Here is a 62254-nt window from a genome sequence, read left to right on the forward strand (position 1 = left end):
ATAATTTTCTCTTAATTCTACTTTATTTTCCTCATAACTTTTAATTAACTTACATATATTTCATCAGTAAGCTAGACATAAAAGTAATTAAGATGTACTTATCATAGACTATAAATGAAAAAAGATAAAATAAAATAAAATTATAAATGTTATATTAAACGATAAATTATTAATTTATTAACTCATTTAAAGATAGTTTCTATTTTTCGTAATGACATTTTATTAAGGTTTAGTTACTTTTTTTTGTTTATATTATTTATTAGTTTACTCAATTCGGTCTCATTATTAGTATAATTAATCAATTATTTTTTTAAATACTAATAATTTAATGTGATTTATAATCATTATATTATGATAAATATAAAATTTATTATATTAATTTTAACTTATAACCTTCAAAAATTATATTTATAAACTAAGGAAAAATGGAGAAATGGAAATGGAGAAAGGTAGTGAGTAAATCTTGCATAAAGTATCATCTACAACCAATCACAATCTATCACATTTAATGTATACATATTTTTGAATTTTTTTTATTTAACTGAAAACTTAATTCAAAATAAAAATTCATTTTTTCTTCATCAAGTTTACAGAACATGTTTATCACTGTTTTCTCATTACCTCTCAACCATTCTTTTATTAAATGGAAGTTTCAATCTTAAATAATTTATTTAAAATTTATAACTAAAAATAGTTATATAAAAGTTCCAGTTATAAATAATTATTATTTAAAAACTATTTTTTATGTTTATTAAAAGTTTCAGTTTTTTCAACATAAATTATTATTTTTATTACAAATTTCAGTTTTTTCAAGATATTTACTTAGCATGAAATAAAATGTCTTTTGAATTCTTAAATTAGGTGAATTTTTTTTTATAAAGATTGGTACACTCTCCTAAATGTCTTATTTTATTTTAATTTTTTTTTCTTAATGAGTTTTAAAAAAATACATAAATATTTTTTTTTTCAATTATTTTTTTACGAAAAATACGTCTATAATTAGAAATTTTTTCTGTTTTATTATTAAAAAATAATAATAAAATAATTTCAAAATATAACTATAAATGGTTTAGATGCTTTGAAGAAATAACGAAAACATACAGTAAAAAAAAACTATTAAATAGAAACAAATTTAAAAAAAATAATTAGTTGTTATATTGATTAAATTAGATATTATTTTAGAGATTTAAAAAATTAGTGGTTTTTAAATTAGTTTCTATTTATACACTTTGGAATTTGAAAATTAATATTTTTTATGAAATATTTCTATTTTATTATTACGAAGATAATGTCATTATATTCTATTTACCTTTTCTAGTTTTTATGACAAAAATAATCTTATCGCTTTCTCTTTTCAATGATAATACTTTAATAGCACTGATGTTTTTAATAATATGTTTTGATCATTTGCAATTTAGGAACTATATAATATTATTTTTGCAATACTTTCCTTTTTGTATAAAAGGAATAATGGTTTAAAGTTTGACACAGTATTATCTTTCAGTGTTTATGTGCTCAGGGTATGGATTTTAACACAACACTGTATAAAATTAAAAATAAATAAATACAAGGCGCCATCGTATATTTATCAATATGTGATTTTAGTACGTGATTCTTATCAACTTTAAAACTTATTATTTTCAATGGTTTTTAGTATTATCATATAGTAAACAACATATTCTATTACGTTTTAGATAATGTTTAGAACATAACTAATATGATATTTTTTAAATATTTAGAATTAATTTATGTATAAGTTTCTATAAGTAATAAAAAAATAGAGAAATTGAATTAATATGTTATCTATGAGGTTCGGACACGTCTCTTAAACGGTGTGTACGTGTCAGACACACGTATCAGCATCGAAATGACACGTATTGGTGAAGTGTCAAATTCAAAAATTATTTGTTGGATTTCTGACAATTATAGGACGGTTTTAACATAATTTTAAAAAATGAAAAATACATTAATTGTATAAAATTTTATTATAATTATAAAAATAAGAAACAAAATCATTTTGAACTAGTCATGAGAAACATCTTTCTCCTAAAAAAAAAAAACTGAAACATGCTTGTGCACATAAATCTTTATTGTTAATTTATATAATTCATAATTATATAATATATAGATCCGTATTTCCATATCCTACCTTTTAGAAATTATACATATATCTCAGTATTGATGCAAAGATTATACATATATCTCAGTATCGATGTCTGTGTTGTATTAGTATATGTGTCCGTGTTGTATTAGTATCTGTCTTGTAGTATATATGTTACATAGTATATAGTATAGTAATATAATGTCATTGTATTAAAGAAGTAATGTGATTTTCTTAATGTAGAAATGTTGTAAAAGTAAGGATGTTAATCCAGTCACATTGCAAAGTGTCTGAATTTGATTGGTAGGGATGAAACATGAAATGAATGAAGGTTGAGAAGAAGGACATGAACAAGATAAGTTATCGTGGGTAGGAGTGTTGGGTCTTGGGTTCATAACCGATAAAAGTTGAGAAACAATGTGTTGTTTCTGTGTCCTTTTCCCCCACTAGAGAGTTGAGAGTCACAAATCACACACAGTGCCCCCAGAAAACGAAAATCCAAAACCATACTCTCCCTCCACACCCTCTCATACCAATTTTCCACTCAACCTTCCAAAAATGTATCTTTCCCAAATCTCCTTAACCATTGCCTATCTCAGCAAGTCACTAATTATGTGTCCCCGTCCAGCATTTTATAAGCCACCACCCTCAACTCAGTTTCACTCACTCACTCTCTTCAAACCACACCACTCTTTCCTCCTTTTCAGGTCTTCATTCTCTCCATATGCTTACCCTCTTTTTCCTTTCTCTCTTCTCATCATTACTTTTTGTGGGGTTGGAAGAAGGTTCAGTTTTTTTTTTATTTTTGGGCTGGGGAATGCATAAAGTTATTGAATTTAGCTCTATAGTAGTTGTTAATATAGGTAGTGTTGGAATGGGACCAGTGTTTTGTTTCTGGGCTATAATGCATGCAGGTTGATGCTTGGTTTTGTGATGTTATGATCACATATTCATAACTAGTTGCATGCGGTTTCTGGGTCATTGGAGTTATTTAACTTGCATCAACATTTTCAGGCACCAAGAGTTCTAATAATTCTATTTTTATGGAATGGACTTGAAATATTCATCTATCTTTTCCAACAAGAAAACAAGCCCTTTATCTGAAATGCTTTACCTTTTTTGACCACAATTTTCATTCCATGATCTCTGTTTCCTTCCTCCTTTTTGTGTAAGTATATTTTGTCTTTCTTTTGTGTCTGCATAACTGTCAATAAAAGTTTTGAAATGGAAATTCGTTAACCTCTCTTAAAGGTTCTCCACAGTAGTTAATGAAATATATATTTGGTCACTATCTTCTGCCAGGATATATATTTTTTTGGCTTTATGTGAATTACTTATATACCGTGTTGACTCCTTTACGTAAGGCATCTCTGTGATCCTTGTTTTCTATGCACAGGTTTACCGTTTTCTTTTGGTTGGATTTTGCTGAATGGAGAGTGTAAGAATCATCCAATGGTTAAATCTTGTAGCCTGTGTACTGCTATTGCTTAAGGCAGAAGGGTCTTTGGTTCCATTGACTTTGGTCGAGAATGCACTGTCGAAAGGAGCTGGTGAGGAATTTTAGTTGTAACATAATACTCCAGTATTACTACTTTTAGCAATATTTATATTGGATTTGGAGTCATACATGTAAGATTATTTGTACAGGTGGAGTATTAAATTATTCTGAGATATTTTCTCTGGCTTAATTGAAGTTGATTTTAGATCATTTCTAAATTCTCCTCTGTTTGTTTTTTTTATTCGGATTGATGTCTTAATCCTCTCATCTGTATTTTTTCGCTTTAACTTGTTTGTGGTTGTAGTTTTTGGCAAGATTCGTTTTGAGTAGTTGTCCGAAAGGTGTTGTGTTGTTTGGTTGTCTTAGTTTCTTTTGTCTATGAGTTGAATCATCCCTGAAATGGTTCATATGTATATATTGTTTATTGTTGATAAAAAAATAATACTCCAGTGTTATTACTTTTAGCAATATTTATATAATAGTTGAGAATTGAAGATTAACATGTGGTGCAGTTTGTTTGGATGGAAGTCCCCCAGCTTACCACTTTGATAAGGGAGATGGAGAAGGGATTAACAACTGGATTGTTCACATGGAGGTATGTCCCTTTCATTGCAAAAATTCCTTAGTTCTTTCTTATATTTCTTGTGTAAATCTTAAATGCCATATTTTGTCAATTGTTTTTTCTTTGTTTTGGACAAACCATGGAAATTTTCTTTTCATGATAATGATGTTCATCACCACAAATTCTTCAGGGAGGAGGATGGTGCAAAGATGCCGACGATTGCCTTGGGCGTAAGGACACTCGTTTAGGCTCATCCAAGCAAATGGTTGAGGATCTTTACTTTTCTGGAATTCTAAGCAACGAGCGAGAGTATAATCCAGGTATTCTCCACTAGTTTCTGTATTTTGCTTCTTCATAATACTTATCAACTAATTATTTTGCTCAGCTTTCTCACAAATGTTACAAATTTCAGATTTCTACAATTGGGATAGAGTGAAGATTAGGTACTGTGATGGGTCATCGTTTACTGGTGATGTGGAAGAAGTTGATCCAGTAAGTTTTGTAGAGTTCAAAGGAATTTGGAGTTAAATTCTGAGTAAGTTTTATTTTTTTTCTAATTTTCGTTCTGATAAGATTTGTATAATTTGATCTACATATCAGACAAACAATTTGTACTTTAGAGGAGCAAGGATTTTTTCAGCTGTAATGGAAGATTTATTAGCAAAAGGCATGGAGAAGGCTGAAAATGTATGAGACCTTGATGATTTGGCACTTTTTTTCTTCCTTCTGAATGGTTTTTTCTTTCACTAACTGAAACTTGAACCTGCAGGCTATTCTCTCGGGCTGTTCAGCTGGAGGATTGACTACTATATTACACTGTGACAATTTTAAAGCTCTGTTGCCTTCTAAAGCTACTGTAAAATGTGTTCCAGATGCTGGTTATTTTATCAATGTGTATGATCCTCTAATTGGCTTTCACTTGCTTTTTCCTTACTTTTTATAGTTCTTTAGATCATTCAATGATTTGATGCATTGTTGTACAACAGAGAGGATATCTCAGGAGCACGTTTCATTGAAGATTATTACAGTAAAGTTGTGTCAACACATGTACATGTCTTTTCTCTTTTGAGATTATATTCCCCTTAGGAAACAACTTACTTACATATGCAATGTTTAACACCAATACTGCCTCTAAAGTTTAACCATTTTTCATTTGAAAGTTACTTTCTAATGGCTAAAGTTTTCTCAAGCAGAGACTGATTGGTTTTTATGTATTATTTCAGGGCTCAGCAAAGAATTTGCCCACATCTTGCACTTCCAAACTCAGCTCAGGACTGGTAAGTTTGTCGCATGTAATTTTTCCTTTTAGGTTGTCAACTTCTTTGGTGTCACTAATGCTTCTGAATGTCATGTAGTGCTTTTTCCCACAATATGTGGCATCACATATCAGTACCCCAATCTTCATAGTAAATTCAGCCTATGACTCATGGCAGGTTAGATTTTCCAGTTTGTTTTCAGAGTGGAGAGATCCTTCTGGTCTTTTTTTCTGATCCTCAAGATATTGCTTTGTCTCAGATTCGGAACATCTTGGCACCTGGTGCTGCTGATCCCAGTGACAATTGGCATAGCTGCAAGCTTGATTTAGCCAAATGCTCACCTGATCAACTGAGTATAGTGCAAGGTGAACAATTTGCGTGTCTTAATAACTTGTGTATAATAAAAAATGTGACACATAAAAGAATTTCACTGTGCTCTAATCAATCCTTGAAAGCAGTCTAAAATTTGTCAAGCCTCTGTCACCACTTCATGTATGTACTTTGTTCACAACCCCCAAAAGTGAAAAACATTGACATGAAAAAAACCAAAAATATGTGAAACTTTACATTTTTAAGAATTTTAAGAAGTAGACTTTAAGTTTAACTCAACCTCAAACTTATAAAGTGAGGTTTGCACCTACTTATGTATGACTATATATTATGATGGTCTGATAACAACTCGATAGCGGGTGACCTGATAAAGTCAACAAACAATCACTAGGATAGACTCAAAATGACTATGATACTATATTAAGAAGTGAACTTTAAGCCTAACTCTACCTTATAAAATCGGTCTATAAGGTGAGGTTTACACTCACTTATACACTATAAAAGGTCTTAATCTTTAGTTGATGTGGAATTTCCAACATAAATTTTTTTGCCATTTGAGGAAAAGTAGAGTTTTGTGATTTTCAGGGTTCAAGAAGGAATTCGAGAAGGCGGTGAGTGTGGTTGGAGACTCTTCATCCAACGGAATGTTCATAAACTCTTGCTATGACCACTGCCAAACAGAATCACAGGAGACATGGTCTAAAAGTGACTCACCTCATCTTGCCAATACAGTAAGATGCTGCATTATTTTCTCCCATTTCTAGAATATAAGCATTTTGAAAAGCTAACTTGTATGCATGAAATTCTGCAGACAATTTCCAAGGCAGTAGGGAACTGGTTTTATGATCGAAGTCCTTTCCATCATGTAGATTGCAACTATCCTTGCAACCCCACTTGCCAGAACACTGTTTCTGATCTAAAAGATCACCCTGGAATCTAGATTTGTTTCATCAAGCATAGGACCATTCCTAAACCACACAACACAATTATTACTTAAATGGTTATTGTACGAGAATATAATGTTTCCAACTTCCAAAGCCACCAAAATAAGAACCCTGAGGTTCTGCACTCAATCATTAATGTTGTAATTCCTGTAATCTTAGTAAAATGCTACATTCTGTGCTTTCACTAATCCATGTGGCTGTCTACTTTACTGGTGTTAAAGCAACTCAAGACAAAATTATTAAGTGAATAAACACTTAATGAGAAAATTTTAGCATAATTGAATTTAACATCTTTATTATACGCTTTCACATACTAAATCTAAGATAATAAATTTTCAAGCATACAAGATAAAAGGTGTTTTGACTTAATTATCAAAATATTGTGAAAATCCTCAATTAAAAAGTGCAGACATATATGTGTTTAACGAGATTGGAAATTGAGTTTTCATTATCACTACTAAAAATTATTAAATAGAAACTAATTTTAGAGACTAAAAATAATTAGTTACTATATTGACTAAATTAGATAGTATTCTAGAGACTAAAAAAATTATTAAGTTTCTATTATTAATAAATAGTTTCTAAATTGGTATCTAATTAGGTACAAAGATTGATATCTAATTAGCTACAAAGATTGATATCTAATTAACTATAAGATTTTAACTACCAATTATTTAGATTCTAAATTTGGTAGCAAAAATTTTGTTATTTTATTATATATCAATTTAAAAACTATTTATCAATAATAAAAATTAATTTAGAAAACAATAAATTTTTTTAATCTTTAAAATAGTATTTAATTTAGTCAATATAGTAACAAATTATTTTTTTAATCTAAAATTGATTTTTATTTAATATTTTCTTGTAGTTTATGAATGAAGTTTTATATTAATTTTTTATTAGTTGTGGATATATACATGTAACATTTAAGAGATCTTATTTATTGTTTATTTAGAATATTATAGAGAAAATGGAGTTGTATTGTTTAAACTGATTAAAAACTTTAAATAATTTATTTAATTAGTGACATAAGTTTTAATTAATTTCCGTATTAATTTTTTTAACTCATTTTATATTATTTTTAAAAAATTAAATAAGCTATCAATATATTTACATATATTTACCAAAATTTAGTATCTTTATAAATTTTTCATATATTATGCTGGGACGTATACTGGAATAATAATCTTTAAAAAATGATGAAATGATGGTACTATTTATCAAAACGAAAGTGCAGTTATAAGCCTATAAATATATTTAATTCCAATTTATGTAAAAAGTAACCTAAATATATCCTTTGATTCTTTCTCATGGAAAACTCTTTTTCTTAATATTCTTATAGTAATGGTAATTAAACATGATTTTGATTTTTATAATAATAATTATTTAAAGAAATATGAAACTTTTAGTTAATTAAAAATATATAACTTTTTTTACTTTAACAGTGAATTTTTATTCAAATCTAAAAACTTTTCCCTTCACTTTTAGTCTATATAGAAGTAAAATAACTTTTGCCACAATTTATATATCTATTATTGATTATTATTATTTTCACACCAACCTTCCAATATAAAATCATCATTCATAAAGACACTTGACTATGATTTTGTAACCCATACATGAGGAACTGTTTGGACCTTGACTTAAGAGGAAACCTTGTTGGGAATTCTAGTTTTATGCAATTACCACCAAACAATGGCCTACGTACAAAATTAATTTGAATCAGAAAATAGTTGCAGAGAAAAACTCTGTCCTCTCACCACGGTTTAATAAACAAAACAGATACTTTCTTAGAAAAAAAGCTTCATCCTCTCTCCGCAACAACAAGTGAGTTGCTTTGTCTCATTCACCCAGCGACTCCCATCACCACCTAAAAATGTAGCCTCTACCCTCTTTCATTTTATCTGTACCAATTTTTTCTTCAATCCTACACAGTCTCAGATACCAATGCAACTTTAGTTTTACCTCTGTGTAGATCTGACCCACGTTGGAATCTAAAAAAGAAGGCATTTTGAGTTCTGGGTTTTGGTTTTTGGTGTATTGGGTCACTGGAAAAGTGGAGACGTTGCTGTTGGTGTCATGGGTTCCAATGGTAGCAAAGCCACTTCTTCTTCTTCGTCGGGGAGTTTAAGGAAGGGTCGATCTAAGGGCATTAGAGTTTTTCAATCTTATTGTCTTGGAACTACTTCTGGTTCTCACGACAGAGATAGTGAAGACCAGGTAACTCACTATTGTCTTTGCTCTTTTCTTACTTTCTACCTGTTAGAGCAAACACACAAAAGATGGAACTCACAGTGAGAAATATGAGAAGAGAGTCTGTTCTGTTATTGATTTCTTCTTATTTAAACAATACAAAGAATTGTCTATTTATAGGCACTATTAATTTGGATTATTTCTAACACCCCACCATAATCCAAAATACAACTGTTCATGACAGAAAAAATAAAACTACTGATCACGATAGAAAACTGCCTTCATATCTGTTTAAAAATTTCAAACTACAAGCTCACAACTCCAATCAGCTTTCTTAGTTCTTTAAACCTCTCACCCTTCAGTGCTTTAGTCATTATATCAGCTAACTGCAACTCAGTTTTGCAATATGTGAGCTTGATTCTTCCCTTGGACACTTGATCTCGAAGGAAGTGAAACTTGGTTTCAATATGCTTGCTACGGCCATGTGAAACTGGGTTTTTTGCAAGATCGATTGCTGATTTATTGTCCACAAATAGTTCAACAACACTTCCAGTTTCAAACTTCAATTCTTGAATCAGTGATGATAGCCACAATGCTTGGCAGGCAGCAGAACAGGCGGCTATATATTCTGCTTCGCATGTGGAAAGAGCTACCACAGTTTGTTTTTTTGAACACCAAGATATAGGTGCCCCAGCAATTGTGAAAACATATCCCATAGTACTCCTTCTATCCAATAAATCTCCACACCAATCTGAGTCTGAATAGGCTACAAGGTGTAGTTCAACCTTTTCTTCTTGTTGTGGAAAAATGATGCCAAAAGTCAGTGTTCCTTGCAAGTATCTCAAGATTCTTTTTGCTGCCACTAGATGTGAGTGCCTTGGATCACTCATAAACCTGCTAACCACACCAACACTAAAGGAAATTTCAGGCCTAGTATGACAAATAAACCTCAAACTCCCCACCATTTGTCTATACATAGTAGCATCAACAGCAGGTTCATTTTTGCAGTTGTCCAATTTGGTATTTGCCTCTGCTGGAGTTTCTGAAGCATTGCAGTTTAACATGTGGAATTTCTTCAAAATCTCAAGAATGTACTTCTTCTGGTGCATGAATAGGCCTTGATCAGTTTGCACAAACTATAGTCCAAGGAAATAGGACAATGTTCCCATATCTGACATCTCAAACTCACCTTTTAAATCTTGCTTCAGCTTATCAATTCCTGCTGTGGTACTACCCGTGATTAAGAGATCATCTACATAAAGGCAAAGAAACAGGATATCACTATGATTTAGTGATTTAACATAGACACCATGCTCAACTAAACATTTCTGAAAACCACAGCCTGATAAGAAGGAGTCTATCCTCTTGTTCCAAGCTCTTGGAGCTTGTTTTAACCCATAAAGTGCTTTCTTCAACCTCAGCACCTTGTCCTCATGCCCTTTATTGATAAAGCCAGGAGGTTGAACAACAAAAACTTCTTCTTCAAGTGGTCCATTTAGAAAGGCTGACTTGACATCTAAATGCCACAATTTCCAGTTTTTCCATGTTGCTAAGGCTACTAGCATTCTCACAGTTTCCAGTCTAGCAACTGGTGCAAATACCTCTGAATAGTCAATCCCCTCCTTTTGCATAAAACCCTTTGCAACTAGCCTAGCTTTATGCTTGGCCACTGTACCATCAGACTTCAACTTAGTCTTGAACACCCATTTAACAGAAATTGGAGTCTTCTTTGCAGGTAAAGATACCAATTCCCAAGTGTCATTCTTCTCTATGGACTTGATTTCTTCAATCATTGCTGCTCTCCAAATATCACTGCGAATGGCTTCCTCAAAATGAACTGGTTCAGAATCAGCTAGCAAAGCCATGTGTTGCACAAGATCACCTTCTGCAGAGATAGCATTAGCAGAGAACAGTTGATAATCTGTGAGATGTGGAGGTAAATTTCTGACCCTTGATGGCCTAATGTTCACGGATGGTGGTGATCTCACCACATTCTCTTGAGTCTCTTGAGAAACCGTGTTGCTGTCATCCAAGTCAAGTATCCATTTGCTCATTAATGGTGTTGATTCTTTGAAATCCTTCCATGAATTTGACTCATCAAAATACACATCCCTACTGAAAATCACTTGCCTTGTGACAAGGTTATAGAGTTTGGAGGAGCCAGTTGAGTTGTAGCCAACAAGAATCATAGGCTCACTTTTGTCATCAAGTTTCTTCCTCCTTTGATCAGGGATGTGCCTATAACAAAGTGAGCCAAAAATCCTGAGATGCTTCACTGAAGGTTTCAGACCAGACCAGACTTCTTCAGGAACTTGAGAATGTAAACTCTTTGTAGGACATCTGTTGAGGATATAGACAGCAGTGGTTGCTGCCTCTCCCCAAAAATTATGTGGAAGAGTTTTACCTTTTAACATGCTTCTCACCATATTTAGAATGGTTCTGTTTCTTCTCTCTGCTATCCCATTATGTTGAGGTGTGTAAGGTGCAGTCACCTCATGCAGTATACCTTGTTCTATGCAGAAAGTTTCAAGTTCCCCAGAAGTAAATTCTCCTCCACCATCTGTCCTGAGTACCTTAATGCATTTCCCTGACTGCTTTTCAACTAGGCTCTTGAAGTTTTGAAAAATTTGGAACACCTCACTCTTTAATTTCAGCAAATATATCCAGATTTTTCTGCTCAGTTCATCAACAAAAGTCACAAAAAATTTGTTTTCTCCCAATGATGGGACATCAAAGGGTCCACAAACATCAGAGTAGATCACTTGCAGAAGCTCTTTAGCTCTAGAGGGAGTATATGAACTGAATGCAGTTCTGGGTTGTTTGCTCACTTGGCAGCTGTCACAGACTTTGCTTGGAATCTGAATTGAAGGCAAGCCATGAACTAGTTCTTTAGATCTAAGCAAACTCAAGTCTCTAAAATTTAGATGTCCTAACCGCATATGCCATAGCCAGGAATCATTAGCAAGCATTGAAACAGAGAAACATTGTGATTCAACAGTTTTTAGATTCACTTGAAAGGTTCTGTTCTGTGCCATAGGAGCCTTTAAAACCATCTTATTTGCAGCATCAAAAATTTCCAGAAATCCTTGATTCATATTCATTGAAAACCCTTTTTCCAACAATTGTCCAAGGCTAATCAAATTGCTATTCATGGTAGGAACATAGAGTACATCAGAAAGTATGGCTTTCTTGCCATTTCTGCCACTGATTAAAACATCACCAGTCCCTTCTGCATGTATGACTCTATCATTTGCAAATCTAATATTGCTTTTTCTGGTTTCATCAAAGTTCACTAACCAATTTCGATTTCCAGTCATATGATTGGAACTACCAGAATCTATATACCACTTATCATCACAGCTGGAATCATGGTTTGTTATCATCATGAGAAGAAAAGGTTTTTCCTCAGAAATTACCTCACTGTCTTCTTTAGCTATGTGTGCTTCATCATAATGGTTGCCTCTATGTTCATTCTGATCTGGAGGTGCTTGACACTCATTGGAAAAGTGACCAACTTTCCCACAATTAAAGCACTTAATACGTTTTCTGTCAACCTTCTTCTTGCCACCACGTCAGTAATTGTTCCCCCCTTTTCTTGAGGAACTTTCAGCATGATCAATCTTCTCACGTTCTTGATATTGGATATTTTTTGGATTCCCTCCTCTGCAGTCCTTTCCCTTACCACGACCTTTGTATCCACCTCTACCATTATAGCCCCCTTTCTTTGAAATCTGGGCCACCAATGCCTGATCAACAGGCTTCTCTGTGGATCTTTCCATGAGCCTCTGCTCATGCGCTTCGAGGGAACCTTGAAGGTCCTCCACTTTCAGGTCTTCAATCTTTTTCGATTCCTCAATCGCCACAACGATATGATCGAAATTGGGGTTTAGGGTTCTAAGAATTTTTTCCACCATTGACTGATCAGAGATCTTTTCACCGCAAGCCTTCATCGCGTTCGTGTGGCTTATTATTCGATTGAAGAATTGAGCGATTCTTTCATGTGACTCCATTTGCATCAATTCATATTGACGCCTCAATGTCTGCAATCGAACTTTCTTCAACTGTTCAGCCCCTTTATTACATTTCTCAAGAATCTGCCATGCCTCATGGGAGGATTTTGCTGCTGCAATCTTCTCAAAATGCGCATCATCAACACATTGATGAAGAAGGACCATGGCTTTGCAATCTTTCTTCTTATTTTCCTTGTGTGTGGCTCTCTGTGCTTCTGTTGCTCTTTCAACCAGATCTGTGTAGCCATTCTCCACAATTTCGCTGATTTCTTGATACCCCATAATTGCTTTCATTTGGATACTCCATCTATCCCAATTCTTTCCATCAAGAATAGGAAAATTAGCAATGAAGTTTGCACCAGTTTGCCCCATTGACAATCAAACAGAAAGCACCTTTGGATCGAAGAAGAAAACCTAGCTCTGGATACCAGATGTTAGAGCAAACACACAAAAGATGGAACTCACAGTGAGAAATATGAGAAGAGAGTCTGTTCTGTTATTGATTTCTTCTTATTTAAACAATACAAAGAATTGTCTATTTATAGGCACTATTAATTTGGATTATTTCTAACACTACCGACTTTAAGCTCCTGATCGATATGCTTTGAGGCTTTTTGGATTGTGAAATGGAGGTTTTTTTACTAGCCAAGGATTCAGAAGCTACTTACTTTCCCGTTCTGTTTAATGCTACATGAATTGGATTTAGAATAACCGTCGGTTCGAAACTTTCATGCGTTTTATCTGCTTGTTTTTCTTTAATTAAGTATGCAAAAATAATTTTTTATGCATGGGGTGGTGGTGTACTATTCTTGTTCTTACGTTGTTAAATTATCAGTGTTAATGTTGTTGATGCTATTTGACGTAAGACACTTTTCCTATGCATGGAGTGGTGGTGTACTGGTGTTTATTATTCAATGTTAAAGTACTAGTTGTGTTAATGTTGTTGTTATTTGATTTAAAACACGACCTTCAATTTCACCGTTTTTAATATAAAGTAGTTGGTAACTAGTTTTTTCTGAGGTTATGGTATTGCTGCTGTGTCTATACCTTAGTGATTAAATCTATTCTTGGAGAACCTTACGTCCTTTTTATCCATTAATAGAAAAGATAGAGGAACTTGTTTCTGTGGAGCATAGCATCTGGTCTGCAATTAATTTGCAAGAGTTATCTTGATTTTTAAGAAGAGTCAAGACATGTCTTCTTAAAGCTTTGAACCTGTCTTGGAAGTAATACTTGGAATGGTTCAATGTTTTCTATTCAAAAACTGATTTTCAGAATAATCATCTTGTTTTGAATGTTGATAGCAGTTTTGGTTGATTTAGACATAGTTTTATGGTGCTCATTAACTGCCTAACCAGAATTTGTAATTCTTGCTGTAGGTTTGTGATCAGAATAAAGTGAATGGCAGTGATGTTTCATATGCTAATGGCAATGTAACAAATTCATATGAGGTGAAGACAGAGTCATTTAGAAAGGTTAAAGCTAGGGAAATGACTTGTATGCCTTCTAACATTGACCTTCATGAATGGGGAGAAACAAGCATCCCTAACACTTCATCAAGAACTGCTAGCAGCACTATTCATAATTCTTCAACTCATTCCTTAAACCCTACAAGTCATTTCCTTTCTCAGCTTAGCCTCATTCCTGGTAGTGTAAGCTTCAGACTTAGCAGAACAACCAGTTTAGGGTCACCAAGGCCTTATCCTGTTTCTTCTGCAAGTCTCTCAATATTTGACAACGAAGATGAGTGTAATCTCCATCCTAGATCTCCTGTAAATTCGATTGACAGAAGAGAAACACAACAATGCAATAACCTGCTTCAGGCATCTTTTTTCAATCAAATACACGCACAATCTCATGAAGATGCTTCTAATAATTTAAGGTCAAATGTCCCAACATCAGGTACACTAGCAAACTTGCAGAGAAATCCTACAGATAGAGTTCCCACAAGAGAAGGGCTGGATGTGAACTTATTTTCTCCAAGAATTCAAACTGAGACAGAAATTGTTGACACTAGACGTATTGATAGACGAAATGGCACTCGAGAATCTGTCGAACAGAATGTTCCTTTTACCGGAACTTTAAGTGTTGGAAGGCTTCATGATAGAGTTCTTGGTGGATCAACATTTCCTGACCTCACCTTTTGCCCTCTGCAACATGAAAGAGAGCTGAGAAATGGTAGCCTCCATAGCCAGGATATTGAGAGGCAATCGGTGGAGGGAGATTCAAGAGTGTTACCATCTGATCATACTACTATTAATTCTTCTACTTCTACCATGTCTAACTCCATGCTTGGTATCCAAGACAATGAGGTTGAGACTTCACGATTGAGAGAAGGTAGGTATCAGGATCTACTGGAGCATAGGTCCAATTTCCTTGAACGGAGAAGAAGAATGCGGTCCCAGGTTTGTGGATTTTGAACTTTGAGTAACTACTAGTGATTTGATGATATAGAAACATGCTAACAAGCAAAATTCAAAGTCTTTTTGTTTAAAGAAAAGAAGAAAAGCCACAATCCAAATTCGACAAAGTAATGAGATTGATCATTTATGTTGTCATAGTTAATCATAAATCTTTAAGCAAGGAACAAGAAAACTAAGACTTAAGGCTACTTATTTAAAAGTATCCATACATACCTGACATATTTCCTTTACTTATTTACATGTAATATTATGTAGGTTCGTGCTCTTCAGCGGTTGGGTAGCCGGTTTGAAAATATTTCTGGACATGATAGATCATGTATCTTGTCTGGTCAACATAGAGATGGTCATTGTACATGCCGAATCAACAATCCTAACACTAATTCAAATGACGACACCGGTGCTAGAGCTAGCATATCAAGAATTGTTATGCTTGCTGAAGCCTTATTTGAGGTAATTTTAATGTGCTGTTTAATTACTTTGATTTGTGATGATCACTGATAATATATTTATACAATTTGAATCTTTTGTATATGTTTGAATTAGGTTCTGGATGAAATTCACCAGCAATCTGTTGTTTTATCTTCCCGCCCATCTGTATCTTCTACTGGATCTGTTCCTGCACCTAATGATGTTGTTGATTCCTTGCCTGTCAAGTTATATCAGAAGTTGCACAAGCATCAAGAGGATGGTGCTCAGTAAGTCTTTGAGTTTATCCAATGCCTTTTAGGATTCTCCATTTCTGCTTTTATTCCCTTTTGTATGTGTAATTTTGGTTTTGGTATTTATAGATCCTATTTAGTATTTACAAAATCACGTAACAGAACACAAAAACAATAATTTGCATAATAATTAGTACGCTTAATTAATTATAATTTTTGTTCCTTTATAGTAGTCAATGTGTGATATTATCCCCTAGTCAATGCAAATAGAATTGACTATATAATCTAACATGAATGACAATATTCCAATGCAACTGTTAATTTTATGAACTTTCCCGATACAAAAAAGAAGGAAAAGCAGACTCGTGTCTTAAGAAGGCCACTGCTTTTGGTCACAGTATAGATTTTTGCTTGTTAGAAGTTTTGCATGACAGGAAGAAAATACTACTTGGAACAATGATATTGTACCTGGCATTTTTTATGCCTAGTTTGTGCAACTTGTTATCACTTTTGCAGTGTCTGCAAGTATTACATAGTACAGAAGTATTTTACATTTTCAACTCTGATAATCCTTTTGTTTTTTCGCAGATGCTATATATGCCTTGTGGAGTATGAGGACGGAGACAACATGCGAGTACTGCCGTGCCATCACGAATTTCATAGAACATGTATAGACAAGTGGCTGAAGGAGATTCACAGGTGTGAGAAATTTTGAATCTGAGTTTTCTTGATCACTATATTGGTAAATTAAAGCTTCAAATTTATCCAAACTACTTCTGTGTTCGTGTCCGTGTCATATCAATGTCCGTGTTAATTTCTGTGCTATAACATAACTAAGGGTACAGGTGGATAAATTTGTTCATAGAAACTTGTAAGAGAAGGGAAACAAGAAAAAAAAAAGATTTTTGTAGTTATGAAGAATATATCCAAACAAAGAGACTTGGAATGTTTCTAACATTTATATTATTATGCACAGGGTATGTCCACTTTGTAGAGGGGACATATGCATATCTGATTCAACACCAACAGAGAACTAGAGTGGGTAGTTGTTGATGAATATCAGTTTTGGAGCATCCACTGCTACTGGCCTTTTCTGCTGGCTGCCATTGTCACTGTTTTCAATCATTAGTTACTCCTAAAGCTCAATGGACACCAAATTAATGGTAGAGATAGAATGAAATGACATGCTTGAGGGTGAAGGAAAAGGTTAAATTGAAGGGTGTAAAAAAATGGACATAAAGAAAAGGCTCAATCCTCAAATATATATACTTATAAGAGAAGGGGATAAATTTTCCAAAACCATGATTATTAGAATCTATTCACATATATTTTAATTCTCATTTATATAAATCTAAATCAATATAATATATATAGGTTTTAAAGTATACAAGAATGTAAACCATTTGATAATTTTTTTTATTCTTGTTCAATTTTATATAGATCAGAATTGATATAATTATACTCTTCAAACTATATTAAAATATATAAGTCATTTGATATTTTTTTTACTGGTCAATTTTAATAAATTTTGAGATAAATAAATATGATATATGAAATTATAATATAACGATTAGACTAATATAATTATCTCTTATATAAAACTATTAAAGATGTAATATTTGATAAAAGTTATACTGTATTACTTGATGAAAGTTATATTATTTAATATCTTTTAATGCATTCATATTTTTTAGAATTAATAGTTAGATTAAAAGTTATATTCACATAGATATTATATATAAACTTTCCTACTGATATAAATTTATTTAACGTGTCATATAAATAAAAATTAATATATTACATACCTTTTGAAATATACTAAACTAGTTCGTAAATACTTTTATTTTTATTTCAGAAATAAGAAATCTTTTTTTTTTAATTAATGCATTGAAAAACACAATTTTGTAACAAAAATGAATAGATAATTTATTAACTTTAAACCAAACATACACCAAGTCATTATTAACTCAACTCCAACTCACATACAAGGCAACAAAGTGGGTCAAAAAGGTAAATATTTGGATTCTTTAAACATGTTATGAAAGATTTGAATTATTATTCTCTTCCATACTCTATAAGTAATACATTCTCAATTACAGTTCTTAATAACAAATTTAATACAATTCTTAACTTATATAAGACAACAACAGAAATTTAATAATACACAATTAGGCAAAGTTTATCTATCAAATATCAAATAAAAGGAAACAATCATAATCATAATAGTGGATCTCTAACCAGATCCAAGCAACAACTGATACATGCATGTGATTATGAAATATTTAAGCTCGAATTACGTAAAATCTAAATGATCTCTGAAACTTGGAAATGATTTAAAAGAAATGATCTCTCAATCACACACCCAAAATTCATTAGAATTATCAACATCATGCATGAAGTTCAAAACATAGATTTGATCTGTCAAATCCAATAAATTTGATCAACAAGTGTTTTGAAACATCATCCCTCATCCTTTAAATATTCAGTTGCTAGCCTAGCCATGAAGAAACTCAGATATACAATCACAATCTACAACTATAATTGTTGTGCACAAGATATAAAATTCCTAGGCAACAAAAGCACCAAAAATTTGTAAGGCAAACTGTCTGTTTACCACTTATATGGTAATAAGAATCATTTACAAAAGCCACTTTGAGGAATTTTGAGGAGACATTTTTACAAGTTTCTACCAATGCACCACAATCTACCACGGCTTGGAGTGGCTGTTATAATGTTGGCAGTGGCCTCAGTAGATGGGAGTTCTACATCAGAAGTACTGCCACAACTGGAACCACAATGTTCTCCATCTGTCTCATTCATCTTGTCTATTAAAGAGTGTCTGATACGTGAACCAACCACCCAAGCTTCAGAGAGATTTGTCCCAGGAGAGTGAGTTATTGAGATGGGTGAATTGGGATTGCTTAAAGCATCCTCCTGCAATATATCTCCTATTCTACACAGTATGCTAAAGGCTAAACTTCCAAGAACTCTAGAGTATGCTTCCAATATGGAATGCCCAATATCCTACAAAAGTTGTTTCAAAGAAATTAATACTACTACACTAAATTACACACAAGTTAATTTCACATGGAGTTTCTATTTTGTGGGGGGAAGAAGAAAATATGAACAGCATTAAGGGGATAAAACAAACACATGAACCTAAGTAGGAAAGTTTTCCCCATCAGAATGACTATGAAATGAAACATATAAATTACTATGAAACTTACCTTGCCATATTGAACTTTTGCAGCATCCAGAAATGTTTGAGGAAGGTTTGGATGTCTGGTTTTAAGCAGATTTAGAAGGGTTTCTGCACGTTCCAACAACAGTTCCATCTTATCTATACCTGACACAGGGTCCTTCAGGAAGGACCATGGGGTTCGAATAGGGGATTTGCCACTATTTTCTTGTATGATTCTTTCTTTCCATGAAAATGTAGCAGCTTCCAATTTATTAATGGTCTCTAGGATAGCATGATCAGATTTCAAATTTAGAGCTTTAAGCATTTCTTCTCCAGAACTCGATTCAGCCATCAAAACCTTGTGCAGTTCATCTCCCAGGCTTGCCTTTCCACTCTAAAACATAGAAACATTTAGAATCGAGGCAATGAAGATTACAATTGAAAAGAACAAAAGTTCGCTATTCATTATGAATGCTATATTTCTTTATAAAAAAGAAAAATGAAAAACCCTTATCTCAAGACACATTTTTCTTGGGCATGTTATAAGCAAATAATATTCCTTAAACTAGAACATAATTTCTTTTCATTCAAGATCATAAAATTCCTTATCTGCTACATTTACACATCTACTTCCAACCCATATTACCCCATTTTTTTGTTATCTTGTTGCTTCCAACCATCTTTAATGGAGAGCAGTTTGGTTGAGGGTAGAAGCATAAAAATTCAAACATTTAAAGCTGATTACCTTCAGAAGTGCATCCTTAATCACTGTTGGCACGGGTATCTCAAGCAACATATTATCATTGATTGATTTGGCAGCCTTGAATATTTGATGCACTATTCTTCCTTGATGAAGTAGCCTCTTTCTTTCAACTTCAGAAAGTCCAGTTCTTGGCACTCGGGGTGATGGAAGCCACCATCTTTTGCTTTGTCTTCCAGTTGTGTTCCTCCCTTCTGATCGGCTTCCTTCCTCTGCATACCAAAACTCGGTATTCACCATCGACTCTAGCGTCTCCTGCAACCAGAACACAACAGAATGTTACAGGCTAATAACGTTTCATGGTCTTAAATGAGAATGAAGAGATACGACCTACCATAAGCATTGAGTCCAGCTTCTGAAGTGCTGGAAGATTCATTTTGATGTCAGAACGGGCTTTTGGAGTCATTACCTGTTCAAAGATATAATTGCTACCTTATTTTTCTGTAATGTGATATCTAAGAAATTTCACCCTTTTCAATTCAGTTTAAGTGAAAGATACCTCAAAGATTCCACCATTGGCACCGTTTTGCTTAGCAGGAACTAACTCAACCATATAGTTAGTTGGAAACAACAACCATCCCATTTCTCTTTGCCATTTGCTCTTCCTTTCTTCAGACAGTGGTTCCAATTTCCACAACTCACCAAAAACCGTCACTGCATATTTTCATCTTACTTTTAGATTTTCTTAAAAAAGTAACCAGAGGAAAATTAGCAAGGTCACATGTTTTCTAGGAAGTGGAATTCTGGGGTTGATTTAAAGATTGATATTTATCATTTTTAACATAAAAGCTATGCTAACAGAGTCCACTTTTTCTCCAGGATAAATTTTATAAACAACATGTACTTTTTATCTATGAAACCAAAAGATAGTGTAAAAAAAGTGCACATAAAACCAACCTGCAAGGCTTGTGATAGCAGTAGACAGTGCTAAAGCTGTATTGAGGCCCTTTGATCCTCCTGTAACATCACCACCTAGCAACAGCTTTGCAAACTTCTCCTTCATGGCTTCTACATCTGAACTTTGGACGTCAAAAGCAGACTTGTCTTTAAGATAAAAATTTGGAGGACTTTCTGAGAGTTCCCACTCTTCCAATCCATGTTCATCTCTTTTCATTGTCAAACATTTTGAAGAGAATGATCCAAAAGCATCTTTACTGGATGAACAACAACTGGAGTCATCATCATTGAATGAATCAGTTATACATCCATCTCCTCTACTCGTTCTGCTTTCATCTCCATAAGAACAATTATCCGAAGGGCAACTCTCAAGGCCATTATATGTCACAATACCTGAAACATTATAGATTCCTATTATTTCCAGCACTTGCTATGCTATTGTTGAATAGCAGTATAAACAACATCCAAATCCTCAACAACAAAATGAGAATCTAGTAGGAAATAATGTTAAAAAGGAAAGAATACGTCAATGAAGTAATGTAAAACTGGAAATATGTCAATACCATGTTTACAGAAAAGCACTTCTAGCATAAAAATGACTTTTTTTTCTAAATATCACAGTTGGTTGATACTACTTAAGTGAAAACTTGTACATTTTCTCTACGTATTCAAACAAACACAAACTACATCAGAAACATAACTGAACTTACTGGCAACATTTTACAAGTTGTTTGCATGCATATTTAACACAAAAAAGTGACCCAAATACTTAGGATCTTTAGAAGGGTAGAGTTCTTGCACCATTCTCCTTCAGCATAAATAATTATGAATTGAGATTCCCCCATTACTTGTTCACAAATATTCTGATGAATTTGATGACTTTTTCCCACTAAAAGGTCAAACATCTCTTTTCTGGTCATCTCAACAAACTAATGGATCTATTGCAACATTGACTATAAAAGTCATCCTCACAAGTATTAAAGAAAGAGGTTTTATTTTTCATGACATTTTAAGGTAAACTATCTGTTTGTCTGACGAAAGTGGTGAAATGCTTAACAAAAGAATCTACTGCAACGGCATTGTTGTCCTAGATGTGCCAGATAAGGCACTGATTGCACTCTCAGTTTCAGACCAGAGAGAAGGGTATAACCATCGGTCAAATTTGTCCACATTATAGATGTAGCACATGTACCCACATGCAAGACTCATCATTTACGGTGTTTTCCATATTTCATTTTCAGTTAATATTCTATTCTTTAAAAAATAAGTTTCAATTATAGTGATTACTTTGTTTGGAATACTCAAAAAGTATTTTTTCTTTTCAAATTGGATACCTAATAAATTAAACATTTTTGCTTAAAACTAGATTTTATAATTTATTAACTATCATCAAGGACAAGAATTTAAGTCATTTATGTTCTGGGATTTTTATTGGGTAACCAAATTTCCAGGCTTTGTGAAAAAGGAAAATTATTTAGAAAATTGAGTATGATGGATGACCTAAATTGATGATGAATAGCATACTGTGAGACAAAAAACTTCAAATGGAAAACAGAAGCTCTCGGTGATATGACAGAATGGTACACAAAAACTTCTTCCAACTCAAATGGGAACAAAATAAAGATAAGAAGAAGAAGGAGAAGAGATAAGTGAAACCAAAAGATGAGAAAGATAATCCCCACAAATGGGTCCCATAAACATAAACGTACAAATACAAATACAAAGAAAACAGTTCAAAGTTATGTTTTTTATTTTCATGTTCTTTTCTGCTAAACTAAACACTGGATCAGGAAAAACTATGTTTGTTCATTATTTTTGGATGGTTCATATAATATTAGTTTTATGTTTAGAATGAAATAGTATTTAAAATATCAGTTTTTAGAGTTTTATGTTTTCATTAAAATTTAATTCTTAAAAAATTCCTAAAATTTTATTCTTTAAAAAACTTTTAAATAAATCAGGAGCAGAAAGTGTAAATAAATAGTTGAAAAGTAAACTTTATAAACTACTACCGTTTGGATACGATGACACTGACACGAACACTTTCCTTTTTATTTATTTATTTATTTTTGCTTTAACAAAAAGTAAAAAGAGCTTGTTTTATTTATGAAGCATGTAACAAGTATTATTTTGTGTGATTGAAGCATGAAATAAGTCAGTTACTAATGAAGAAGAACATAATTTTTTTTAAGATTATTAAGTCTGCTTAGTAATAATTAGTTATGGCTTAAAGAAAGAGGTGGCGAACCTTGGTAAAAATATGGTATGTTTTAACTATATTTAATTACAGTAATATAGTCTTTCAGTTTGTAAAAAAAACATGTTTTATATTTATAGTTAAAGTAATTTTTTAAAAATCAAATCCAGATTAGGATAAAAATGTAATTAAGTCTTTTAATTATTAATTTCTGAAAAGATTTAAATGCATCTATTGTTTTCAAAATTTAAAATGATACTAACTACTTTATTTTTCTATACATCCTTACTTTCAGTTTAAATTCATGTACATTTATTGTTATAAAAAAATCATAAATGTTTTATTAAGATAAACAAAATTACATTTATTGATTTCTACGTTATGATCATCATCTTAAATGAAGAAAAAACGTCCTTTTCAAATTCAAATCTCTCTGGTTTTTTTGTTTGTTTGACTAAAAAGCATAAACAAATGAGTCCCTCAGTGGAAACAATTTGGTCAATGGAAACACTTCACATATTTATTCTGTCAAAGAAAAACATGTTCTTCCTTGTACTGAAAGTAAAAATTACTAACAGAGACCCCAAATTCATATTCAAAACACCATCAAACCTCACACTTGATTTGATTACGCAGTTGAAAGTATGATCAATGATGATATAACTATTCAACTGAGTTTGAAGCTAAATAATGAAGCCTTTCAAAAAAAAAATGAACTGAGAAGCAAAGTTTCTGAGAGTGAAAAGAAACAGAAGAATAGAGATAGAAGAGTGTATAAGAAAAGCACTTACTCTCTGGCACATCAAAATCAATGCTGATTTTGGTTTCCTTAGTGCAGCAACCTAGTCTTTTTCTCAGAACCACCGACATCCTTTTCTCTCTGTGCTCTCCAAGGTTGTTTCAGAAACTATCAGTGTCCACCATCACCAACATCTCAAAAAAATTATTTTTCTTGCACACAAAATAAAATAAACTAAAGGGTACACAAGCTACTACACCCACTATATATATCAGTAGAATACGTTACAAAAAAGCAATTTTTTTGAAAAAAAGTACACTGTTTGATAAAAAGTCAGAGTCATTGAAAAATGGTCAAAAAGTGTGAGAAAGCAAAGTAAGGGTCTGATGCAACATGTGCAAGGCAGATTCGACCTTTTCAGTATCAGATATGATTGCTTTTTGAGTAAACTGTTTTTTTTTGTGTGTGTTTGTTTTTCCTACTATGTTAAAAAACAACATGGTTTTCTAAGCTTAAAAAAGTTGCAGAATGAAAGTGAAGAGTGAAGGGTAAAGCAGAGAAAGTAGAAGAGAAAAACCTGAAGTAGTTGAAATGGAGGATCTTGGAAATGGTGGTTGAAGCTTGGGTGGCAGAATTTAAAGAAGTTAAGGTTTGTGAGCAGAAAAAAAGATGATTGAAAGAAGAATGAGAAATGGGCATTTAATAAGAGAAGAGAAGAATTACTAAGCATCAAAGTTGGAACAGAAGAGAATGAAGTAGCAATAGAGAACAAGAGAAATAGTGTGCATAGGGTAACGTAGAGAAGAGCGTCTTCGATGAATCTGGACCGTCCGATCTACGGGTTATATGGCTGATGACGCTCTGATTTGCACGAACGGTCATGATAATGGGGTGCAGGATTTTATGGTGGGGTCCATGATAACAGGTTTGTGTGGAATTCAAAATGGAAGGAGGTAAGTGTGTGCCACGTGGACTTAACTCATTTAATTCATATTACTTCAATCTGCTTTTCTCAATTTGAATTTTAAAATTACCAAAATAAATGCTTTTTATCTGTCTCTACAGATCATTAATTGAATTTTCTAGTGCCAATTTAAGATTTATACTAATGCTTCTTTATTTTAATTTTTTTTAAAAGTTAACGTCCATTATTTGACTCTGTTTGTTAAGTGCTGGGATAAAAGTAATGTATTTAAAATACGTTGGTATTAATGATTTTTAGAAGTATTAATGAATTTTAGAAGTATTAATAACGTGTTTTTGAAGTGGTGGTTATTATTATTATTAAATTAATTAAGCTAAGTTTTTCAAAAATTTGAATTTTTTTGATTGATTTTTTTAAAAAAATAATTCAAAATTATATATTTTTTAATTTAATTCTTTTTATTTTATTGTATATTGTTCCTCCACACTTAAGAATTATAGAGATTTTATGATTAATATAACATAATAAATAATTTTTAATGTTTTCATTGTTGTGATATGCATAAATTGTGGTGACAAGAATCCTTGCTCATTACAAGTAATGACATTATCGAAAAATATAACAATTTTATTATCCAACATATTTTTAATAAAAATAATACAAGTCATTTTATACTATAATATTATTTTATATTAATCACAAATTTACATTTTTAACAAATAAAAATAAGTAAAATAACGTGATAAAATGATGACTGAAATAATACTTATAATAGATAAAAGTTCAATTAAATACATCCATTTTATAAAAAAAAACTTAAAACTTAATTAAATTTTATTATTAGGGATAATTTTTTTTTTATTATTATAACATTAATTTGATTTTTTTCTTTCACTCAAACTTTAGACCATCCAAGTGTTTGCAATTTGAAAATGATTTGAATGATATAGCTTAAATTGATTTAACTTCACTTCACCAACTCATTGGAACATACGTTTCAAATCAAAATAATAACAAATTTTGAAAAAAAAAATATCACTTTAAATAAAACTAACAATCATTTTTCATACAAAATAACTCATTCAATCATTTTTATACTACAAATATCGGAATGATGTAAAATTTGGAAAATAAAAAAAAAGTTGGATTAAAAAAAACAATTTTATATTATAATACAAAGAGAAAAAAAAAATATTTAAAACAGTATTTTGATAACTACGTAAAACACTATTATATAAGAGTGTCTTGAGTGGAGTGACTCCAATAAGAAACTACCAAACGGTGGTCGACAAAAAAAATTAAAAGTGTTTTAGAATGATGGTGATGAGAAAGAAATAAATGACCCTTCTAAGAAAAATCTTGTTCTTTTTTTAAAAAAGAACAGCCAACAATTTAACTCTTAGCACGATCAAGGGCAGTTAAGTTTGGTGACAAATGTGGCACAACTCAACTTTGACAAAAATTAATACATCAACGATGATAATTTATGATGTTGGAGAAGGGAGAAAAACCTATGTCGTTTGTTTTTAATGTTTAAAATGTTATTTTCTTCATGTCATGAAGTTGATCATGGGAATAATACAGAGGTTGCCCATAGATATTTACACCAACTTCCAACATTTTTTAAAGGACTTTTTAAGTATAACTATAAAAAAATGGTTCATATCACAAGACTAATTCTTGCCAGGCCCAATACCAGAATTTTGTTATTCCCATACAACCTTCTACATATATATAGAATTAGGATGTTTTATGGTGTTGTCTGTAATCTCCCATTACGTAATTATGGTGTTGTTTAGTTATTGTAAAGTTCAAACTTAAATTTCATTACCATAACATACTATTAGAATAATTTATAATATAATACTAAAATTATTAAAAATTTAAGATTAATTGATTTTATCGTTTGTACTCGTTAGGCCGAGTGATCGAGAGGTCATCGACATGATATAAAAGTTAAAATAAAATAAATAATAGAATAGGCAAACACTCGGTCAAAGATCAATAAATAGATTCAAAACACTTAAAATATATTTAATAATTACAAGGTGCGAAAAGTAAAAGTCCAAACAAGTCAAAGTCCAACAATAAACATTATAAATAGTGATATGTCCTGGTAAGTGGAGTGATTTTTATTATCAGAGTCACTTGTAGGTACACTCACCCACCCAAAAACATATAATGTAATCTCAAGAACCATCCCAAGCTTAATCCAATAGACTTTGTAGCCGAAAGCTCAAGATAACGGTAAAAGCTAAAAATATCAAGAAGAGAAGAAGAAGTTGATTGTTTCATAGGTCTGGTAAATAATTTTTTTATTGATTCCTTATAAGAGAAGATCATATATTACTAAGATATAATAAAATTATAATATTAGAATACCATTTTTCTAATTTATTAGATTTTTTTAACAATCTTGTCTTTCTCATGTCTAGAATTATCCATTACCCCTTTTTAAAATTGAATTTATCATTAATTTTATAACTCAGTTAAATGAACTCATCTCCTTAATCAACTGCTTAGAAGAAGAAAAATCACCTTTGTATTCATATAAAGGAGTCAAAGGACATTAAACTAACATAAGAAAACTATATAAAATTCCTAAAGAGGACACATTATTTTATTCATAAAGGCTTATGAAGCTCTACTAAACGGATTTATTACTCTTCTTAAAACTTTTTTGGTGATTATGCACTAGTAATTGGACATGTGGTAGCTTTAAACTAGTATTTGAGTAAAGTTTTGTTGGAGAGTGTGTTACACACAAATTGTAGCATTATATGAAAACTAGAAAGGTGTTATGATAGGAGCAATACATAGAAACTTAACAACTAAGAGTGCTAAATGCGTAGAACATACAAGGCTCGAGGGAAAGGCAAAAGGGACCAAAACAAAAGCAAAGGCTTAAAATATTCAACAACTTTTTATGTTGGAGGAATGTTGCTCTTTTTTCTAGTTTCTTCCATTCTTTTTGTTGCCCATAATTTCAATTTTCGTGCATAATATTTTCCCATTTATTGGTTAGTGGACAAAAAGAGTACTTCTAAACCTAAACAAAGGGTAGAATTAACTCCAAAATCTGTCCATTCTGCAAATGATCTCTACTTTCCCATTCTGTCAGGGATGAACCAATACAGAAAAACAATAAACAATGCAGCATATTAGAAATTTTACACAATATATAAGGTATATAGATATAAGTAGGTGAAAAACCTGCAAAACATGCATATAGTAAATTTGATAACACATGTTCTATATCTATCTATGCACAGATTAATAATTCTATCAACTAAGTTTCCTAAACAGTATCAATATAGATGCATGCTGAGTTATGAAGAACGATTTGAACTTCTGCAGAAACAAAGACTAAAAATATTCAGAATTTCATCACCTGAAAATCTACATTTATTAGTAATAAGAAAGTGAAACAAATAAGAAAAAGTGCTAAACATGAACTACACAAAGGGTAGTAGTATAGAGGGGGTGAAAATATGTGCAAGACAGGCCAAAATGGAAGAACAATTAACTAAGAATCAATGTGATTTGGAGGTGCAGCGGGAGGGTATGTAAGTCCCATTCAAGGGTCGGAACTTGAGGTCACAATCAAGATGGCACAAGAACTTAAGAGACCCTAAAGGACCTACCCTCCACTGGGTCCTTGCAGCCCCTTTGAAATCAAACTCAATCTCATTCTTTTTCCACGAATCACCCACTTGCTCCATTTGATCAGGACTCAAGGGTATGGATGATGACTGAACAACATAGCTGAGGTCCTTTGAGCTGTTCTTTGGCACCTCAAAAGGGTCTGCAACAAGCACAGCTATGTCCTGCCCTTGGTAGCTGATGTTGAAGGTGATGTCAGAGAAGGTTGCATGAGCCTTGGCATTCCCATTCTTTGCAGTCACAACAATGGTGAGTTGGGTTTGGAGCAAACCAGCATAGTCATTTCTAAGAAGGTCAAGGTGAGCATTGGTGACACTGATCACAGGCACTCTAGGGTGGATCGCCATGTACCCAATGAACACTACAATGCCTACAACCACCACAGCCACAGCTATGACAGTGCAGATAATAGCCACAAGCCACACCAAAGGGTTGGTGCGCCCATTTGCACCCATCACAAGTTTCCCTTTGAATTTGGGCATGGTTTTGTCCATGGAGAAACAGCATGAACAAACAAACAAACAAACAAAGGACTAAAAATGGTTCTTGCTTCACTTGCTAAATTTATGAAGGTGGAAAGAGTTATAGAGAAGCTTCTGCAGTGAGTGAGTGAAGTAGATTTGAGTTGTTTTTAGGTCTGTTTGGATTGAAGGTTGGTATCTTCCTTCCCTCCCTTGAAAGCATAAGATCTGGTGCATCTATGTTTTCTTATATGGCATAAGCTTCTCCACAACTATCAATCATACCCGCTATTTTGTTTTCAAAAAGGAAAAAATACCAAACTTGTAGTGCTAAATCCTACCCAATTATTCTTTTCTATCATTCTGAACAGAGCAAATTCTGTCCTTTGTTTCTGCAGCTCCCAACATGCATCAGTTTCACACAAAACAAGTGTGAATCTCAATAACTTCTATAACCATTTTAACAACTTCTTTTCATTAAAATAAAATATTTTGTCGACCTTAAATATATTTAGGGTTTAAGATTAAGATAAAAAAAATAATTTATCAAAATTATATATGTTTTGAGGGTTTAGAGTTGAGACAATAATTAGTATTTTGAAGACTAATATATATATTAATTCAACATATCTTTTAATAATAATGTTAATAGTGGTATGTGTTTAATAATTATAAAATACATTTTCAACAAAATATAGTCAAGTGTCGGAAAAATTTAGAAAAAGAACGAAAGGGGGCAAAATGTAGAAAGTTTTGTAATGAAATCTGATAAAAATAAAAAATAAGTATTAAATATCGTTAAGAAATTACAATTTAAGAAGTTATAGTTAATTATTTAGGGTTAAAGTAGTAGTTAGCATTTCGAAGACACTGCTGTAATTGCAAAAATTTATTTTCTACATTTTTGTATATCATTTCTTGAAATTTATAACTATTTGCTCTTTTAACTCTATCCTTATATAGTTTGATAAATATATGATATAACAAGTTTTTGAGATTTTATTTAGTCTAAATACTTTCACAAATAGAGTCACACGCTTTAAGAAATATTGGATGAATTTTTAAAATTTATTATAACATAAAGCAATGTTTATGAGTTGTTTATTTTTATTTTTACTAACATGATTATTAGTTATCCATTTATTTAAAATAAACATATATATAAAAACATTATAGAGTGAGAAATCAGTTGCAAATATTATTTTTTTAATGTTTTCTATACAAGTTTAGGATTCATTTGTGTCTATAAATAAAATTTGTGATTTTTTGGCATATACAATGGAATTATAAAATATTGTATACTTATCAATGTCTTCCGAGAATTAAATTATTTTATTATTTATTTTTTAATCTTATTATTATTATTATTATCATTGCTAATTTTATTATTAATATTTTTAATATTATCCTTCACCACATTAATATTGTTATTATTATTATTAATATTATTGTTAATATTATTAATAATATTAATTATTATTAATATTATTAATAATATTATTAATATGAATATTAATGTTATTATTATTTTTAATATTATTAAAAGTGTCATTAATATTATTATTAAAAATATTGTTATTTTTATTGTTGTGTATTATTGATAGTATTATTAATACTATTAATAATATTATTATTAATACTATTAATAATATTATTATTAATACTAATATTATTGATAATGTTATTAATATTATTAATTATTATTAACATTATTAATATTTTTAGTAATATTATTAAAATTACTATTAACAATACTAATATTATTAACATTATTAATATCATTATAATATCATTATTCTTTATTAATAATAATAGTAATAATCATAATAATAATTATAGAAGTAAAAATAATATTAATATGATCAAAATGTTTTTTTTTTTTTTAGTGATTAAAGGTTAGGTGTACTTATGGAACTTGTGTAGGATTCCTTTTGCAAAATAATAATAAGAAGAAGAATAAAAATAATAATAATAATAATAATAATATACAAGATTAATAATAAAAATAGAAATAATGATAATTTTAATATCCTATCATATTTCTACTATAACTAATTTCAAAAAATTTTGAAGTGGAAAGTGGATCTATTTGCATGACTTTAATAAAATATGAGATTAAAAAATTCATTAGTCACTTCATATTATGGTGGTGAAAGATTTGTGCTCTTCTAGTTCAATAAGACCTTCTCGAAGCACGGCATGATCCATCAATGGTTGAGTAGGACAAGAAAAAATTGTCAGAGAAAGCTCTTAATACAATTGTTCTATGCTTTGGTGATAAGGTGTCATGAATTAAACAAGTTGATCCTTGATCTGGAGAGCATTTGATAGTGACCTTATACCACATAGGCCCATTAGAAAGATATCCAAACCCACATGGCTAAAAGATTTCATCTAGGGTTATTTATGTTTTGTCTGATTGTGAGGATTTGAAAAGATCTTGTTGTTTTTAAATTATGTTAGCTTAGGCCAGTTGTCTACCAATGAGAAATGGTCTTTATAAAACCATTGTTAAAAAAAAAAAGAGGAAAAGTTTGTTTCAAATTTTAATAGTTTTTCCAGGGAGTTTTCATCTTTGTCCATAGGCCTGGTGTTCGTTTTCTTTTTTGCTGTTTTTTTTAAGCAACCGCGTATCAGTTGGTGCTTTCATTGAGAGTGCACCATGCCTCCTAAACCAAACAAAGACCTAGATGAAACTCTCTAGTCCATTCTAGACAAATTAGCTAACCTCCAAACCCAACTCCATAACACCCATGAACATCATGAAAATCAATATAGTAGCCTTCACCAATCCTTACAAAATTGCCAAATAGATTTGGAAACAAAACATGAAACTCTCACCCAAACCATCAACACTCTCTTAATTGCCATCCCTACACCTCTTTTTCAACACAACGACCTGGCCCCAAACCCTTCTATACCTTTTTCTATAGAGACAACATCACTTATCCCACCCTCAGGCTCTAACACTACCACCTCTACCACTCCAACCATCTTTCCCGCACAACATTCTTCTCCCAACCATGCCTAGACCACCCAAAATACAACTCTCATTTTTTTTATGGCTTGGATCCCTTAGATTGGCTCTTTCAAGTTGATTAGGGCTAACAAAACAAGGCAGGTTGCGCGGGCCGGCCCACAGCCCGCATAGAAAAACGCAGGGCAGGTTCCCTTATTTGACCTGTGAACCCACTTAAGCCTGCCCTGCATAACCTGCAGCCCGTGCGGGCTTACAACTGGGTGGGGCGGGCTGGTCCATCAGCCCGTAAGCAAAAATCCTCATCTTGTTGTTGTGTTGTGCTCCCCTTCACCTTTCTCTTCTCATCAAGAATTTTCAACATTTCAATCCTTAAACACAAAAAGCTCTCTTTGTGCTGCTATTCCTCTACCGCGAACCACCACTACGATTCATCCACCATCGCGACGCGAACACCACCATCTCTGTGACTGCAACCATCCTCCACCGCGATTCCTCCACCATCGCGGTTTCTCTTTCGTTTTCTCAGCCTAAGGTATCCTTTTTTTTTCATTCTCGTTGTGGAAGGTTCCACCAAGTGGGTGTTTTCGAACCATTCTCTTTGAGTGTGTGTGTGGTGGTCTTTTTCTTGACATTGATGGGTTGTTGATGTCACTGGCCATTGTGAAAGACATGGGTTTAGATGACAAAGTGAAAAACAATGAGGATGCAGGGGATGATGATGCCTCTCGGGTGGACCCAGGAAAAATCGGTGTTGATCATAAAGAAAGTGCGGATGAAGGAGGAGGGACCCTCAACAGATACAGGAGTGAGAATTCCATTGTTGCTATCGAGGATGAGAAGGAGGATGAGGAGAGGAAGATTGAATTGGATCCTATGTAATGCGGGCCAACCTGCATGAGGAACGGACCATGAAAACCAGCCCGCATTTTTTATGCGGGACAGGCCAACCCGACTCGTATTTTGCGGGCCTATGTGGGGCGGGTCAGGCCGCTTTGTCACTCCTAAAGCTGATCAGTTTTTTCAATTTTATAACATAGCTTGGGAGTCTCGCCTACACATGGCGGCTTTTTATATGCGTGGTTATGCTCTAAGTTGGTTCAAGTGGATGTATCAAAATCACCAACTCAGTGATTGGATTTCCTTCAATTGTGCTCTAGAACTACATTTTGGGCCCTCCACTTATGTTAATCCTCAAGCGGAACTGTTCAAATTACGTCAAAATAACACTATTACCGAATACCAGAGAACATTTGAAAAGCTATGCAATCGGTTTTAGGGCTCACTCCATAAATGATCCTAAACTATTTCATCGCGGGCCTTATTCTGGAAATCAGAGTTAGGGGTGCTCCAACCTACTTCCACCACCCAAGCCATGGGTCTTGCCAAACTCTTAAAATCCAAGAATAATGGCGCCAAGCGTTTTATACGTTCCTCAGCAATTATGCCTCAGCTATCCCAACACTTGCTACCCCCACTTCACCTCCCTTTTCTTCAACCAGCTACACCATCCACATCCTCACCTCTACCTATAAAAACTTACTTCAGCCCAACTTCAAGAGAGAAGAGCGGTGGGCATGTGTTACAATTGCGATGAGAAATTTTTTCCTAGTAACAAATGTGCAACCAAATGTTTTTTGTTGTTGCTGGGAGATGAAGGCCCCTAAGATACATAACCAGATACCCTTTCCACCTTAGACAATGACCAAGAAACCGTGAAATCCTTTCACATCCACCTATCTATTCAAGCATTAATCGACACACCTTCAACCCACACATTTAAGTTCCAAGACTACATTGTCAGTCTTCCAGTCACTATTTTAATCGACATTGGCAGCTTTCATAATATCCTTCAACCTCGCCTTGCCTTGTTTCTTAACTTTTGTACTCTCCCAATCACACCCTTCTCCATAATGGTTGCCAATGGTGACAAAATACATTGCACATCTATATGCCCCAACCTCACCATTTCCATTCAACAACATTGTTTCTCCATGCCCTTCTACTTAATCTCTATTCAAGGTGTTGATGTAGTCCTTGGCATGGACTGGTTACGTTCTCTTGGACCTCTACAAGCAAATTTCTCTACACCTCAACTCTCTTTCAACCAGTGGCCTTCCCATCACTCTGCAAGGTACCACTAAGCTTTAGAATAACCATGTTTCGACCACCAACATTTGTCACCTTTTACACACCAAGTCTGTAACATCTTTTCATCTCTTAGTCTTCTAACCAGACCCCCCTTCTCATTCTCCACCTCCATCTAATATTCACCATCTCGTTACCAACATCTTTCATGCTTACCAATCAGTTTTTTCCATTCCTCACGGCCTACCCCCCACCGCCCACACAACCACCAAATACCCTTACTACCAAATTATCCACAGTAAATATCAAGCCCTACCGTTACCCACATGCCCACAAACATACCATGACTTCACCCATTCAAGAAATGTTAGAGGAAGGTATTATTCGCCCAAGCAATAACCTTTTTCTCTTCACTGGCTATCCTTATTAAAGAAAAAGGATGGGTCGTGGCCTTTTTATGTTGATTATAGGGCTTTGAATGCTATTATAGTGAAAAATAGATTTCCAATTCCAACTATTGATGAATTACTGGATGAGCTAACAAAAGCTATGGTGTTTACTAAGTTGGATTTAAGGTCTAGATATCACCAGATCAGAGTACAATCCACTTAATGCCATAAAATAGTTTTTCGAACCTTTGATGGTCATTATGAGTTTCTAGTTATGTCGTTTGAGCTTTATAATGCCCCTTCTACCGTTTGTGCAAGTTTTCTTTAATGACATTCTTATCTACAGTAAATCCATGTCCGAGCATATCCAACACCTCACCATTACTCTCCAATTACTTCAAGACATCCAAGAATCCAAGTGCATGTTTGCAACACCTAGGGTTTCCTATGTCGGCCATATCATTGAAGCAGGGATTGTTGCCTTTGACCCAGACAAGATCCAAGCCATCCTGCTTTGGCCCAAACCCACCTCATTCACCACTCTCCGCGTCTTTTTAGGAATTACCGGGTTTTATCGCAAATTTATACGCGGTTATGTCACTCTTGCCACTCCACTCACGGATTTACTAAAATTCAAAGTTTTTACATGGAATAAAGAGGCAGAAAAATCCTTTTTACAATTTAAGAAATTCCTAACTATATCCCTTGTACTGTATCTTTCAGATTTCTCTCTTTTGTTTGTGGTTGAAACAGATGCCTCCAATTCTGCCACAGGTGCGGAACTTTTCCAAGCTGGACATCCCATTGCTTTCTTCAGCAAGAAGCTCAGTCCCAATATGCAGAATAGTTCAGCTTATATTAATGCAATGCTTGCAATCACTGAAGCAGTGAAAAAATGGAGACACTACCTAATTGGCACTCATTTTCAAATTATCACAGATCAACAAAGTCTTAAGGGGTTACTTACCAAGGCATGTTCTACACCAGAGCAACAAAAATGGGCCATCAAACTCATTGGTTACAGTTTTGAGATACTGTACCTCTCAGGCCTCCACAATCAAGCAGCTAATTTCCTCTTTCGGCCACCCACTTCTTTTTTTTGGCCATGTCTTCCCTAATCCTAGAAATCCTCATGCAATTAAAAACATATTACCTGTCAGAAAGTCACAGCTACTCAAAACAAAGACTATACCTTTCAAAAACGACCTTTTGTATCACGACCGAAGACTTTATATGTCAGCCTTAAGATCTCTGCGCACCACCGTGCTTCACGAGTTCCATGCCATACCTTATGCTGGACACTCAGCCTTAAAGCCACCATGGCTCGCTTAGTCACGTCCTTCTATTGGACGGGAATGTATAGAGATGTTAAATCATTCATCAAACAATGCCTCCCTTGCCAACAAAATAAACCAATCAACACCAAACCCTTGGGTCTTTTACAACCCATTCCCCCACCCACCCAAATTTGGGATAAGCTCACCACAGATTTTATAACACACTTATCCTCGTCATTTGGCCACAGTCATATGGGTTGTATGTGACTGTTTATCCAAATCTGCCCACTTCATAGCACTACCCACCTCCTTCACCGCAACCCAATTGGCTAACTGTTTTTCTGTTCAGATTTGCAGGTTGCACGACATTCCCAAATCCATCATCTCCGATAAAGACCCACTCTTCCTTGGCAATTTTTGGAAGCAACTTTTTCACCTACAAGGCACCAAACTAAAATTTAGCATCGCCTATCATCCCCAAATAGATAGGGAAATGGAAGTCATAAATAGATTATAAATTTATCTTCGTTGTTTCGCAAGTGACCATCCGAGGACATGGTACAAGTACTTACACCTTGCTGAGTTTTGGTATAACTTGTCCTACCACACCGCCATCAATACACCTTTCCAAGCGTTGTGTGGGCGACCTCCACCTTCCAAAACAGATTACATTCTTGGCACAACAGAACCAGCTCTCACTGCTACCTTACAAGAGCGCACACAGATAATGCATCGGTTGAAGACCACCATCGCTCTCACTCAACGTCGCATAGCCCAAATCACAAACAAATCACGACGTCATCACGTCTTCAACGTTAATGATTGGGTGCTACTGCGACACCAAGCATACTGAAAATGGTCCCTCTCTTCCGAGCCTCACCACAAACTCACTAGAAAATACTACGGTCCATACCACATCACCAGACGTATAGGAGAAGTGGCTTACGAACTCGACTTCCATCCCTCGTCTAAAATCCACCCGATCTTCCATATTGTATTACTTAAACCTTACCACGGCAACAAAAACACCACCACTCACCACCCCGGTGACAACCCTCCCATTTTTTCCCCACCTTCCAACACTCTCTACGATTCAGAACTCAACTCTGAACACTCAAAAAACAATTTAACCCCTTCTAACACTTTACTCCCTCCTCACACGGATTCTTCACCTAATAACGAGATTTCCTCTACCAGCAACACGTGTCCACCATTAATGGCCACCGTTGCACGACCTTTCACCTCTCACGTACTCCTCTACCAGCAACACGTGTCCACCATCAATGGCCACCGTTGCACGACCTTTCACCTCTCACGTAACCCACCCACGTGCCTCTGACATCATAAATACAGCTTACAACAACATTAAAACCCACCCACACTCCATTAAAACTATAAGCCCATCAGCCAACTACCCCATTAATACTCACACACGTCATTAATGCTACAACTGTTTCACATTTACCCTTCCCAACCCTCCAAATCCATCCTAATGCATCCCTAACCCACTCAAACAAACCAGCCCAACCCACACCAAAAACAGCCCCAACCTCACCAACTACATAGTCCCCTCCACTAATACACCTTACTCGGCCAAACAACATTCAGTCCCAACATCTACAACATTCAGTCCCAACATCTACTCCACATTCCTCACTCACAGCCCAACCAAATTCACCACCCAACCAAAGCTTCTTATCCAATCATAGCCCTTTGATAACAACACCTCCCCACTCTACACTCAAGGAACCCTTCACATACCCACAACCTCTTTCAAATGCCCTTCCCAAACCCACGTCCAACAACCTTGAGGACAAGGTTGATCTGCAGGTTACAACAATTGATAGTGGCCTTATACCACATAGGCCCATTAGAAAGATATCCAAGCCCACATGGCTAAAAGATTTTATCTAGGGTGATTTATGTTTTGTCTGGTTGTGAGGATCTGAAAAGATCTTGCTATTTTTAAATCCTGTTAGTTTAGGTCAGCTGTCTACCAATGAGAAATGGTCTATATAAGAGCATTGTTAAAAGAAAAAAAGGAGGAAAAGTTTGTTTTAAATTTTAATAGTTTTTCCATGGAGTCTTCATCCCTGTATGTAGGCCTAGTGTTCATTTCCTTTTTTGTTGTTTTTTTTAAGCAACCGCATATCAGCATTGATGTGCAAATTGATGGTTAGACGCTATTGTTTTTGTGTTCATTGTCCAAGACACATGATCACTTCAAGAAAATCTTACTATATGGAAGGGAGGCTTACTCACTTATGGAGGTTCATGTTGCTTTGAGCTTTAAGGAGTTAAATAAGAAGTTTGAAGTTAATACGTCTAGCGCTGAAGATGACCTTGTAGCAAAGGGTAGATCATCTACCAATGATAACAAATGAGGTAAAATGAAGTCAAAGTCAAGGTCAAAGAATGGTGGAAATACAGCTCCTATAATGTTTTCATTGCAAAAAGGAAAAACACACCATAAGACTTTGCTAGAGAGACAAAAGAATAAGGCTACCAACCTTGACAGACTTCTGAACGATTATGAATAATCAATGATCCTTATGGTGTCAAGGAGTGATGATGATTGCAAGTGAATAATGGACTTTAGATGTTTATTCCTAATGACACCTAATCATGTGTCCTAAGAGTTTACAAAATTTGAAAAAGGTTTAGTTCTCCTTGGTGACAACAAGTCTTTCCATGTGTATTCAAATATGTGAAAATGATAAACAATGTTACTTTCACTATTAATAGTCCAATGCACCCGCACATATATCTTTTCCTGTAACAGAGGAAGTATGTTTACTTATTAATGATAGAAAGAGGTACATAACATGCAAACATTCACATTAACATGTCGTAAAGCCACAGCAATCCAACTCATTGTTCCCGTATGTTACCCAGTCGTAAAAAGTACGAGGTCTTTTGAATGCTACAAGTTTCTTAAATATTTAGAGGAAAAACTAAACAATTATTCAAACACAACAAGCGGTCCTTAAAGTAGAGATTATGCATCAAAACAACGACAATCAAATGCAATAATCTTTTTTTATGGTATACTGTTAGCCGAGCAACCAATAATCCTCATTTATTAAATCCTCTTCCTATAGTTGGTAACAATCGTAGATATACAATTATTTACACAATTCTCTGCATTAATAAAGAAATACTTTAGGAAGTTAAATAGACCGTTAGGTATAACGGATAAATTATCAGTTTAAGCTGTGTTCATTTTGCTAATAACTGATATCACTAGTAATGAAAAAGCAATCTACCAGAATAACAATTGATTTAAGTTTGAGTTATGCTTCAACCATTTGAAGTAATTTCAAAGCATATATATAATATTAATACAAAGTTGCATGTCAACATGTGACAAGGAACATCTATAACTACAACTGAAAGTAATAAATAGAAGTATTCACACCAGGTGTTGGTAAGGATCGAGGGACACTTTGCTGAACAGCTTAGGTTTGATAACCATCCATCTTGGTATGCTATTTAGAAGTAGGCACCAGAAACCCATGCTAAAGCTCTTCCCTTTCACTAATCTTTTCCCAACCAAAAAACAACAAAGACTAATAACATATTTCCTCTTTTGTGCATACAGTGTAAATGAGCTAGATGTGGGGAAAAGACAAACCATAGATTGCAGACAATAATCATAAAAAATGTTTATCAACGCAAGATACACTCAATTTGTAGCAGGTTACTACCACGCGTTACATGAGATGAGTCAAGAGTGTCTATTATTCTGATTAACCATGAGAACCTTCTTTAAATAAAGGAGTAAATCTCAACCAGATTAAATTCTAAAATATCACCCTCACCTTTGCCAAATCTATGGACAATTTGCATCAAACATATCAGCATTTTTTAAGCATTACGGCATATTTGAGAGATGAATGCACCAAGCAAAGTAAAGATACGTGGGAAATGGGTGAAAAAGTGGAGATAGGAGGTTAGCACTCAGCAGTATGCGCAATATCCCTCTGAAGATCCAAAATTTTGTCACCTTATTAGCATATAATAAAATCTCTTTCCTCAAAACCTAGTATAATGAACATTTTAATGAAAAGGAAGAAACAGAGCTTTCCTGGGGTTCTTTGTTGTTCAAGCCATGGCTAGAGCAAGAACAAGAAATAGCAAAAGGACTACAGTGGGAGAATAATCCATGAATTTTGATTCAGAAGTAGCTAGGTTCTGTAAATGAGAGCCGAGGAGAGAGGGTAGGGGGGAAGAGTGTGATCCAAATAAACATACCCACAATTTAACTGTCATATGACTACAGAAAATCCTTCAATGATGCACATACTGCAAAAAGAATAGTTGAGCAAGGTGTGTACCTCTTTGGAATTGTCAAACAACCGGCCTCAAAAGTAGAAAACCCATGACCCACTAAAAATATTCAGAGAATTCTTTAAAAAAATCAGAGTATTTGAAACATTTAAGTGCATGAAACAGCCAAAAATAATAAAAAATAAAACCCCTCCTAATGGCACGTATACCACCCCTAAGAAAACTCTCCACCACTTTCGGTCTTTATGGTCCGAGTGTTTTAAATTACCGTTGTGGACAGACTTGCAGAGACTGCAAAAACTTTGATATTTTGCGATCACAACTCTAGTACCATGACTCCCCCTTACACCAATAAGGCAACGATATCAGTAACAGATGCACAAAATATTATAGAGTATAAGCATGAAGCACTTGCATTAAAGCACTGATAATAAATGTCCACCTATGAGCCCGGAACAAGGAAACTCAATCTGCAGCTTTGCTCTAAGCAAGCATGCGCAACTTTCATGAAAAGCCCACAAAAACTGCCATCCTACAAAAATATGAAAAACAAATTGAAGAGAAAATGCTGGGACTGGGTTGACAATTATAAACCGATAGTCAAATGTAAATAATTACATGAAAGGCATACTAATATTTTTTATAATGATTATGATTATTCTATCATGACTTCTTAATTAGAAAAAACAGCACCAAATTCCATATAATTCACGAACCGCTTAGTTCATCTCAGGTAGCCGAGTGTGATCAGCCTAATATTAACATAAACATTTTAATATGAGGAGAATAAAAGAAATTGTACAGAAAGACAAAATGGACAAGAAATTATCCAAAAGGAAAGGCTACCATGTGAAAACAATGAAACTCAGAACACTGCTTGAAAGAGAGGCAAAGCTAACCGAGACAGTCAAGAACAAGCAAAAAAATCCGTTTCCAAGACCAACAATTGAGTGTTAAAAGCATACGCAAGCAAATATCTAACAGATTAAAGAAGGAACTGAAAAAATCTATCAGCAAAACCATCTAAAACGATTTAAATTTCGAAATGAATAGTTTTTCTATAGATTAATGTTCTTGACTCATGTAGCCAATCACGCCCTGTAGAAAGAAGCTTTATAGTTGTTGTATTCACATAAAATGCAATTCCATTCCACAAACACTAGTATAAAAAGGAAGAACTTTTTAATGAAAAGGAAACAACAGTTGTTTGCAGGGTTGTTTATTGATAAAAGCCATGCCTAGAGAACGGAATGAGTGCCATAGTTCTATAGCAAAGGAAGGGGGTATTGGGCAGGATAGGAGCAGCTTGTTTTGCAAATGAACATACCCACAGTTCGACTTCCATACAAACCTTTGAAAGAACTGGATCAGAAATAACAAGAAAATGGTAAAATTATTCGAATAAATCCCCATTTTGTTGCTCACTAGAGATGAATTTGTAGGCCAGAATGGATAAGACATTATTGAAATATAACCCAGGTATTTGTTAGACCTGGACTCTCCCACTGAAATTCTGATAAAAATCTTCCATACCCACCAATGTATGTCATTAGATAACCATTATGTCATAATGCTGCAACATGGCATTTTGGAACCCTCCACCATTCGCCATTATTCACCATACCACACATGTGGCATCTATGATGAAATTCCTCCTCTTTTTTTTTCGCTTTTAAAAAGACCCAGTTAAGGGTTTCTTTATACTTGAAATATATCAATCCATTATAAAAAGTACTGTCTACTAGACAGTTAAAAACTGTCTCCATCTATTCCCACTCTCTTTCTTACAATTAGTAGCCCACAAAACATTTGCTGCTATTAATATAGTCCCACTCTTCCTCTTCCTTTCCTTTATAATGAGTAACTCTTTTTTTTGTAACAACGTTACGGATTAACCATCATAAGCAGGGACTGGCACACAAGGTGTAGTCCCACTCTTCCTCTTCCTTTCCTTTATAATGAGTAACTCTTTTTTTTGTAACAACGTTACGGATTAACCATCATAAGCAGGGACTGGCACACAAGGTGGGTATTTCCCTCCAAACATAATTTATTCCATACTCAAAGTGGTAACACTAGGACTTGAACCCTGAATCACTTGGTTAAAGGACATAAGTCACTACCACTTGTGCCAACCAATGTTGGTTTCTAACAACCTACAAAGAATGTTAACGGGATACCAAGAGAAAAATATAGGGTAGCAGCAATATAAATTTTACTATAAATGAGAGTGGTCACACAAGAAAGGACAAAATACAAAATGATTAATTAATACAAGGATTCATTGGTGTGGTACCAATTGAGAAAAGGATGATAAAAAATCAATCAAGGTAGATTGGATATGGGAAAAAAGTCATTAGCAGCACCACTGAACCAGTAAGGAATAGTTGCATGGTTTTTGGTCATGAAGAGAGAGAGAGGAAGAGCGGAAAAAAAAAAAAAAACATTGATAAAATTGTTTAAGAGCAGCCTCATCATGACTAACATTCCTGAGAATTTGGCCTTTAACCAAGCCCAATGACAATATGTGAAATCCATACAACCGACTTCATTTGGTGGGATAAGGAATGCCCATCTAAGTGTGTCAATCTCCAACATTAGAAAAGAAATTATAATCATAAATTATCAAAAAACACATTTATATACTCAATATCAAGAGAAAAGATAACTTGTCAATTATACATGGATATAAATATAAAAAAGAGTTAAGGATGATCTTGTTTTTAAAATATTTGGAGACTTGTTAGGTGAGGTGTATGATCCATGTTCTCATATCTCTATACTTTGGAGGATTTTTGCTCCGGATCCCCATCTCCACAGGGTAACAATTCATAAACTTAAGGCCTCTAATGCGATAACAGAAAATTGACTTGCAAATACATAGATAGTAAAATAACCATGTAGAAACATGAAACAAGGAAACTCAATGTGCAACTCTGTCAAAAGATGCATGATTTTTATGAAATGGCCAACAAGAACTGTCTGCACCACAAATGTGAACCAAAACATGGAGAGGCAAGCCAAATGAAAATATTTACAGAAAGCATTCACGTTCATAACAAATATTTTATATTATGAACATCCAGTCATGAAAACTAACTCTAAAAATTTGCACGCAAACCGCCTATGATTCATGATTATTTATTATTATTAATAAGTTGATCCTAAATTGCAGTATGACTAGCCTAAAAACAGATATTTAAAATAAGTGGAAGAAAAGGAATCAAACAAGAAATATAACTACTAAGACAAAAAGACTATCACAGGGAAAGGCAATCATGGAGTGAATATGATGAAACTTGCAGAACACCATTTTAGCCATCAAAGACAGTCAAGAACAAGTATAACCTGCCCGTCTTTGGCAACAAAGGTGGAAAAGCAAATTCTTAGATTACAACTGGACATGAGCTTTCCACTTCCTATAAATACTATCATATCTGTCTCTTGCACTTCTACCTTCTTTATAGAAGGCATCCTTCAATAATGTCATTGTAGATTCATACACCTTGATCCTTCTATAAAGCACATCCTCGGCCAGCCTCTTCACCTCCGCGAATCTACTCAAGTTACAAAGTCCAATTAGCATGGCATTCGCACTCTCATCAAGCGGCTTGACATGATTCTCATCAACATAACTCCAAATTTCATGTGCTGCTTCAGGGTCATCACAATCAAACAACATTTCAATGGCGGCAGCGCAGTTAGGGCCGGTGGGCGGCCATTCATTCTTGATCATCTCGAAGAAGAAGCTCTCCGTCTCACGCACCTTCTTGTTCTTGACCAAGCACTCAAAGATCATGTTGTACGTGAGGGAGTCCGGAAAAGCGCCATGGAAAGCCATCTCATCGAGCAGGCGAATCGCGTGATCAATAGCCACATTGTTGCAGAGCAACCCAATCATGGCATTGTACATTATCAAATTAGGCACTAACTCGCCACTGACCATCACATCCCACATAGGGACAGCGTGATGGGCGTCGTTTCGCTTGACAAGAGCGTCAAGCGCGTTGGTAAAGAATTTCAAACCTGGGAAGCAATCATGGTCCTTCATAACCTGAAGGAACCTGACAACATCATCCATGAGGTCAGCGCGAAAGAGGGTCATAAAAAACGCGTCGTAGGCAGCAACATTGCCCTTGTTCCACCCAACTTGAGCCACCATATCACCAAACGTGATCTTAGCTTTAGCAGCATTGCCTTCTTTCTGCCACCCTTCCAGAAGAATGGCAAAGGTGTCGCCGTCAGGCGACACCTTCGCCTTGATCCCCTCAAGAAACTCGACGCCCACGGAGGTTTGGTTGTCCTCGCTGCAAATGGCGCTGAGGAGCGAGTTAACGGCGATCACGTCCTGTTTGACGCCGTACCTGTCCATGACGTCGAAGCTCATGACGGCCTCGTTAAATCTACCGGCAGTGGAGTAGCTCTGGAAGACGGAAGCGAAGGTGGAGAGAGAAAGCTTCTCTTCCTGTTTCATGGACCTGACGGCGTCCCACATGGGCTCGAAAAGCTGGTTTTTTCCCAGCAGGTCGACCATCAAGTTCCAGGTATGGGCCGGGTGCTTTTTGCCGCGCCCGGCCCACCGGAAGAACTTGACGGCGGAGGAAGGGTAATTGTAGGAGAGTTTCAGGACCTCTTCGATGAGGTCATCCTCGGGGACGATTCCCGAGGAGGAGAGGGCGGTTTCGATGTCGTGAGGGGAGGCGCGTGTGAGGATGTCGCAGATGGCACGCGCGGTGGAGGAGACGTTGGGCGCGTCGAGGTGGGAGGGGAATTGGTTGGGTTTGGGAATCGGGGGTGGTTGAGGTTTGTTAGGGTTTATGGATGCGTACTTTAACCCCCTTGACCTAGCGGGGTTTTCCAGCACTGCCTCCATGTTACGATTCATGGATGAAAGGGTCTGGTGCGGGGCATCGAAAGGCCTTCTTCAAGATTTGCGTTGAATCAGTGGAAGCAGTGAATTGGGTTGGCGACGAAACTCGAAGGAGGGGAAAGAAAAATGGGAATTGGAGATTGCTTGTGAAGAAGGGAATGGTGTGGGGTTCCGTTTTGAGAGTGTTTTGGAATAGTCGAGTGCAGAGTGCAGTGTGCAGTGAGTTACAGAGATGAGTTTGCGTTGTGTAACAGTAACAGAGATGAAGAAGACTGTGAGAAGATCCAAGAGAGATGTGAAACTGAGATACATGCGTGTGCATAGAAATGGGCCTCTGTCAGGAGATGGCCCAAATTGGTTGGAATATATCACCATAACAGATTTTTTGCTGCAAAAAATAAAAATATTTATAATATTCATATTTTTAAAACAAATTTTTGGTATTGAGATGAAGATTAGGTTTAAGTCTATGGATCATAAATAATAAGGAAAACAATTTTTGAACCAATTTGGAAATTAATCTTTTTATAAAATTTCTAATTTAAAAAAATCCAGTTTCTTTTAGCAGTATTAAATTAAGCTAAACGTTATATTTTGTTAGTTTTATTTTTACTTTTATAAAACTTTAAATATGAATTCATAATTTTTGGATTTTAAAAGTGTAATTTGATATGCTATTTAAATTTCTAAAATTTCAATTTTAATTTTTTTTATGTAAGATCAATTTACGTTAATTTCATTTAATATCAACTTATTTTGATTTTGCATCATAACAATCTATTGTCGTAAAAGCATATATAAAAGTTAATTTTCCCAAGAGTTTAAAGTGAAAAATTTAAAATACTTAGGATAATTACTGCAAAATATGTGTATTTTATTTGTAACACGTTTTAAGAAAATACATTGCATTTATAATTAGCCAGGTGAAGAAGATGTTAGCCAAAATGAGAGATGAGTTCCATTTGTGTATAGTATTCATTTGATTGGTGTAGATACTAACACCATTATGTATTTTATTTTCATCATGCTTCATATACCCATTGCTTACTTTCCATACTCATACCTTCTCTTTCTCATTTCACTTTTCATCTCCTCTATTTTCTAATTCCACCTCAATCTATCAACATATGAATTCAAGCATTTTATGGATTTTTTAAAATTCACTATAAATTCAATTCACATTCATTAAAATAGATTATCATATCCATTTTAACTATATCAAATTTATTTGAATTTTTCAAATTCATTTAAAATAGATTAAATTTAGAATAAATTTACTTTTTCAATTATATTAAATCTCGTGTGTGATCAACCTAACGTGAGAGCAATTCAACTTAATCTTGGTCGACTTGACTCGACCTCGTTTAGGTCGACTCCACTAGACCTGAATCTAATCCAAATTCAATTAAATAGATTTGACTTAAAATCCAAAAATATAGATTTGGATTTGAGATAAATCCATTAAAGTGAACGTAATATAAATTTGGATGATTATGAATTAGATTTAACAATTTGAATTTTTTCCCACCCTTAATTGACGTTATGGTGGATCATACCTGAGTCTATGGTTGTTGCCTTTGTACATTATTCTTTCCATTTAGTATCTCATCACTACAAGAAAATAATTATATAAAAACTAATTTTAAAGATAAAAAATAATTAATCATTATATTATCTTATCACTATAAGAAAATAGTTAAATAAAAATTAATTTTAAAGATAAAAATAATTAATTACTATATTAACTAGATTATATGTTATTTTAAAAATTAAATAAATTATTAATATATAAAATAATTTTTATTTTTAATAATAGTTTTTAAATTAATTTCTATATTTAGTTGTCAAAATTTTAGTTATGTAAGTTATCTAAGTTAATTATAAATATTTGAATGTAACGCACACTATAAAATATTAAATGTATATTATTTATATATTCTATATACACATTATAAGTAATTTTTTATTATAAATAGTTAATTGAATTTAAATAAATAGTCACAAAATATAATGAGAAAAATATAAATATAAATTATATTAATAAAGGTATAATTGGTAACGAAATATATATACTAAAAACAGTTACATAGTACGTAATTATAAAAAAAAAATCTTTATTAATAGTAAAAGAGTAATGAAACGAGTATGAATGTAAATTGATGGATGCCTATTACAAAATAGAATAAAGATGAAAATTTAAAAATGAACTTTTTTTTAAAAATAAAGAAAAGGATATTCAAACTCGTGTCAAGCTCATCCTAGTTACGTCACATCAATGTCATTCTATCTCTCTCATTTATTCAAATTACTTCTTTTATTTTTATTCAAAGTAAACATTCTTTAATAATAAATTAGTAAGATTACACATGCATATGTGTACTTTACATCACTTAAAATTTATTCAGTTACATCTCCAATCAATTTTTATACAATGCAAATTTTAACCCTTCTAAATGTTTCTTATAATATATTTATGATTATGTCTATTAAATTTCACATAATTTATTTTTTAAAGATATATTATCTAATAATAAATATTTACGTATTTGCAAATATCATATTATCTATTAAACTCACGTGATAAACTTTTAAATAATTTTAAAATTGTATAAAATTTTATATACATTATTTAACTAATAAGAATATGGTATTCAATGACTGAATTAAATAACCTAATATATATATATAAAGGTCTATTCAATTTACTTCTTTTATTTTTACTCAAATTAAACACAATTTAGAAATTAAATAGGCAGCTAATTAATATATATTCTACCAACTTTTAACTGTTGTGCTTAAGGGATAAGTTTATATTGGTTGCACTCTAAGAAAATGATAAAATAGAAACCAATTTTAAATATTAAATTAGAGACTTTAGAGACAAAAAAAAGTTGGTTTCTAAATTAATTTTTATTATTATTAAATAGTTTCTAATTTGGTATCTAATTAGTTACCAAATTTTTAACTACTAATTATTTATATTATAAATTTGGAAGTAAAAACTTTGGTAGCTAATTAGATATCCTATTTTTTTTAATTTCTAAAATGATCTCTGATTTAGTCAATATAATAATTAGTTATTTTTTGTCTCTAAAATTAATTTTTATTTAATGATTTATTGTAGTTTGAAACAAAATTCATCTTTTATTGAGCAAAATCAATCATTATTTATAAGAAATTAAATATTTAAACAATGAAAAAATATTTCAAGTTTCGTTAGATAGATTTTTGGCTTTCTAAAAAAATCATTAAATAAAAATTAATTTTAGAAATCAAAATAATTAGTTACTATTTAATTAAATTAGAGAGTATTTTATAAATTAAAAAAATTATTGATATCTAAAGTAGTTTTTATTATTAATAAAAATTATAAAATAATTTTTAAATTAATATTTAATTATTAATTATCAAGATTTTAGTTACTTACTATTTTATATTCTAAATTAATTTTTATTAGTCTTTTATAAACTAATTTAGAATCTAAAATATTAATCTCTAACTTTATCTAACTAATTTAGATATAAATTTATAAATAAATTTATAATTTTTTATTAATAATAAAAACTATTTTGAATATAAATATTTTTTAAAATTTTAAATTAATATATAATTTAATTAACATAATAATTAATTATTTTTTATCTCTAAATTTAATTGTTATTTAATATTTTTTTTATTTGTAAATAATTCCCATACTTCTCATCAATTAAGTTTTTGAAACTTATGAAAATGCAGGGACAGCAGAAATTGTAAAATCCAATAAAAGATGCCTTGTGGGATTTTACTTCGATCCAATAAAAGTTCGACAGCATTAGGAGCACAAAAGGTGAGTTAAAGCATATTGGAGGGTTCCTAGATAAGCCTTCAGGTAGTGGTAGTGGGTGAAGACCCTCTGCATCTGACATATGCAGATGATGGACAAAAGCAAAATCTTTCTGCCATTTCCATAATTTATTTGTACCTTCAAACAAAATATAATGAATCCCAACAATAATACAAACTTCCCTCAGTAGCATGCCAAAGAAAAAGGTTGGTGAAAGATGAATGAATGACGGTATTGTGAATTAAGAAACCTCAAGTTGCAACTTAATGATCTTATTCCCACAACTTTTGATGAAGTTAAAGGAGCATTACTTGAGAGCATTGTGCATATGGCATGTCACATATTTTAATTAACAAGGAATCTCTCGTGTTGGAGTGTTTCTTTACCACCAGATTTTGGATAGTAGATACAAGTTAATGCACTTAGGGTGGTCGAATTATCTCTTTGTAGTGGAGCTAAGTTGACTCCATATACAAAACGAAAAAGAGAACCAACATTGTCTATAGTTATTGTCGACAATCTATGTATGATTAGATATGATGCCAACAATAAGGTACTTGATGTTCGTACGTTTAAGTTGTTGGGTTTTTCGAAAAAGATATTCTAGGAAGATTTATCATTATTAGTCAAGAAGAATTTCAATACAAAGATCACTTAAATTTATTGGAGTTAGACATTAAATCAAAGTATTAACTTTGATAATAGGGTTGAATTATTTCATATATGTATATACGTGAAAAGATGGAGAATACTTTGTGTAGTTCTGAGAGTTGAAAAATATTTGGTGGAAGGATCTTAAGCGGGTTGTTTGAGAGGATTGGATGTAGTCTTTGTTGATTTGATGAATCAATATAAATTTGTCTCTACTTCTTTTTCTCTACTTTTGTTTAGAAGTTGATTTTTATTTTTTATACTCCGCGAATTGAGTGTATGATCGATTCAACCCCTTCTAGAGTCAATTGAACCTTTTGAAACAATTCATTGTACTAATTGTGTTGAAACTCTTCAACAAAATGGCATTATAGAACAAAAATGCAACACATTATGAACATTGATCATGCTCTGGTTTTCAATCAAATTCGCCTACAACTCTTCAGTCATTTGTTGTCACACATGTTGTGTTTATGGATATTAATTGATAAAATAACCATAATATAATCCATAATTTATGAATTCAAACTTTTTTACATATTTGGTAATTATAATTTGAATAAGAATGATTTATTTACAAATTTGTGTTAATTTCAGGATTTTATGTAAGAATGAAAGTAAAAGGGCAAAAGGAGAATAAACAAATATATAAAGGGAAAGTTGGAACGCTTCAACACTCACCCAAGCTCGTTCAAGCCAGAAGCTCCAAAAGAATTTGGCCCAAGTGAGCCCAGGCGAGATCACTCCAGTGATGTTGGGCTTGTTTTCGTCCAACTCATCTAGGCGAGAAATCATTTAGCCCAAACCCAACTAGTTAAATATGAGACTTGAGACATAATCATAGACATTCAAGAGGGAGAATAGGAGGTGATAGAAAACCCTAAAGGAGACAATTGTCAAGTAGAAACATCTTGAATCTTATTTTCTTGCTCTTCATGCTTGTAATAGCCAACATGAGTGGTTAATTCTACCATTTAGGATTGAGAGTAATCTGTTCAAACTCTTATGTATTAAGGTGATATAACTATAATATTTTGTTCTTGATTGATGATTAGTATTTTTATTTTATTTGTAATGTTTGTTTCTATGATCACTACAAAAAAACGTTCTATAAGATGGCAGTGATTTTCGTATAAACTTCTCCATAATCATCACTTGGACACTTTTATCACGATTTCTATGGAGAAAGAAACAACTCTAGCTTAAGGAGATTAGAATAACGCACTATAACGAAAAGAACTTTAGTAAGGAATGAACTTTAAACTTAACGCAATTTCATATACTTATAAGGTGAGGTTTGTACCCACTTATATCTTATGAAATGTCTTAATCTCTAGTCGATATGAGATACCTAATACCCCCTTACGCCGAGAACGAGAGTTCGTGTGTAAGACTATATATTTAAGGGTGATAGCGGTCGGATAGCGAGTGCCCTGATAAGCCTAACAAACTCCCGATAAGATAAACTTTAAATGACTCTGATATTATATTATAAAATAAAACATAGATGAGTAAAAACACACTATAACAAAAAGAAATTTGTGCAACATCCAAACCGTGGCCAACTGAATTGCAGTTGTGGGCATGTCATGATTATATGAGATTTTGATTGTAGTAATATTCTCTTTAGGAAATGCAAAGCACCTTTATAGAAGTCTTGAAAGAGGTCATGTTAGATAGCATATATATTCTTGAATAAATCTTGCTCGTAATTATTGATTTAATTCACAGTGCATTCTGCTTTATCCTACTTGAGGATTTTTGTTCTTGTTCCTTTCTACCGTTGTGTGGTGTTCTGCTTATGGTGATGGGTGAATACTTGGTTCCAGAGAAATAAAGTAGAATTTTTAGTTTTAACGTTACATGCATGTTGTCAAGTGGTGTTTGTGGATTACAAGAAATAACATTCTTTTTAGAAAAAAGAGAGTATTTGAAACGATAGTCTCCTGAACTTGATTATGGTGAGGTATTGGCATTAATTTAACTCAAGTTGGGAAGGTTTCTTTTTCCTTTCCAAAGTGGTGTTTAAATCTATTGTGATACTCAAAAACTATTTGCAAGTTGGTGTGTGGTTTTGATAACCTTTTGTACTCAATTTCAATAAATTTCTTTTGTTTATAAAAGTAATTTAGTTTTTCTTGCTGTTGAGAGAGAATCTTAGTATTAACAATATTTAAGGGATTCTTCTTGTAACATGTTTGTACGGATACCTTGATGGAAGGGAAAATAAATAACTGTACGAATATTGCGTTGAGCGGCGTCAATATATATATATATATATATATATATATATATATATATATATATATATATATAAAGTTTATGGCAAACATACGTACGTGAAAGTGAAGGTTTAAGCACTTGTTGCTTCACTTTAGTTTTAGTTTTAAGACTTGATTCAATTTTAAGGATGTTAACTTTGGATGACCTCGTATGTGGTAATTTCTACTTCTGCCATAAAAAAAAAAGTGTTAATACTGAACAGCACAAGCATTGTATTTAAAATATTGATAGTGTAGTGCTGGTTTTATGCAGAACGATTGCATAAAATTGAATTGAACAAAGCTTGTAAGGGTTTGTCTGCAGTTGGTGTCATACCTACACAAGTATATGAACAAGCATGGATTAGGTAATGCATTGTGGTTTATTCGAACTGTTCTGCTGCATTAGAATTTAGAATTATGCAGTGTTGCTGCATTAGAAATTATGCAGCGTTGCTGTATTAGAAATTATGTAGAATTGATGCATAGTGCAGCTATAAAAACCAGTGTCAGTCTACAAATATTGACTCATCTTTTCAATTCTGTTTGCTGTTTTCAATTTGTAATTAGGTAGTGAACTTTAGTTCTGGTATAAAATGTCTCCTTTAATTCATTTATTTTTTATTGATAAAAAAAAGTTACTTCTGTCTATGAGTACGTAGTAGTTTAGACAACCATGCATATGAGAGACATCATAGAAACAAATAGATTTCAAACTTTTATAAGATTTTGTATTCATTTATATATTATCAAATATTTTTATTTTTAGTTGTGAGATTTTTAACGTATGACTATATATTTATGCGAATATATATATATATATACGCGTAGTCAACAATCTGATAAAACTTGTTAGTGCAGGAAATTATGCTGAATTTGCTACATAATTTGCCATGCAAGAGCATGAGAGGGTGTGTTATAGAAGCCTAGGTTTATATAAGTTTTTATGTTGCTTTGTCATGCTTTTGGATTCTAAGTTGGATGGTGAGATTTTTTGGTACTTCTATAAGGGTTAGTATAAGGATTAGTATACTCCTGAAGTCCTTTTAATTCATTTAATCTTTGGTGTGAGGCTTGTATCTGAAATCTCCAAAAATAAGAGTGAAGTTTTACTTCTAGCAGAATGACGAGAATATTTAATTTGCAACCTAAACCCACTCCATATACTTATATATAAGAAAATGATTACCAAAACCAGGTATTGGAAGAAGTTATCTGTTTTACAGAATCCATAGTTTACTTAGTGGAAGAAACTTTTTCTTAAACTGAACATAGTAGAATAGCTATTTTAGGCAATGATTGGAGACGCAATCGATACTGAACTAACTTCTTTTGTAAATATTCCAATCAATGTTTACTCTTTTATCTGCATTTCCATTAATCTTTAAGAGACACCCCATGTGCATTAAACTCATAGTTTATGGTGCAAGTAGCAAGGTCTACAGAACGTGGGGCAGAAGCAGTCACGTTAAATAGATCTCTCAGGGTACAACATCAAAGGCATCAGTTAGTGGAAGCAGCTGGCTATAGTTAGTGTGCAGTTCAAGAACTTGTTTTCATTAGTGTTGTTAGTTCCTTAGCTATAGTGAGCTTCATGGCACACAAAACCATCATGTTAACCTTTCTTTTCTTCCTTGTTCTGCAACACGACTTTGTGTTATTGACAGCATCAAGGAAGAACATTCAGATTCAGGCACCACCAGCTATACCTAGGACTCCACAACATCTTCAGTGGCACACCACCAATAAGGAGGGTGTTAGTGGTGATGCTTTCCGCCCTACGAGCCCTGGTCATAGCCCTGGTGTAGGGCATGACACACCACCGACCCAAGCATAGTTTCTTTAGGGTTTTGGTTTTGAAGCTTTTGTTTCTTCTTGTTTTAGTACGTGTGCATGCTGTGTGATGTGTTTGTCTTTTGTTTTCATTTCATGGAGCCTTACTTTTGCTCTATATTCCAAAAGGTGTTTCATCTAATAAAATTTGGTGTGAATCTATGTCATCAGCTAATTTTTGATATCTTGAATTTTTGTTATATATACATTCAGTTTAGTTTTATGTAAAAGGTTGATTTTTGAGTTTTTTTTATTATTGATAGAGATGGAATAGAGAATAAAGAATATTTTGGTTTATATGTAAATGGAAAGATTCTTTTCATGTATAAAGGTTGAAACACGTGGTCTCATTTAATTTAATTTTCTCAAAAAAATTTTGATGCAATGTATAAATTGGTTTTTCTAAATCAATGAATTTTTAGTTAGCTTTGCATCACTTTTTAGCTATGCTGCATGCATACGGATACGGCACTGGTTGACATAGTATTCGTTATAGTAATCGATTGCATCCTTTAATTATCGATTAAATATGTTCTGGTATTAATTGTTGAATTATTTTAATAGATTAACACTTATTTAATCAATTAAAACATAAGTTGTTTTCATATATAAATTAATTTATTAACACTTAATATAATTGATTAAAAATGTCAGAAGTTGGTCATAGAAAGTTCTAACACTTGTTCTTGTATGATTTCTATGATGCTGAAAACTTATATAACCTTCCACTGTTCCAGTTCCAGGTATCTTCCTTTGTCATATTCTACAATCAATTTAAACTACACTTTTTCGTATAATTTCCCTACAAACATTTTATAATTTAATTCATAAAATTTTAAACAAAATAATAATTAATTAAGTCACCCTAAGGACTAAAATAGTTAATTAGTCCCTATAAGTTTTACTATTCATGAAATTTAAATTACATCTTAAATATCTTTACTATTTATGGGTATATAAAAATTAATTTCAATATTCCAAATTTCAAATTTAAACAACTAAATAATACATTTAAAAATTTAATAATTTTTTTAATATCAATGATAAACAACAACAATTTAATAGAGACATTCATGCATTATCTTAATTAAGATTTTAAAATATAAACACGGTGTTAATCTCAATAATAAAATGGAAATATAAATTACTAACCTCAATAATAAATATTCATCGATAAATACTTCCATAAAAATGTGCACCTTCACAGAGTCAAAGACGAAAGCACACTACATATGATAAAGTTTTGTTTGGGCTTGTTGCTCTTTGCACCATCCTTTTTCCTTTTGTGCGTTCTTTCTCTTTTTCGGCCCATATGTTTGGCCCACATATTTACTGTTTTTCTTTTATATATGTACTCCTCTAATTACTAAACAAATAATAATAATCTATTCAGTTCTTCACCTTGACGTGTATTGTTCTTTCTGTTTTTCCCTTTCTCTTAGGTTCCTCTGCACTTTCTTGTTTTCTCTATTTTCCTAAATCACTATCACAGTGTTGAAAGTGCTCTCTTCTCTGTGTTGCAGTGATGATGCGGTGATGAAGAACAACACTGTGAATGACGAACAAGACACAGAGAAGAAGTGAGAATTTTTTTTATTATACCAAACAAAACAAAAACAAAAAACACTATAATTATTTAAATAATTTTATGTTAATAGAAAAATCCATATTTATTATATCTAACATAAAACTTCATATTTACATCAAATAACGTAATTATCTTACATAAATATAGATCTTTACATCATGCTCTTAAGCACCCCCACATTTTGTTGTTATTATATTTTAAAATTTTAAACCAAGTCCTTCCAATCACAAAGAAAACGTTAGCCACTATATTAGAAAAGTTATTTTGTCAAATAGATTAGAAAAGTTATTTTATCAAATTATCATTTTTATTCTACTTATTATTAATATAATTTATACATATTAATATAATTATTATTAATAATAATAAAATAAATTATATTCATATTATTAATATTTATTAATAATATTCATATTATTAATATTTTTACTAAAATTATTAATATTAATATTAATATTATTATTATTAATATTATAAATATTATTATTAATAATATTATTAATGTTATTAATATTATTATTAATGTTATTAATATTATTATTAATGTTATTAATATTATTATTAAAGTTATTAATATTATTAGTATTAATATTCATATTATTAATATTATATTTATATTATTAATCTTAGCGGAACCGGCACTCACGTGTTTGTGTATCCGCATTTTTTATTTTCACTATTTATATATTCATATAATTTTAATAAATATTAAATTATATGAGAAGATAGGTAAATTATCTAAATACACCATTGATAATAGTTTTATTAAGATTTTATGTTAATTTTTTTATATTTTCATTTTATTGTTTTTGAATATTAAATTTTGATTTAACTTTGGTGTAATCTTGAACTTTGTAAGGTTATCAAGATTAAAATTAAGGTTTAAAAAAAATAGACCAGCAACACAATGTCAAAACATAATGCAAATGGTTGTATGTTGGAAGTGATAGAATCTATCACCATATCAATTGAATCCACATCTTCCATGACAAAGAAGTTGAAAAAAATAAAATAATAAACTAAATACAAATTACCAAACTTCCAACTTATGTAATATCTAATAGATCAAAGTATCAGTAGACATCAAAACTTTGTCCGCAAAGTTAGGCTTAGGATTCATACAAAAATATAAAAAAAAATTATGAAAGCAATAGAAACAAAAATGTACAAATCCTATAATAATGAGACACGTCTCTGCTTCGAACGCTTTGGGAAGTGCGAGAAGGAGGAAGCAATGGTGGTTGTTGTACAATGGTGATTGAAGGGGGACTAAGATGGGTGAGAGTAGGAAAAGAACATGGAGCGTGAAGGAAGAGGGTTCAAAATGTGTCAAAATTTATGAACATTTTTTTTTCTTTGGATGCAACTGGTGAAAACTACTTCTTATAAGGAGGTGGAAGAAAGTGGTAACCGCTCAACTACTCCTTATAAGGGGACCGTTCAGTAATAATCAAATTGTTCACGTTTGGTCACTACTCACATTTCTTAATATTTATTTCTCTCACATAAAACAACACTCCCTCTCATTATGCAATTAATTTTCAAAATAAATTATCTCTTTTAATTCAACGGTTGCTCCATTTATTTCAAATATTTTATTAAATTTATTTATCTCTCATGCAACAGAAACTCTTTCATTATGCAATTAATTTTCAAAATAAATTATCTCTTTCAATTCCTAACCACTCATCCACCTCTCTTTCAATTCATTACCGTTCATCCACCTCTCTTTCAATTCATAATTGTTCCTCCACATCTCTTTCAATTCAAAATCACTTTTCCACCTCTCTTTCAATTCAAAATCGGCCCATTGCGTATACCAAATATTGTAGAAAAAATAAGAAAGGACACAATGACCATAATATAATAATAAAATTAAATATTAATATAAGGATAAAATGGGAAAAAATTAAGAGCAGTTAAGAGGGAAATAAGAAATGACACAATGACCATAATAAAATAATAAAATTAAATATTAATATAAGGATAAAATAGGAAAAAAAATTAAGAGCAGTTAAGAGAAGAATCCCCTTTATATATAAGTATAGATTATATTCATATTATTAATATTAATATTGTTAATAATAATACTAAATAATTTACTTGGTGTAGTGGTTAAATTTTATTTAGGTTATCTCATTGCTTCGAATCCCATTCATTAAAAAAAATAAAAAAATAACAACAATCAATCCTTACAAATTAGTTCAACAACTCTACATTCATATAACAAATGTTCACTCCTCTATCTCCTAAACTAGCAACACATATTACATACACTTTGTGAAATACATTAGAAGAGTGATATGTTGCAAACCCTTGTGAGCAGCATCATATATTTATTGTAAACACATATTACATACACTTTGTGAAATACATTAGAAGAGTGATATGTTGCAAACCCTTGTGAGCAGCATCATATATTTATTGTAAACACATATTACATACACTTTGTGAAATACATTAGAAGAGTGATATGTTGCAAACCCTTGTGAGCAGCATCATATATTTATTGTGATGTGAACTAATCGATGCTCTTTCAATTAAATGAAGGGGGCATTGTTCATCGCACAACATTAATTTTATTTAGGTTTGAAATTTTCATAAATATTTTTGCGCAATAGGGTATCTGCTTCTACGTGTCTTGCATGCATAAATAGAAATACGTGTGGTGAAGAACCTCTCATCCTTCATCTACCTCTATTTTCTTCCTTTCAAATTCATCATTATTATTGCCCTTGTACACCCTGATTTTGCATTGTTAGGTGAGACATGGTCCTCACGCTAGGGTCACACCTACCATCTTTTTTTTTTTTACTTTAAAAAAAAAAGATTATTCTTTTAAAAATTACAGAAAGAGTAAATATAAAGTTTGCATGTGTTCTACAGTGGTAAAGTAATTGTTTCAATTCTGAGAAAACTTAAATCGGTGTCACCATGCATGTGATTGCACAAACACGTTGCCAATGAGTGCAGTTCTTTTTTACTGTTCCAGGGTAATTGATTGACACGTTTATTTAATCAAACTTCATTTATTATTCAAATAGCTAAAGTCCTATTCATACAACTTCATCTAATAGTAAATATAGAATACAAAGGTGTAAATAGTGAATGGTTGTAGAATTTCTTTTGAATGGGACTTTTTAGATGGTTATTTTTTACAATACAACTTATCCACTATTTTTAATTAATTCAATTTTACTTTTGTAATTTGAAAACAAAATTTACCCTTTAAAATTTATATTTCTGTAATTTGTAAACAAAGTTTACTCTGACTGAAACTGTGTTTTAATGTTGGCAAAAAAAATGTTAATATATATTTAATTTCTTCATGGTCTACATTATTTATTATTTATTATTCCTTTCCATTTTATTTTCTTTCTATCTCTCTCTCTTCGTCCTACCTCATTTTATCAAGTCTATTTTCATAGTTGTGCAACCTCGTTTTATGCTAAGACAGTTACTGTCATTAATGAAAACAGCTACTATAGCAGAATAGCAGGGTCCCAGAACTTAAATCTGAGCATGCCCACCAAATATCTTAAGCATATATAAAAATAATACAATTTAATTATTTGCTCATAAAAAAAACAATTGTTAAAATGTATCTTAACTAAATATTATTTTTACCTTTCTAATCTGTGTGCTTATATTTTACGTGGTTTTATGTTTGCTGTAAAAGAGTATTTTGTACGGTTTTTATAATTTATATACGATTTTTTCTTTGCCCGAATAAAAAAAAAACCTGAAAGGAAACCAGATCTTATATGCATATTTTATTTCCCAAATTCGTTATCATAAGAAAATATGAGTCTCCATATTTCAAACTCATTAATAAGCATATTGTGTATTTCTATTTAAGATGTAACATTTTCTAAATAAGGAGCGGAAGAATGGAGAATATGAACTAGCAAGGTACGAGGCCACTAGAAAATGTTTGTATCTAGGTTCTATTTTAGAGTACTAAGTTTCTCTTTAATGGCAAGAATATATTTTAGATAAAATAAGATAGATATTTTTATTGTAAAACCGGATATTTCTTACACCAATTTTGTCTTCTATTTTTCATTTTTAGTCTTTAGTTTTCTTAATTTTGTTTTTTTTGTCTTGGGCTCTTTTATTTATGGTCTTCGACTTCTTAGATCTCAATAGGAGTATCTATTATTATGCTCTACATTAAAGTTCGAGTAAAGGTATATATTAAAGGTTAGAGATTCATTATTTTTCAGGTGTTGATAAATTTATAGTAATTGTATTAGGTTCCTTTTAATATGAATGATTAAATTAGACCCAAGTAAGCCTTAAGTATACCCTAATCATGGTTTATAGATTGTTTACAATTCAACACTCGTTAATTGCATTGTCCGACTCTGACTGCTTCACACGTTGTTGAGGTGCTAAAATATCCGACAATATCTCGAATATTCGGGTAATAAATTTACTCCTTAAATTCGAGAGGAAGAGTCTAGAAGGAAAATTCATGCCAGTTAAAAGAAAAAATTATTTCTTTGTTACGTGCACATATTTTTGGTTTTGCATGGTATATTGGTCCCATGCTCGAGTAGTGGTAACTTGTGAATGGTCTAAAACGTTAGAGGTGACATGTTGTCAAAGGATGTGAAGGGATGCGTGATCATGGTCGTCAATGATGAAGCGATCTGATGATTGGGGATACTCACGACAATTGACCTTCCCTCGCATCCAAGTTTATAATTAGGTGGATCGTGGGTTCCATATTTCACCTTTCTTGATTCCTTTTTGTGTAAGAGTGTATCGGTCAAAGGGTCTGCTGAGGTAAACCATATGCCTTCCTTCTCGTTTAATAGTAGTTTGTTTTGGACTGAGTCAGGTGGTATTGGTAGGGGCATACTATAATATTTTGTAAATACATGTAGATCGAACTCCTATGACTTTGAAAGCATGAGTAAATAATCCTAGGTTAGTCCTAGGTAAGGTGTTATAGGTAGCATTGCACCCGAAGTAAAGTCACCTCTCTTGGCATCACCGACTATGGTCTAGGAGTCATGTAAGAACCTTATCCAAAGTATCCGACTACGCATGGGTGGATGGTCGAGTTCAAGAGTATTTTTTCAAATTTTAGTACACATTCATGCTTCGGTCTCTCGCTGCTAGCGTAGATATATTAGAGGACGATGTGTCGTACAATATCATTTTCTTGTGCAAATGCAAGACTTCTAATACCATGTGTCTTGGACGAGAAAATTTGTCCAAAGATTTTTTCTATTTTTATTTATGTTTAAATAAATATAGATATAAAATAATTTAAATATAATTTTTAAGATATATTTAAAATTTAAAATTGTTTTTTATCCCTATTAAGAGAATTTAGATTAAATTTGGATGTATTGAATTTGAATATGGATAAAGTGAATTGATTCCCAGCCCTACCAAAAGCTCAAAAAGTGTAACAGATTAGTGTACGTGTGAGTTCCAACAAGAACAAAATTAAGTTACAACTTATAATCAATGTCGTTCATGTTGCGGTCCCCAAGACACGAAGTTCTATTAATTTTGAATCATGAAATTTATGTTCAATATTCATCAAATCTACACTCTATGTTACTTTTCATGACACTACTTTAGAAAACGATATCAATCATATCTCTATAATAATGTTATTTTATAACATCAACAATAAAATAAATGATTTTACATGGTTTTATCAACTACTTTGACCTCTAATTATTTAGGTCAAGATTATTTTCTTGTTAAACTATAAAATATTAAATTAATTTTCAAATATCAATGTCTAATAAATTATGACACTATTAGAGTTAGTTCAATAATTCTAATATGATACAAAAGGATAAATTTTTTAATAAAAAATTAAAATTATAAAATTAATTTTTAAATAATTTAGTTGTTAAACAATATGGTTAAGGTATTTACACTAATAAATTATGTTTGTTTTTCTGAGAAAGAATAAAAATCTATATTATTTTTAATCTAAATGTCTAAATTTAAAGATGAGAGGTCTCCTAATTTAGAATTTTTTATTTTTTATGTAAATTTTATTATTCTAATTTCTTTTATTCACACTTTTTTTTTCATGTATATTTATCTTTGGCATTTAGACTTATCACCTTCATCTACATTCATTTATTTCATCAACACATGTATTATTCACTATACTCATCTCCTCTATCCACTACAATATTCTTTTTTGTATTTTATTTTGTTCAATATGAAGACATTTTATGAGAATTGTTTTTAAACTTATTGTCATTAGCTTTGTTTAAACCAATGTAAATTAAATTAATATTTAAAAGAAATTTTATTTAATATCAGTTTAATCTTTATAAATTAGTTTTTCTTTTTAAATAATAGTACATTAGCATCGATTTGGCTTATACTAACCTACTTTAATTAAAAATTAATTTAAAAAATTGATGATGAATTAACATTAACTTAGTCGACGTTACTTATAGTCTATCTATTAGTTTGGTGTTTTTTTTTTTTGAGTTGGAGTTTTATACTATATATATAAGGGTTGAGTCACCCCTGAAGTGACTTCCATTTATTTATTTTTTATTGCTGATAAAAAAAAAAACTTATAGTCTGTCTTTAGAAGTCGATGCTAATAAATTAGTGTTTATAATTTCAAAGTTTATTACATGTACAATGCAAACATGAAAATAAAATCATTAAATAAAAACTAATTTTAGATACCAAAATAATTAATTGTTATTTCACTAAATTTGAGACTATTTTATAAACTAAAAGAATTATTAGTATCTAAATTAGTTTCTATTATTAATATTTATAAAATAGTTTCTAAAGTTGTATCTAACCATTAACTACCAAAGTTTTAGCTACTTACTACTTTATATTCTAAAATAATCTTTATTAATTTTTTAAAGATTAATTTAAAATCTATAAATATTAATAGCTAAAATTTTAGTAATTATAATTAGATAGTAATTTAAAATTTATTTTATTTTTTTATTAATAATATAAACTACTTTAATATTAATAAAATTTAAATTTATAAAATAATATCTAATTTAATTAATATAAAAATTAATTTTTTATTTTTAAAATTAGTTTTTATTTATTGATTTTTTTAATTATTCAAAAGTTACCGTTAATAAAAAGATTTGATCAACTGTTTTTTTTATGAAAAGAAATAAACAAGTTATCAATTAGTCACCGTTTTTATTTTGAAAAATATTATATGACACCCATTTTTTCACTTGCATTCATTTGGTGTACCTATTTTTTTATAATAAACATAAAATACAATTATTAAATAAAAATTAATTTTAAAAACTAAAAATATATAATTATTATATTAATAAAATTAAATATTATTTTAGAAATTAAAAAATTATTGATATTTAAATTATTTTTTAATAATAAATAATTTTTAAATTAATATATAATTAACTAC

General features: G+C 32.1%; 5 protein-coding genes and 1 long non-coding RNA gene across 10 annotated transcripts; 2 read left to right on the forward strand and 4 right to left on the reverse strand.

The window, feature by feature from the left end:
• The first annotated feature begins 2478 nt into the window (after positions 1-2478).
• Positions 2479-6879, forward strand: LOC137808598 (pectin acetylesterase 8-like). Of its 2 annotated transcripts, none has more exons than XM_068609785.1 (13): positions 2479-2808; positions 3498-3651; positions 4112-4194; positions 4352-4481; positions 4574-4653; positions 4762-4848; positions 4931-5055; positions 5148-5208; positions 5385-5438; positions 5517-5594; positions 5677-5782; positions 6333-6478; positions 6559-6879. In XM_068609785.1, exons 2-13 carry the CDS (start codon positions 3531-3533, stop codon positions 6685-6687), a joined length of 1200 nt encoding a protein of 399 aa, XP_068465886.1. In that variant the 5' UTR covers positions 2479-2808; positions 3498-3530; the 3' UTR covers positions 6688-6879. The 2 variants fall into 2 exon arrangements, with proteins under 2 accessions (XP_068465886.1, XP_068465887.1); XM_068609786.1 differs by having other exon boundaries at positions 2763-2808; positions 3498-3893; positions 3941-4194.
• Positions 6880-8363: 1484 nt separating this feature from the next.
• LOC137808599 (uncharacterized) lies at positions 8364-17275 on the forward strand. 2 transcript variants are annotated; one of them, XM_068609788.1, is made up of 7 exons: positions 8438-8569; positions 8667-8911; positions 14274-15299; positions 15573-15767; positions 15861-16012; positions 16565-16675; positions 16953-17275. In XM_068609788.1, exons 2-7 carry the CDS (start codon positions 8771-8773, stop codon positions 17011-17013), a joined length of 1686 nt encoding a protein of 561 aa, XP_068465889.1. In that variant the 5' UTR covers positions 8438-8569; positions 8667-8770; the 3' UTR covers positions 17014-17275. The 2 variants fall into 2 exon arrangements, with proteins under 2 accessions (XP_068465888.1, XP_068465889.1); XM_068609787.1 differs by having other exon boundaries at positions 8364-8911.
• A 1113-nt stretch (positions 17276-18388) lies between these two features.
• Positions 18389-24467, reverse strand: LOC137808601 (rop guanine nucleotide exchange factor 14-like). Of its 2 annotated transcripts, none has more exons than XM_068609789.1 (8): positions 24328-24467; positions 23803-23918; positions 20815-21207; positions 20417-20571; positions 20252-20326; positions 19903-20172; positions 19204-19551; positions 18389-19000 (listed from the first exon to the last, which is right to left on the reverse strand). In XM_068609789.1, the coding sequence occupies exons 2-8, from the start codon at positions 23879-23881 to the stop codon at positions 18653-18655; spliced, it is 1668 nt and encodes a 555-aa protein (XP_068465890.1). In that variant the 5' UTR covers positions 23882-23918; positions 24328-24467; the 3' UTR covers positions 18389-18652. The 2 variants fall into 2 exon arrangements, with proteins under 2 accessions (XP_068465890.1, XP_068465891.1); XM_068609790.1 differs by having other exon boundaries at positions 23803-23889; positions 24328-24440.
• A 3563-nt stretch (positions 24468-28030) lies between these two features.
• LOC137808602 (NDR1/HIN1-like protein 12) lies at positions 28031-29286 on the reverse strand. Its single transcript, XM_068609791.1, has one exon. It carries the CDS (start codon positions 28830-28832, stop codon positions 28209-28211), a length of 624 nt encoding a protein of 207 aa, XP_068465892.1. The 5' UTR covers positions 28833-29286; the 3' UTR covers positions 28031-28208.
• A 6153-nt stretch (positions 29287-35439) lies between these two features.
• On the reverse strand, positions 35440-36229 carry LOC137808603 (uncharacterized). Its single transcript, XR_011080721.1, has 2 exons — positions 36103-36229; positions 35440-35966 (listed from the first exon to the last, which is right to left on the reverse strand). It is a non-coding gene; the product is annotated as an uncharacterized lncRNA (long non-coding RNA).
• A 2564-nt stretch (positions 36230-38793) lies between these two features.
• On the reverse strand, positions 38794-45024 carry LOC137808604 (pentatricopeptide repeat-containing protein At1g77360, mitochondrial-like). Of its 2 annotated transcripts, XM_068609793.1 has the most exons (3): positions 43277-45020; positions 40263-40352; positions 38794-40162 (listed from the first exon to the last, which is right to left on the reverse strand). In XM_068609793.1, exons 1-3 carry the CDS (start codon positions 44703-44705, stop codon positions 40137-40139), a joined length of 1545 nt encoding a protein of 514 aa, XP_068465894.1. In that variant the 5' UTR covers positions 44706-45020; the 3' UTR covers positions 38794-40136. The 2 variants fall into 2 exon arrangements, with proteins under 2 accessions (XP_068465894.1, XP_068465895.1); XM_068609794.1 differs by lacking the exons at positions 38794-40162; positions 40263-40352 and having other exon boundaries at positions 43079-45024.
• Positions 45025-62254: the final 17230 nt, after the last annotated feature.

This window comes from Phaseolus vulgaris, chromosome 3 (assembly GCF_000499845.2).
Source record: "Phaseolus vulgaris cultivar G19833 chromosome 3, P. vulgaris v2.0, whole genome shotgun sequence".
NCBI lineage: Eukaryota > Viridiplantae > Streptophyta > Magnoliopsida > Fabales > Fabaceae > Phaseolus > Phaseolus vulgaris.

Bases quoted from the DNA above. Each gene is read 5' to 3' on its own strand.
- LOC137808598 (XM_068609785.1), top strand. From the start codon at position 3,531: ATGGAGAGTGTAAGAATCATCCAATGGTTAAATCTTGTAGCCTGTGTA. The intron at 5,439-5,516 runs GTAAGTTTGTCG...AATGTCATGTAG, and splicing joins CCAAACTCAGCTCAGGACTG to TGCTTTTTCCCACAATATGT. The intron at 5,595-5,676 runs GTTAGATTTTCC...GCTTTGTCTCAG, and splicing joins CAGCCTATGACTCATGGCAG to ATTCGGAACATCTTGGCACC.
- LOC137808599 (XM_068609787.1), top strand. From the start codon at position 8,771: ATGGGTTCCAATGGTAGCAAAGCCACTTCTTCTTCTTCGTCGGGGAGT. The intron at 16,013-16,564 runs GTAAGTCTTTGA...GTTTTTTCGCAG, and splicing joins CATCAAGAGGATGGTGCTCA to ATGCTATATATGCCTTGTGG. The intron at 16,676-16,952 runs GTGTGAGAAATT...TATTATGCACAG, and splicing joins TGGCTGAAGGAGATTCACAG to GGTATGTCCACTTTGTAGAG.
- LOC137808601 (XM_068609789.1), bottom strand. From the start codon at position 23,881: ATGTCGGTGGTTCTGAGAAAAAGACTAGGTTGCTGCACTAAGGAAACC. The intron at 20,572-20,814 runs GTTGGTTTTATG...GAAAATATGCAG, and splicing joins TGCTATCACAAGCCTTGCAG to TGACGGTTTTTGGTGAGTTG. The intron at 20,327-20,416 runs GTATCTTTCACT...ATCTTTGAACAG, and splicing joins CCAATGGTGGAATCTTTGAG to GTAATGACTCCAAAAGCCCG.
- LOC137808602 (XM_068609791.1), bottom strand. From the start codon at position 28,832: ATGGACAAAACCATGCCCAAATTCAAAGGGAAACTTGTGATGGGTGCA.
- LOC137808604 (XM_068609793.1), bottom strand. From the start codon at position 44,705: ATGAATCGTAACATGGAGGCAGTGCTGGAAAACCCCGCTAGGTCAAGG. The intron at 40,353-43,276 runs GTAGAAGTGCAA...ATATTTTTGTAG, and splicing joins GGATGCCTTCTATAAAGAAG to GATGGCAGTTTTTGTGGGCT. The intron at 40,163-40,262 runs GTGGACATTTAT...TATTGGTGTAAG, and splicing joins TCCTTGTTCCGGGCTCATAG to GGGGAGTCATGGTACTAGAG.